At 36.2% G+C, this 72,089-nt stretch overlaps 2 protein-coding genes, 1 long non-coding RNA gene and 2 pseudogenes across 34 annotated transcripts; all 5 read left to right on the forward strand.

Annotated features, from left to right (window-relative positions):
- The first annotated feature begins 9,211 nt into the window (after positions 1–9,211).
- On the forward strand, positions 9,212–13,812 carry LOC120286328. 2 transcript variants are annotated; one of them, XR_005551454.1, is made up of 5 exons: positions 9,212–9,531; positions 9,835–9,950; positions 12,142–12,250; positions 12,823–12,919; positions 13,689–13,812. It is a non-coding gene; the product is annotated as an uncharacterized LOC120286328 (long non-coding RNA). The 2 variants fall into 2 exon arrangements; XR_005551455.1 differs by having other exon boundaries at positions 9,835–9,887.
- Positions 13,813–36,716: 22,904 nt separating this feature from the next.
- LOC120293868 (disease resistance protein RUN1-like) lies at positions 36,717–37,193 on the forward strand. Its single transcript, XM_039313648.1, has one exon. The coding sequence runs from the start codon at positions 36,717–36,719 to the stop codon at positions 37,191–37,193; it is 477 nt and encodes a 158-aa protein (XP_039169582.1).
- A 1,565-nt stretch (positions 37,194–38,758) lies between these two features.
- Positions 38,759–40,218, forward strand: LOC120293869 (annotated as a pseudogene).
- A 3,361-nt stretch (positions 40,219–43,579) lies between these two features.
- Positions 43,580–53,598, forward strand: LOC104444749 (tRNA-specific adenosine deaminase TAD2). 31 transcript variants are annotated; one of them, XR_005551388.1, is made up of 12 exons: positions 43,580–43,718; positions 44,030–44,759; positions 44,908–45,126; positions 45,655–45,843; positions 46,039–46,083; positions 46,873–46,957; positions 47,050–47,116; positions 48,494–48,652; positions 48,741–48,836; positions 50,878–50,981; positions 52,298–52,395; positions 53,162–53,598. XR_005551388.1 is itself a non-coding variant. In XM_039313014.1 (7 exons), the coding sequence occupies exons 3-7, from the start codon at positions 45,778–45,780 to the stop codon at positions 48,089–48,091; spliced, it is 240 nt and encodes a 79-aa protein (XP_039168948.1). In that variant the 5' UTR covers positions 43,836–44,759; positions 44,908–45,126; positions 45,655–45,777; the 3' UTR covers positions 48,092–48,487. The 31 variants fall into 31 exon arrangements, 1 of the variants encoding a protein (XP_039168948.1); XR_005551401.1 differs by lacking the exon at positions 43,580–43,718 and adding an exon at positions 50,745–50,756 and having other exon boundaries at positions 43,836–44,759; XR_005551391.1 differs by lacking the exons at positions 43,580–43,718; positions 46,039–46,083 and adding an exon at positions 45,953–45,999 and having other exon boundaries at positions 43,836–44,759; positions 46,894–46,957.
- An 11,102-nt stretch (positions 53,599–64,700) lies between these two features.
- Positions 64,701–65,936, forward strand: LOC120293502 (annotated as a pseudogene).
- The last annotated feature ends 6,153 nt before the right edge of the window (positions 65,937–72,089 follow it).

The following is a 72,089-nucleotide window of genomic DNA, read 5'->3' on the forward strand; positions in this document are numbered from 1 at the left end:
TATCCTGCAACCCCTTCTCCCTTGCAAAAATTGATAAAATCTTTACTACAAAACTCCATGTTGTTATTGATCCTAAGGCACTTAATTTGTTTATTGAGTGCTTCTCAATATGTGCCTTAAATTTCTTGACCTGTTTGAACACCTTAGATTTGTGCTTTAGAAATCCATACCTTTTTTTCATATAATCATCGATGAATATTAGCATAAATCGGAGATGGGCCCAGACTTATAAATGAATATAAAAAAATCGGTTACTTGGTCGAATGCATAATATTAGTGAATATAACTCCGCTCTACTTCCTAAAGATGTATTGCTCACATAAGTCCAGCTTCTCTGTCTTCTCACCTTTGAGCAACCTACTCTCACTTAATACTTGTCTCATTCTTATGCCCTAATGGCATATGCCATATCTTAGTCAAGTTTGAGAATGACTCATCTAATGAAACTATAGGAGCTCTAGTCATGGTCTCTCCTAGTAGAATTCACTATCTTCCCTTCATCCCTGTGGTGGCACTTCAAGAGATTTTCAGTACTCTTGCTTCAATAGTATACTTAAACCTGATGTTATCGAGTGTTACAAGAGAAATATGGTTATTCTTCAGCTTTGGTACATGCCTCACGTCTATCAATATGTGCAATACTTCATTGTGCATCCAAATCTAAATTGTCATTGTCTAGATAATCTTTTAGGCTATGTTAATCCTCATTGGAACTTTATCACCATGTGCAGTCTAGAAAGTTATAAACCATTTCCCATGAAAAATCATATGATAAGAATACCCTAAATTCTAGCACTATGCATCTCTTGACGAGTCAAAAGCACACTCAAGACAACCTTTGCACCATTGGTGCTTTCCTTGGCAACTTCCGTAAAATTGCACTACTTATGGTTTTAGTCAACAGTCACACTCAAGAAATCTGAATTGTCATTGTCTTGATCCCATTGGAACTTTATCACCATGTGCAGTTTGGTAAGTTGTAAACCATTTCCCATGAAAAATCATATGATAAGAAAATCCTAAATTCTAGCACTATGCATCTCTTGACGAGCCAATAGTCACACTCAAGACAACCTTTGCACTATTGATGCTTTCCTCGGCAACGTTCACAAAATTTCACTACTGGTGATATTTTGCCTACTATCTCTATTTTTTAGCTTCAAGCAATCTATCCTAATGTGCCCCTCCTCGTGATATTCAAAGTATATCACGTAACTGACTTTCTATGGTGAGACTTCAATCTATTTTTACCTCTACTCTAGGATTTCGATGTTGATCCCTACCTCAAATCATAAGTCCTCACGCCACCTCTTGTGCTAGATCCTCATCTTGCAACTTTCTCTACCACTCTTTAGAGAACACAACAAATTGTACCTCTCATGAGGTAAATGCAATATGCCCTATAATAGTGAATTAGTGAAACATATCCATGACTCTAGTAGAGAAGCCAACAATAGCATGCCTTATTTTTCATCATCTAGGGTCTCTTCAACGTTTTTCAAGTCCATTATGAGTTTGTCAAGCACATCTAAATGGGATTTGATGGAAGAATCTTTAGTATAACAAACTTGAAACATCCTCTTCAACATGTATAAGCGATATTCAAACCTTTCTTTGCACATCGTGATTAAAGTTTTGCCCACAATGCTAGAGCATCCTTCTCTTCGGGCACCATCATTAATGCCTCATTTGATATATTCAATAAGATTATACTCCTTCCTCTCTCAACGACCTCATCTTTATCAGCATCTTTCATTGTTTCTGGCAACTTAGCCTTGCCACCTAACGCCTCAGCCAAATCTTGGGTTTTTATTAACGCATGCATCATAATGCTCCACAACCCAAAGTTATTCCTCCCGTTAAACTTCTCAAAATTTATACTATTGTTTTACACATAATTGCAATAACAGATTTTCTAAACAATGATCAAACAAGGAAAAATCTCAAATCAAATCCAGAAAATTATAACGGTAGCTCCGATACCCACTATGGAAAAATAATGCAGAATCTAACGAATCTTGAAATTAAATCAACACAATATTACTAGAAAATAAAAGAGAAATAAAAAAAATGAAATATTTATGTGGCTTGGGTCTCAATATTGGTACCTATTCCATGGAGATAGCCAGCACAAAAAATCCAATCAAAGAATTTTAGAGTCACAATCATTCACACACTCAAGTGTTTCCCAGTTCTAGACACACCTAAACCCACAATGCTCACAAAGAAAAAAAATAAGTTTGGATGTAAAACTATGTTGCATATATATCATCGTGTGTTCCCGCTCCTATGCCGAGCTAAAGAAGAGCTTCCCCGTTGTTTCTCTTTTGTGCGGTTGTAGTTGAAGGAAGACTGAAAATAAAACCCACTTTATTTTGTACCTCTGAGACCCACCTAGGACTTTCTTTAGAGTATTCCTTTTTGGTTCCTCTTAAGCGGCCTTTTGAAGTGTTAGCAATATTAGGTTATTAAATATCTTTTAGATATATTTGTGATATTTTCTCTAATTTTCTATATCTATTTTGAATATGTATATATGATTTGATTTCCTTTGATTTCCTCTATGTAATCCTATAAATAGGCTCTTTATGCACTCTTTTCAATATTTCGAATTATACATAAAATTCCCCAATTCTCTTTTCTACTTCATATTTATCTTGAAGAAACGTCAACCGAGTGGCAATCAAAGGAGTTCAACTCTTGTTCTCATACCTTGGATAGATATGAAAAAACCCTTGTCGGTTGACCAAACGTTAGATTGATAAATCCCAACAAAGAAAAAAAAATTATAATACAAGACGATCATTTGAAGAATGCAACACCATGTCAAAGTCCCACTCGAACTTTTCTTCTATGCATCATCCAATCCGAAGGTCCACATCCTTCATTCGGGTAGAGTTCAATATACTAATTCAAGATCAAGACATAATTATAATGTATGTGAGATAAAATAGAATAACCAATTTCACGTATTTGTCCATGAGTATAATATTTCTAAAATAAGTAATTGAGTATAATTGAAGGAAAGAATTAAAAAAAAATGGAAAACCCTTTAAAGTAGGATGTTCTTTCTTTCTTTATATAATAATATAGATGAAGTTCAAATACTTTTAAATCCAATGTCTCTAACAATCGACATAGTTATATTTCAAAATCAAATCAAATCTACCTAGTGAAAAATGTGAAAGTGCTAGTATAAACTATGTAACCTCATTCAAATCGTGTTGGTTGTTTACACATAATTTTTTTTGTTTCGCAGAAAATTTGTATGATGAGCATAAAGTAAACAAAAATATAAAGAATGAATCCATTGATATTGTGTATAAAAATGAAAACACCCAAGCAGTAGAGAACTGAATGGCCAAGCGCTTGATTTGGATGTGGTAAATTAGAGATTCTAATCACAACATCTTCCACTGAAAGCAAACTTCATAGGCTAGTTAGTTATCAAATAACGGAGCCTTACTCAATGTACAAACCTGAATAACAAGATTTACCCTATATTGACAGAATTAGCTCTGTCAAAGGGTTTAGTGCACTGTGCTGTTAAACAAGGCATTGATAATTAGTTAAGTCAATTCATAAGGAGCAACATTTCTAAGCAAACATAACGAAATATTTATTAGAAGCTTTGCCAATAATGTTGTAATGCGTTTGCAAATAATGGGATCTAGTAGTGGTATACCATTAGTTTCTTAATCAAAAATCAGAGCTAGATATTGAATTGTACAGGTGAATTCTTTTTCTTCATAATTGCTTTCAAATTTGGTTTCATTTACTTTGTGTGACTTTGAAGAAATTTAAAATATTATTTATTTTTGGAAAACTTTCATTGTGATAGAATATAGTCATGACATTAAGCTGTTATATGCAGTCTAAATCAGAATTAAAAAAGGGTACACTCTGATGCTCACCACATGACATTAGCTTTGCTTCTCTAATTGGCACATGTCATGACACGTGGCTTAATTTTGTCACGTGGCCCACATTTGCATGGTTGTTGAATGGCACTTCACTTTAATCTTTTGATTGCCACATGGCTTGACATGCGGTATAGTTTTACCATGCGGTCCGCATCTGACCAATATCCATAAGCTTTTTGATTCATCATCTCTAAATTTCAATCTCTTACAGTATGTATGTATAGATTTGTACTTACTAGTAAAGTTCCTAATTGTTTACAAATTTCTCAATACAAGATACAATTCTCATAAAACCAATTTATAGTACCATTTTATGAAATGTTGGTATTGCTGTTTTTGCAGGACTTCCAAAAATTGAAGTACATTAATTTTAGTAATCGTGAATCACCGGTTCGTATGCCTGACCTTTCTTGTGCTCCAAATCTTGAGGAATTGGTTCTCTGTGATTGCAAAAACTTGGTAAAAGCCCATGAATCTATTGCATATCACAACAAGTTACAATTGTTGGATTTAAGGGGGTGCAGAAAATTTGAAAGGTTCCCTGATATTCCATGTAAACTAAAAGGCTTGAAAAAGCTTAGTTTACAAGGGACCGCTATTAAAGAACTTCCTTCATCAATAGAAAATCTTGTTTCTTTGAAAATAATGGATTTAAGTAACTGCAAGAACTTGGTAAGTCTTCCATCTAGCATTTACAAGTTACAAAACATTGAACTCTTGGAAGTTGGGTATTGCCCAAATTTAATAGGATTTCCAAAACACGAGAATTCAGCTGATCCGTGCATGAAGATTGGACTTTCAAATTTACTCTATTTATCTCTTGGGGGATGTAATTTTTCCGGAATAGAATTTCTCGAGAATTCTTCTTGTTTTCCTTCTTGCAAATGTTAGTTCTGGCAGAGCAATGTTACTAGCCTTCCCACATCTATTCCTAAGCGTGATCATTTGTCCATATATGCAATTTCATATTGGCATCAATTACAAGATATACCCGAGCTACCACCATTTCTGAAGCATCTTTCGGCCAACAATTTCAATTCTCTGCAAAAAAGTGGAGATTCATATTCATCTTGTGTTTTTGTTCGTAAAGTGTTGACCATGGCTGACATTCCCTCTTTGGACCAGGTTAGACTCTCTCTCTCTCTCTCTCTCTCTCTCTCTCTCTCTCATGGAGTATATGCAGGATGTATTGTGCTCTTGTATATTGCAATAGGAATAGATGCAAAGGCTCAAGAAAAGCAAACACATATAAAGTGATTATGCACGTTTTTGCATGTAATAAAGTTGGCTACCATACTATTAGAGGAATAATTTCCATCACATGAGAGTTGTATGTTAATGCCAACAAGGGTCAATGAATCTCTACTTATATAGAGAGCTCTAGTTTGAAGTGGAATTCACTAGGATTAATCACTAAACTCAAAATGATTTTTTTTTATTTGAGAACTACTATTAACAAACTTCAGTACTTTCTAACGGTCTATCCTTACAACAGACACCTCCTGATTACACAATTTGGCTCCCTGAAGGAGAGATGCCAGAGTGGGTCCTCCCTATTGAAGAGAGTTCCGTATCATTCATGGCTTCGAAGGACTTGTATGACAAGTTTCTTGGGTTGTTTCTCTGTGTCATTTTCAATAATGATGAACAAATGAAGTTTCCAATAGTTGAGATTTTACCACATGTGAATGGCGAAATGAGGGATTGCAAAGGAGGAATGAACTTCTTGGCAATGGATTCTGATCAAATCTTGCTTTGGTATTTCACACCATATGATCTGTGGGGAGACGTCGATTTTGGTCAGATTGATGGGAGTTATGTACACTTTAGCCTTACGGTATCAGCTACAAAAGTGAAAAAGTGGGGATTTCGAATAATATGCAAGCCACTTGATGACAATTTAAAGGATGGGATTCAAGATAATCGGCTAATCGATCTAGCTTTACTCCGCGAGGTTGTTTTTGAATCAACAAATTTAGATGTTGAGAGTCCACTTATGCACCAAGATAGTTTGATCGAGACAGATCTACAGAAAGACTTGCGGGATTATCAAAGGAGTAGTGAGAAACGTAGTCAAATAGTATCAAAGGGAAATCCTAAGCTTATTCTCCCTCATGGCATGCGAGCCAAGACTATGTTGACTTCCAATTCGATCGGCAGAGAGGAGGATGGAAGCATTGGCTTGCAGCTTTTGTTGTTAGAATGATCAAATAGGTAAATGAACTCGCTGATCTCCATTACAATTCATTCTTTCTTCTTGTTCTTCTCGCCTTCTTTTCTCAAAAGAACTTGTGACCCGCTATTAGTACCTGCTTTTACCCATATATTAACATTGAGGCAATTTATGTGTCCATTTTAATTGGCGTTAACTTTGCTAGCTACAACGATGAAAATAAGCATGCAAAGGTTGTGGCTGGAGATTTACATGAGAAGGGGGATTGGGTGAATAATTTCGTGTGTGTGGAGAAAATTTCATGCGAAACAAAGTCGAACAACAACAAGTTCACGTGCTTTCACCTGTGGCAAGTATGCAAACAAAGATTTACATTTTTTTTTATGTTTTTATTTGCTTGCACCTTCAGTTCTTGCCACTTTCATTTCCTTGTATTTTTGTCTCAAAATTTATTTCCGTTCAATGTAATCTCAATTCCATTGCATCCACGTTTATTCTCATTTAATGAATTTCACGTAGATTCACCCCTCAATTCAAGCCCCACTCATGCATTTTATACTTGAGTATAAAATCGCGGAACAATCTCGGTTGTTCTCCCTTTACTCAATTATCACGAGAAACAAATTCGATATATGACTCATAAAAATTATCTCATTTTGTCATTTTTATGGAAACAATTTTTTGAAAATTATTAATATCAAATTTTCACGAAAAAAAAAGAAATCTATCAAAACTGATTTTGGTCTTTGTCAAAGTACCCTTCCATCATTATAGAATATAATATATATTTGATGATCGCTTGCTTAAATAAACTATTACCTTCTTTTTTGCTCAAATCCCCATTAATTAGCCCTAGTGAATTAATTTTATTTCCAAATAGAATTCCATAATTCTTTCTTCTTTTTATTCATTTTCTTTGATTTTCCCGCCGTAAGCTCCTTCCTTTTCTCCACCATAGCCAAACTTCCAACTTCATCTATACAACGCCAGTGAGCTCTGACGCATTGAAGATCGCCACTTGCCAATGGAATTCGACGAACAGAAGAAGCTCGTCTTGCGGAAACAGAGTCCCTAGCGAACCGACGGCTGATGGAGACCGGTCAGCGGAGGCGACGGACTGCCACTGCCGATGGAAGCCATGGAGACTGGCTACGTAGCTTCGGGTCTCCTGAGGTTCTGGGCTTCACGCAGCTTGCTATAAAGATCGAGTAACGCTTGGCAGATCCGAATTTTATTAAGTTGATTTAATACTTGAGAAGGATTTTGAATTTGATTCGGTTGGTGCTGCAATTGCGCGGGAACTTAAAGGATGTGTCGTTGAATTTGTTCGAGAGACGTTGAATTGGTGTTTCTTCGTGAGTTCTGTCTGTGAATGCTTAATAGTGAATTCGTAGGTTATCAACATTACAGGCTGCAAAACCGGGGATAATCTCTAGAAGGTATAGCTTTTCTTTCTCTATTTTCATGGGTGGCAATTTATTGAAAGAAGTAGATGAAGTCTAGGTTCAAAGGAAAAACAAGTGGGTGTTGTAGGTTGAAAGGGAGGGAGGGAGGGATTTGGGTGTTTTTGAGGTGTCTAGGAAATGTGGATGTGTAGTATGTACTTATCATACAGATGTGCAGTGGGTGATAGGTTTGCCAGGAGAATTGAATTCTGAGAAACTCTGGGATAGGGCTCTGTCTGTATGTTTTTTGAGGTGCTTGAAGAGGCAAAACAATAGAGGAATGAAGAAGATGCAGTGAGATGGCAAGCCACCAGGAAAGGTCGCTTGACTGTCGAGTCCTTTAACCACTTCTTGACTCTGGCAACTAGAGAGAATTGAAAAACAAATTTAATTGGGAGAGTGACAGTAATATGAACATTGGTTGTGCCCATGTATAGCTGGTTAGGTGGTTATTTTCTTTTGCCCTTTGGACTGTGGATATGAAAAAGAAATAATCACCAGAAACATGGAGTTTACATTAGTTATCCAGTAGAATAGAGACAGAAGCTGATTGTTGATTCTGAATTCTCAAGCCTTTGCAACAGTTTAAAATTCTCTTTTTATACTTATGTGCTATAGCTTTTATGAAGGAAAATGACCCAGAAGCTAAAACTACTAGATGCTTCTTGAATGTTTGAGTGAAACCTGATTAATGAAGGATAAACTTCTGACATACCAATAATAAGACACACTAGAATGAGCAACATGTAGTTTCTCAAATTAGTTGCAGTTTTTGCTTTGGTGTTGTTAGGGCCATATCAGTTAAAGTGTCAGGCAGGATTTGCATCTGAATTACAGGATGAGTATGTATTACTTATCATTACTTGGAAGTTTGTGACCAATATATTATACAGGACCTGCAAGATCTTGATCTTATAGCTAGGAGATATGATCTGAATGTTTGTTTATCATTGCTTCTCCACCCCTTTTATAAATTTTGGATAGCATTGCTATTGTTCTGAATTGATACCCTTACATTATCCACTCACAGTTATTGTTAATCTTTTTTGTGTTTCTACTTTAAACATTTCTTTAATAAATGCTAATATAGTATATCTGGACAAATCTGTTAAAGAGTGGAATTTTCTATGCATTATGGGGCTGTAAATGGTTTTGTTCCCATTATTCTTTCATAAAATATGACTATGGCTAACAATAGCAAGAATCTTGCTTTACTATGTACAATGTTTCACGATTCTCCTGTGCCATCGTGCTCTGTCTGAATTTCAGACCAAGAATAATCAAAGAAAAAGCTTTAATCAGGAGAGAGAGAATAGACAAATTACATTTATTTTATTGGATTGAAATAAAGCTGTCGCAAGCTTCTGGACCAGAATGTTGACCGCTCATAGATTGTGCTGTATTGCATGCTTGAAAATGTTAACGTGCTCTTGATGGCCTCAACGGATTATAAATTTATAGATTATTCTGGGTACTATTTCTTGCTTTGCATTACGTGAGGGCGAGTTGTTATGGTGGCTTCACCTCTCCTGATAAATAAGGTGTTGTTAGAGATGCAAAATTCTAAAGTTGAGGGAAGCGAGTCAAGAGACTTTGCAAAATCTCAAGTATGGGGAGTTTAATTGCAATTCACGTAAAATTTCGAAGAATATAATGCTTGAGTACTAGAAATTAGATCGAATACCTAATAGTGAGGAGCAAAGAGAGTTGTCCATGTTTCATGCATAAGATCCTCTCTTAGATTCTCAGTGTTGTGAGTATTTGAAGATAGATAATAAATTTCCGGATAAGGTGTATCGATGATTCTGTCTTACAGAAAGTGATTTTCCCAATAGGATTCATGATCTAACGCAGTTGGCTTTGACGAAAATCCTGTCCCTAGGATACATTGTATGCACTCTAAGCTCCCTCACTTAGTCTGCATACCGAGCAAAGGATGAGCACCATCAAGCCTTAAAAGTATAGTCAACATGGAGCAAATACGAAAGAGGTGATTTGAAGAGGAAGAAGACAACTTATATTGTGTTGTTATTATTTGCTTTTGTTAACTATTTTTTATTTGATCTACAAATGCTCTCAACTCTAAGAGGAAGAAGGAAATGGCACTGAGAGATGCACCTACTCAAACATTAAGCAAGAGTATAAATAAATAAATAAATGTGAAGGAGAAAACATGTTTCATGAAATTCATTTCCTAAATTTATGTTGAAACTACACTAAAAGCAACTTTCTCTCTGACAAATTTCCAAAGTTTGATATGCTTTCTTTATTTTTCCCCTTGTTTTTTTCCTAGGCAACAAGACATGCAGAGATGGAAGCTCTTGATATTCTTCTTGAGCAGTGGCGGTGGGCTGGATTTTCATCTACAGAAGTTGCTCAGAAATTTTCAACATGTTCCCTTTATGTGAGGTGAACCATGCATAATGTGTGCAGCAGCAGCATTATCAATCGTTGGTACATCTGTTGGTCTACTGAAATAATACTAAACTTTCATCAAATTTATTTATTCAAATATGATTAGATGACTCTTAGCCATTTTTAGGTGTAGAGGAAGCATATTAGGGCTGTGGAGATGATAAATTTGGAGGTTGTGGCTCAATAGTCATTGCATTTAAGTACCTCTGAGGTATGCATTAGGTCAGTTTCGGAACTTGCTTTCGTTGCTGATTTCATATCTACTTAGCGCCCCTTTGAAATTGTGACGTCTGTCTATTGACAAGTATAGCTTACTAGAGGTTTATATGACTCCTCATGTTGATTAATGATGGATATGGTTTCATAGTGATTCTGTTTGTTGCCACACTTTAATTATTGCGACAAATAACCATGAAATGAAATGGAGGTTTATGGAACTAATTTTCCACTTTTTCTGTTCTTTCCAAGTCTAAATCTAAGAAACTCAGAGTTTCCAGAAGTGTCAAGAAGTTAAGTTAATATTATAACTTTATTTCCCTTCTTTGTTTCCTTTTATTTTTTAAATCAATGTGACTTGTTAGACATTTCCTTTTTTTTTTCTTTTTTGGTTTGCCCTAAAAAATTTACTTTTCTAGGAAGTACTACAAGTTAAGGTAACCTTAAATTTTCTTTCCTTTTCCCATTCCCCTGTTTCTTCATTTCTTCTTCCTTGTGTTTTTTCACTCTAGCGAGATTCTTTGATGTCTTTAATGTTCTTAAAATGGTAAATATAACATCTTCAAAGAATTATAATTTTTAACTTTGAGGAATTTATGCTTTCTGATATGCCATGGGCAATGTAATGCAATAAAGAAATCTCTTTTCTTGTTTATTAGTTGCAATCGTCTCTTCTTGCATACATGAGGGCATGTGCTTGTTAAATTGTGGTGTATGGCATTTGTTTCCAATATTTAGCAAGCTTAGCTTCTTCAGAGAAATATGATATATTAACTGAGGAATTTCTGATATGCCATGGGCAATGTACTCAATAAAGAAATCTCTTTTCTTGTTTGTTAGTTACAATTGTCTCTTCTTGCATACATGAGGGCATGTGCTTCCTAAATTGTGGTGTATGGCTTTATTTCCAGTATGATTTTTCATCTGTCTAATGCTGCCATGATCTGACATTTCATGTCTCCTAACCTCATTCAGAAGTCATTAATTTTTTACTCAAACTTTGTTGCCATAAAAGTTAAAAACTTAGTGAAATAGGATCTATTTCATTGTGATTGGAGCAATGCATAAAGTAGCTAATCTAGATTACAGACAAAGTCTTTCTGTTGAATTATTAGTTCTAAAAGAAGAAGCTCAAGTATGCTGCTCTTAATAATCTGATTACAAGTGAAATGTATTGTGGGAAATATGAAGTAGCTCATTGCCTTTCTGAATACGACATCAAGCAAGAGGATGCTCCTTGCAGATAAAGGACCACCTTGTGAATCTCAAAAACTATCCCTAATTATTGCATATTTTCATGATAGAGAGAATGAGACTGCTGTTAATAGGGAGCACGGTTCATATGCGACGTTTGGAAGATAGAGCTAATTGAAACCCATCCTAGCCAGTATTAGTATACATGTAATCCATAAATCTTCTCTCAATTAGATCACCAATGCCAATAACTCCATGAGAGAACTTGTCCATCTATATTAAAAGCCTTAAAGTATGCCCTGTTTACAAAGATGTTTGATCCTGAAGGACGTTAGGTTTAAGCCCTAACCCAAACACACCTCTTTTAATCTAATGCAAGAAGTTTACCAAGTTGTATTGCCTAGTTATTGTCAAATGATTTAAATAGTACACTTCAGAGTTAATATGCTTGCCTGAATATCTGTTTTCTGTAGTACAGACCTAAATGTAAACTTCCTAAGTTAAGCGTCCTTTATCCACGAACTTGTTTTTGCTTGGATGATATTTTCTTTTGCATAGTGCTTTGTCAATTAGTCTGCTAAATTATCTCTTGAATGGTATTTGGACATGTTTTCCAAATAGAATCTGTTTTGGGTTTCAAGCTGATGAGCTAGGTGAAAATGCAGAATCATCAGAACTAGTTGGTTGCTTCCATTGAAATTTAATCTTTTTTTCCCCTTTTCAAATGTCTCTGTGATTTATGAATGTTTCAACTTTTTTCTTGTTTCTCTTGCAGTAATGGAAATCTGATCAAATGCAACCTAAGTATAGTTGATTCAGTGGAACGGTGTTCAGCCATATAATGGTTGCAAAGAATGGGTGTGGAATTTGCTTAGTAACAAAAGGTAAGAGTAATAGATGCACAGTCTTTCCTTTTGGCCAATTTTCAGATGCCTTTATTTATCAAATGTAGCTTTTTCCTCTAGACTGGGTATTTGTAGCCAGATTGTCATTTGAGAAATGGGATGCCATGTCCTTGGTTAAGGAAAAAGACGAAGTGCAATATTTTAATAGCTAATCCGTTCATTAGACTCATCGAGAGAAGTATCTTCTTGATCCTTATTGTGAATTACTAACATATATGGTTCTTGGTTGAGCAATTCTCCTATTTGAGCTCTTTAGTTACATGTATTTCAAGAGACTGATCTTACCTTAACCTTTTCATGCTTCTAAAATAATTAGTACGCTTTGGCAACTCATTACATACATATAATATGGCCTTGAAATAATCTGTCTAGGCAATTATATAATTAATTTGATTTCCTTGTCTGCTTTATAGAACTCTCAGAATTTGAATGTCATTTCCCATCGCCATCTTCCCATCCTTTTTCATTCATTTGATGGATATGACATTGTGCGGTATATGATTAGTTTAAATATTATAGATAAATACTGAATGCTAATATTTGGATTTCAGCTCCAAAGCCTCACGGGTCATGGGTTACTCAGGCTTCTTATTAGATCTGCGTGCATTGGTTCTTCCTATTGAACCTCTCATGGCTTTGCACAACTAGGTAAGACCTTTGGATTATGATTGTCGCTTTTCTAAACATCATAGACAACATGTATGGTATTATGATGCAACTCTGTTGCATGTTGAATGATTGTTAGTTACTTGTGCATATAGTAAGTGGGCTGCATGGTGTAACCTTTTATAGTCCTGTTAAAAGGGAAAGGCATGAATTATGGTGCTGTGGCAATAGGATATGATGCTCATGCTAAGATGGAGTATACCTATAGCTATAGCTTTCCTTGTATGATAGTAGCGAGTCACAATGAGGACACTATAGAGGTCTTCAATATGAAGTTAGACAACATCCTTACTCTTCATTCATGATTCTTGGTTTATTCCAATTATATTGTTCATTTTTGTTATTCCTGTTAGTTAATCTCTTCATTTGACTATAACCTAAGTCAAACTTGCAGTTCAAGGTAGTTCCCATTTTTGAGGTGATCTCGTCATGAAATTACTTCTGAACTATAGTTTTGTGACTCTTTGTATTCTACATGTAAAGCACAATGGATTGGTGCCGATTCTAGCACAATAAGATATTCTCCTGTTTGTGTGTGATATCATAAACAATTGATTATTTTATCACAAATGTATGGTCAAACGGCCTTTTGAGTATAGAGACTTGTTTGAATATTATTGGCAATGTTTAAAATTGTATTTTTTGATAAGACGATGTAGTTAAACATCTAACATTGCATAAAGTAGCTTTAAATGATTCTATGCACTCTTCCTTACAATGCATGTGCCATTTACTACTTTTCCAATTACAGAATTTCCTCAAGAAGCTCGAGAGGAGAAGGTTGATTCTTGTCCAGATCAGTTTTTGCTTGGTGGTCATGTGTTCACTGAGAATTGAAGCTTCAGTCACGTGTTAATTTCATACTTTAACTTAATTATTAGACCATTAACATAATTTACGGCATGACCCTATGTAGGCACCACGTTTCTGATGCTAATTTTTGTCATCAACATATTATGTAATCTACTTGATTTTTTCCTTTTTTTTTTGGAGTTTCTAGAACATTGAGTTAATTCTAGGCGTGTTATCGATGTGTTTGAGCACTAGAGTTCGGACTATATCTTGTGTGATCCCTAATGATTATAAAAGTGGTATATAATTCAAATGTCATTTGCATGGATTTCCTGGCAAAGAAATGCATTGATGGATTTAAGCTTTATGATTGTAGCAATTATGTCGTGAACACACTTGAATAGATAATATTGTTGAGTCGGTTAATGTGGTGATCCTTGTTGACTTTGCCTAGCATTTTATACAAAATTGTGGGAAAATCTCAATGATTTGATATGGTCATGTAATGACCATGATTGGTTTAGATAGTCAAGTGGTGGCTCCAAGATTAAATAAAGTCTCAATGTTTTGCTCGGTCAAGAGGCAATTTCTTCCCCAAGTGTGCTTTCAATATTGTTCAATCCTCCATGAGAGACCTTTTTTCTTCCGGTTATGAAATGTTGAATTTTGAGTTCTTTTTAGCTGGTAATGATCATATCACATCCCAATCTATTAAAACATTTGAAAATACCAAAACATTTGCTTGAAAGACCAATAGTGTAACACTAATAGGAAGATTGTAATTTTCGGCCATAATGTGTTCAAAATTTCTATAAAATGTGGGCTAATATTAATTGCATGATATTTTGGTCCTTGAAAAATGCTCTATTATAATATTTACAAAGTATATTGAGAATATTATATTGCTCAATCATGGTTATGTGTTATTATTATTATATAGGGTTAGCATGTCTTAGTTGCAATAATAAAGTGATTGGCTGAATAGTGAAGATCAATATTTTAATAATGACTTGTAATGAATAAGTCTATTAATACATGCTACATAAATAGGTCATGGTCTTCATTCACCTCCTAATTGCATGCACCTACGGTTTATCCCTCAAGACCATCTAAGGTAGGAGAAAGGGGAAAAAGCCTATTCCTGAATTTGTATGGCTTTATCCATATTACATTGGTAATTAGAGAGAATTCCTAGCTATTTGTTGTTGCATTCTCTACCTAAAGACAAGTTTCTAGGAAAAGTACATCAAAATTTTAAATTTTTTTTTCTACCGTCTTTTTGAAATGCTAAATTATATATGAAGGTCCTAGTTATTTCCAATCATGGGAGACAAAAGTTCTATGAAGAGATTGCTTCTTAATTTTATGGCATTTATATTTCCTTACACATATGTTGAGTTTGTCATATATAGTACTTTACAACATCTTGTTACAAAGCACCAATGTAGTAATACGTACGTAATATCTCCTTTGTGAGATGCTTAGCGCTTGACGAATCACGAATGCATTTTAATAGAAAAATAAATAAGTACAAAAACGAAAGAAAAAAACGAAAAAAAAAAAGGAAGAGTGGGAGAAAGGACAATAATAAAGCTCCAGCCCATCCCTTAAGTTCGGCCCTATGCAGCCCGGTCCAATCACAAGCGCAGCCCAGCCCATTGCTTCAGCCCATAACTCGAGCCTATAGGACCCTTAGCTCAACTCGCCGTGGCTGCGCCTCCGCCTCCGCCTCCACCTCTGGCGCAGCTCCCCTCCCACCGCCGGCATGTCTCTGCCACCGCCGATGGCTCCTCTGTTTGGGTTTTCCCCTCTCCGGTAGCCATCACTATCGCCGCCTCGCCTATGACAGTCTCGATCTCAATCCGACTACGCTCGCTCCGCGATCCTTCAAGCGCCATGCTCCAGCCTCCTCTTCTTCCGTCATCTGCCCCTCTCCAGCATTGATTTGGGCTTCGGCCTCGGGATTGCGCGTACCCGGCGTTGAGTTTCTGAGGGCGATGGCTTGAAGACGTTTGTGGCCTTCGTTGACTCATTGATGACGCCCACAGCTGAATCAGGTCGTTTTGTATCTGACTAAATTCTAGATATGATTTCAGTTCATTCCTGCTTTGCCCTCGCCGTTGTCCGAGTTCCATTGCGGTTGATTAGGCTGTGGAGGAGGAACCGAGTTTGCAAGGAAGGTGTTCGCTGAAATGACTAAGCTGGACTCTGTTTCGAGGAGTACCTGTCGACGATAGAGATGATCGACGACTCCGGCGGTGGTGACCTCAAGCTTTGGACTGGTGATCGAGCGAGAGCTAGTGTCTCCAAGATCGAAGTCCAAAGAAGCTCACGAAATGCGCTTGACAAAGCCACGATCGTGTCCATGGACTCTCTCTATCTCTCTCAAGTCTCAACTCAACCAAACCAAAAGAAAGAATTAACCCCGAAAGAGTTTGTACGAAAGGATCGGAACTGGAGATGGTGAAGCAGACATGGTGGGCTCGGGGAAGGTACTTGGGATTGACCGCCGAGTGAGCTCACGCCGTACCGGCCATATCACCTTGAGCTCGAACTTGGGGTCTCCACCTCCTCCAACGCCAGAATCCGCAATCAGCGCAAGAGCAATTCAGGACCCGAAAGAAAGTGACAAACCCGACCGGCGGGGGGGAAAGAGAAAGAGAGAGACCTCTTTGTAGAACTCGGTGAAGCGCCAGAAGTCGGAGGATTCTCGCGAGACGTGGCAGAGACATGCCGCCTTTCTTGCCATTTTTCGATTCTGGTTTGGTGAGGAGTGAAGGAGGACTGTCTGAATTAGAGAGAAGCTTTGAGGTAGAGAGGGAAACTCTTTGGCTTTTTTCTTCTTGTTCTTCTAGCTGTTGATTTTTAATGCCAAAAAAATGACGGAAAGTGGAATGTCGATGGGCATTTATGATTCTTTTAAGCGACGACGGGTCCCGACGGCCTCCTCACTGCATTCCTTCCTTCGACTTCTCAGCCATAGGGTTGGGCTTGATCCATCCATTGTCCATATCTTGCCCCATCTTAAAATGAGTGATCCAATATCATGGTTTAGATTAAAATTTCCTTTTTCATTGCATGGATGACAAACACGTGAACTCATTGAAAAATACTTCTCATCGATAATGAAAAGTACTAAACGACTAGTGATCGCAACCGTGACTAGTAGTGATCAACGGCAGTGGCATTAGCAACTAGGGCCCCCACTACTGACGATTGACAACTGAAAAAGGTGGCCAATAGGGTTGTGATTTTGATAGTTTTGTTATTATAAAATACGGTTAACACTTGAACGAAATATATCAATTGAATCAAATTTTAAGTATGCCTGATTGTGGATAAATTTGTGACCGATGAGCTAGTCATTTGGATGCGGAGAATGGACTTTTGCGGTTCACGAGCGTCCATTGGTCTCCGGACGGTCCTGCAAGCATTTTCGTTGAGAGAAGATGAGGCGAACATCAACGAGAGATGAAGCTGCCATTTCTATCACAGATATTGACAGAGAGGGCCGACCATAAGACATGTTTCCGAACTTCCTTTCCATCTTTTCTTATTTTCCATTATTATTATTATTATTATTATTATTATTATTATTATTATTATTATTATTATTATTATTATTTTGCCTCTCCTCCTAAATTTTCTTTGCTTTTCAATAAGACTATTGTCTCGTCTTTGTTTACGGGACCACCAAGCTCGAGTTGTGCTGCTGCTCCTGTGGTGAAAAGTAATTAATTCTCATGGGTTTTATTTTCTTTTTTAAAATTTAATATTACAAAAATCTTAAACGATACACTTGTGAAAATTTACTTAAAACAAATTTTTGACCGCAAAAAATCTTAAAATTATACACCTGTCACAAATTTATCACTATTAGTTTTCATTGAATTTTAAAACTGCTGAGTTGACACATAATAGTTGATAACATATGTTTGTTACATGTGTATCGATTTATAATTTTTCGTGGTATTAATATAATTTAACGGAAACTAGAGAGTAAACTTATCATAAATGTACTAATTTAATATTTTTATTAATAAAAAATTAGTTCAAGTAAATTTATTATAAATATATCAGTTTAGGATATTTAGTGATAAAAAAAATTAGTTTGAAGTAAATTTTGCATATGTTTATCAATTTGGGGTTTTTGTGATACTATCTTTTTTTTAAAAATAATTTTTTGGATCCTAAAACTGCAAATTTGGTTGTCAAACTAGCTTTGACTACTGGAGGTTGGACTATTCTCTTTTTCTTTTATGTGGTTAAACTTCTCGCCGTGGCGCTTTTGGCTCCAGCGGGGAGCCCTCGGTAACGGATATTTGCTTTGTATTTTCTGCAACAAAATTTGTCTGCCCTTTTTTGGTTAAGTCAAAACTTAAAAGTAAGAACTTGAGCACGTACAGCTGACGATTTGAGACACCTTTTAAATATTTGTTTATAAAGCCAAAGGATTAAAATGGATATTGGCGATACTTTAATCACAAAAAGAACGATTTAAAGTCTTTGAAGTGTTCATGTGGTATGAAATTTTGCTTAGAGAATACTATGAAATGCACCAAAGTACAACCTTTTTTTATGCCAGTGGATCGGTCCCCGAAGGATCACAGAAAACCTCTGCAGTCACTGATCAATCCACGACTACTCATCTTCCGGAGTGTGATTGGCTTGTAGCGGTGTTAGAATTTGGAGGATGTGTTGACTCTTTCTTCTTGCCTTCTCTCCTTTCTATGTAGAGGCTTGTATGTCTAAGACGTAGATAGAATTGATTCCTAGTTTTAAGGCACTTACGATCTTTTAAGGAGTTCATGGGCTTCTCTTCTGATCAACTTCAAAACTCTCCGCATTCCTCAAATCGTATTCATTTTCTTTTTTGTAATTTTGCAATTGTCAAGCCTATTCATATTCATATTCAAGAGAGTACATGAGTTCACCTCATACTCATGACCTGAACTTGAAGGATCCAAATATTACTAGTCCGACTAGCTTCTTAAGCTCGTGCAATGCATTGAATAATTTACAAACTCACTTAGGGCATTTTCACAAGTAAAAGAAAATTTTTCTTAATTAAAAACTTCGAAGTCTCCAAGATATTTGCACTTGGTGTGGGCCCTCGCCGCCCAACAGAACCCTGCCTCAAACGAACGATCCTTCCCCATGAGAAACTCTAGGAGGGGAAAATTGCGAGGAATGAGGCCAAGTAGAGGGTTGGGGAAATATGTCTTACTTGATCCGGAGAGGAGTATCGATCATACGTAGACGTCTATCTAGTTGGTATTTGATTTTTGAGTTCTGGTTTTGCTTTTAGGTTAGATTACCAAAAGTTTGTGCGATGTGAGTTCACTTTGGTGTCAAATTTGCTTGAAAGCTAATGAACGTGAAGTGAAATCTAAGAACCTATGGTGATTAGGTGGACGAGGATTGCACGGCTCAACTCTTTCTGTGGACCGGATGCTTTTTAAGCTGTGCTTGTCAAGAGCAAAATGAAATTGATAGGGAAAATAGCGCGTCAATTCAAACGAAAACCAACTTGAATCAAATCTTTTTTGTTTTTTTTTTACTTTTGTGCCTTGCCTCTCTATATGACTATGTGAGATTTTGATTGGACCACTGCCAATATTCTAAAAACTTAAGTTTTTGGATTGAATTTTCTAACATGATTTCAAAGTTAGGAGGTCATGAGTTCAAATTTTCTAGGCCTCTATTTGCCTCGGTTACGACCAAAGGTCAGCTTACACATGAGGAGGAGTGTTATAATATTTAAATAATAAACTATGTTTTCATCTAATAGGTTAAGTTTTGGGTTAGATTTTTTACTGACCCGAATCGCCATTGGTCGGCCTTTGTTAATATCCTTTTTTTTTTTTCCTTCTTGTTGTATACCTGCGATCAAATTTGGAGAGTACTAGCTTTGCAACGTTGCAGCTGGTAAAAATAGCATTACACTTGATGAATTTATCTTATCCTTGTGATCAATGGGCTTGGGTCTGCACGTGTTGATCCACTTCCCCCGTGTCTCCCTCTAACTTGCCCAAAGTTCACTTCTTAGAACTCCATTGACTGTCACCGTGGTTCTCACTTGTTCATTGGACGAAGGAGACTGATTTTCCTTTGTCAATCTTTCTGGCTTTCTTTCTTCTATTTTAGTTGTTTTGAGGAGAGCTGGGTTTACAAGTTTTCACTAGTAGTCTCATGTTTCCCCGAAATAAAATCGTCAACAAAATACCTTCCCACAAAAGTTTAATCTTTAATTTTCAATATGAATTGGGCTTTGTGGCAGTTTGATAGGAACTAATTTGCATAATTAAGGATTACCGATGATAACAAAGGCAAATCTAAAGAATTTAAAGAATAAAGAACAGCAAATCGATAAAACTGGAAATTGGAATTGGATAAAAATTGTACAAGTGCTTGTACAAAATCTAACTATCATCGCAAAGTTATCTTTGAATTAACAAATTACAACTAACCCGGCTTCATCTCGATCATTCTTAATTACTCATTCTTATCACAAGTAGTTATAATCTCTGGCATATCTTCCAATTTGACTTTTCTATAGTCTTTGCTTACTACTAATCATTTGTTATTACACGACCATCATAGCCTGCTCTTCATTTGATGACCATGGGTCTCGTTACATTAATTTGGCATTGGCTATTCACCGATTCATGATCGCATCGTTTGGTTGCTCCATTGATAACTAACGTCAACACTTTGTCGACCCACCATGACTCAGTATATTTTTGGGAGTCAACACCTTAGAAGCTGTTGACATTGGAGTCAGCTGTTCTGTATCAAAGAATTTTTGTTTTTTTTTTTTTTAAAGAGGTAAAAAATGTGGGCCAGTTTCGTAATTTCAGCCCATTGAAGTAGCCTACTAGATGGAAAGCATAGTAATGCGATCCGACAGTTTCACCAATTTGATCCACATCTTTCGTTTTCCTTTCGTTATTCAATGAGGCTAGCCACCCACCAAATAGATGTTCCTTGTTTTTTCTTTCATTTTCTAAGTCTGTCAGGGTCCATATAGATTTTCGTTCGGGTTGGTCGGGCCATTATCAAGTAAAATACAGCCGACCCTACATTTTTTCTATTGTTTCGATCTCCAGAGAGCTAAGTCACCAAAAAAAAAAAAAAAAAAAAAAAAAAGACATCTGGTTTGCTAGCATCCAGCTTTGGCATGGACAATTTATTCAGGAGAGAGAGAGAGATTTGCACTTGTTCTATGGTTCATGGAGTTGTGGTAGTAATGAAGCCCAGGGGTCGCCAAAACAGACCATGGGAGCTTCCTTTTTCTCTCGCAAACTCCAAGAAATCTTAGCAAAAATGTTAATACCTAAATTTTGACAATCTATTTAGTTATTTGTTGCATAAAAAATTAGAGACCGTCATCAACCCTTAAATAAAAACATTAGTTAAATTTACCTATATATATTAGGAAGCATTTTCATTTAGTAGTAATAAGCCTACATATATTTGCATTTAAATAGGACCGGCGGCGGATCAATTTAAATGAATGATTTTGAACTTGATTAGATTATTTGGACCGAGTCCCTAAGAGCATGAAATTTTGGCCAATACCATGGATGCTAGAGAGTCAAAAATTGCATAATGAAAATGTCAAATTGGAAAAATAATTTATGAAAAGCAAACTTGGGGAACAATTAATCTCGATATTATCAAAATTCAAATCTTAGAGGATAATTGAGCAAATTGATGTGATATTATCACAATAAGAGAAGAGAAGAGTTTCCTATTTTTAAGATAGAGTATATCCTATAAACTTCAAATTATTAGGAAACAAAAATATCTCTTACTCTTGAAAGAAATCCTAATTGTCAGCCTATATAAAATCTATTATGTTCCTTGTCGGATTATTTTAGAATTCGAATTGGAGTGTGAAGACTGACTTGCAGAAGAGCGTGAATCCAAGCAGTGAAAATTCGTTCCATGTTGGATTATTCAAGCTTGAAAGTAGGCTCGAAGGGCCCGATCTCACCGTCAAAATTCAGGCGCGCCTTCACTTCTTCAACGGAGTATCATTGAAGCCAAGGCCGCCAAGGCTATCTCCGCACGACCTCCTCCATCCCGACGACGCTGTGGCGGCTCCAGTCACGGCTGCACTGCATCTCACCTCCGTCTCCATGCTGCACCACTTGCACCATCTGAACCGCACCGACGCAATACCCAGATGGTCTTTGCACTGACGCCGGTTCCTGCAATCTTTGCACGCTCAAATCAACCCGAGGAGCGTGAGCCACCGCGAATCAGCCCCACCACTATTCTGCCGCACTTAACCACAACGCTGATGAACCTTCCAACTAGTTCTCTCGAGTTTCTCGGTGCTTTCTTGCAGGTTTACGGGTGGCTTTGTCCAGGACCAGCAACAGAAATCACCAGCGTTCCTACAGTCCAGCATCTTGTTACCGCAGCTGATCAAGTCTCTGGTGAGGCCGACATCTCCGTCGCTCTTGATAAGCCCTTGCGATGATCTTTCCCGTCCGTGATTTTCAACACTAGAGCTTCCTTCACTGGCGTCTCACATATTGAAGAAATAAAGTTGAAAAACGACCGAGGCTGAGGAAACCCGAATGTGATCTTCAAAACACCTTATTGAAGGCTATTGGCTGCTACACAGCGTCATAGGGATATTGTACAGGGCCCTCGGCCTGCTGCTGCCTGTTGCTTAGCAGACTTGGGCCTCTAGGAAGTAAAGAACTAGCGCATAAAATTTCCCTTTCTTTTGTTGAAAAATCACTTATTTTATTTTTATATTTGTCTGAACTTTGACCCCTCATTTATCTTCAGTTTAATTCACCCGATATTTACATTTATTGAAAGTTCATGACCTGAATTTTTGGAAAGTTCTGTCCAATTTTTGAAAAAGCGTCAGAATTGTGGATTTTCTGCAAAATTTAATTATCTTTTCAAATGAAAAGATGTAGAATTTTGAATCCCCAATTAATTACGTAATCTGATTCCACAGCCAACAAATAAGACCTAAGTAGAATTTATCTATTATGCATTTATTTTTTTATGCTTTTCCTTACTATTGTTGGCCTAACTCTTTCATTGAAGCTAGCCTGCTATTAAAAAAAAGGGATATGTTCGGAAGTCCTAAAACTTGTCTAGAAAGTCAAGAATCGAGTCCAAAAACTTTCAAAAAGTTCAATCAAGTCCTAAAACTTGTCAAGTTAGTTCAATTGAGTCCTAAAGTTAACACCATTAGCTTTTTCCGTTAAAAATGCCGACGTGTCATTTTAAATTATTTTTTATTTTCCACGTGGATTTTTTTAATGATTTTTTATTCATTTAAAAAAATTAAAAACTAAAAAATTAGATTTATTTATTTTATCTTATTTTCATAAAAAATTAAAAAGAAAAGTTATAAAAGTTATTTTTAAAATTGTTTTTAAAAAAATCAGGGCTCTTCTCCCCGCCCCCGCCGCCGCTGCCGCCCATCGCCGGAGGGGCCGAGCGACGGTCGTTGGCCCTAGGCGGGGTGGCTGGCCCGCGCCGGCCCGGGGCGAGGCCGGCGACCGTCGCCCGCCCGGACGAGGCTCGCCCAGACTGCGAGCCTCGCCGGCCTCGAGCGAGGGCCGACGAGGCCTCGCCTAGGGCGGGCGACGGCCGCTCGGCCCCGTGCGAGGGACGGGGGACGGCCGCCCGCCCCGGGCGAGGGCGGCCGACCGTCGCCCGCCTGGGCAGGGCCGACGAGGCCTCGGCCGGGCGAGCGACGGTCGCTCGGCCCATAGGCGAGGGACGGCGACCGTCGCCAGCCCCGGGCGAGGCCTCGTCGGCCCTCGCCGGGGCGGCAAGGCTCGCCGCCCGAGCGAGGGCCGACGAGGCTCGCCTGGGGCGGCGACGGTCGCCGCCCCCCATGAGGGCCGGCGAGGCCTCTCCCGGCGAGGGCCGACCACCCCGCCCAGGGCTGGCGACCATCGCCGGCCCCTCCGGCGATGGGCGGCGGCGGAAGTCTACCGGTGCCCTTTTTTTTTTTTTTTTTTTTGAACAGTTTTGTTTTTTTAAATAAATTTAGATTTTCCTTTTTAAATAAATTTAGATTTTCCTTTTTTAGTTTTTAATCTAATTTTTAAAAATTTTGAATAAAAATAATTTAAAAAGCCATTTGAAAAATAAAAAAAATTATTTAAAATATGACGTCACGCCACGTGAGCAATTTCCTTTAACTTTCTTGACGGCGTTAATTTTAGGACTCAATTGAACCAACTTGACAAGTTTTAGGACTTGATTGAACTTTGTAAGTTTTGGTGACTAATCAGACTTTCCTGACAGCTTTGTGACTTCTAACATATCCCTAAAAAATTAAAAGAACTCTTGCACCGGGCCTCACCCTTGCATTAGTGGGTCGAGCTTTTGTAAGTGAGACAAATCCTCCAACCTAGCCCATTTGTTCTTCGAGCCTCGCAGGACCGATAGAGTTAGTAAACCGGGTTGGGTTCCTATGACTCAACTTAAGACCGTATTATTGAAATGGGTTAACTCGAATGCGACCCCAAAAATAGTTATTTTAAAAAATTGAAATTTGATATATCCTTATTAAATGGGCAGACTGAACATTTCTCATGTAAAGCGACATAGTGAATGAGTCAAATTTTGTCAATTCCTGAAAGACAACAAGCAACAATAACAGTTTTTTTTAGACGTAATTTAACTTCTGTGGGTTTACTCATGAAATGATGTTCTTATTAAATTAGCGTTATTATTTAAATGTAATCCAATAATATAGAAAAAAAAGCAATAAAATTACAAGCTTAATTTTTTCTTGGCTTAATTTATGGAAGAATTCGATGTTCATATTAGTTTGCATAGAAATAGTTTGAGTATAAAATTTTACCAAAATATAACGATGGCTGGTGTCAATATTCGTTCATGCTATTAGTTGTTAGTCGAGGAAGAACTCTATTAATAAAGTACTCATTTTTACGTTAAATACACACGTGTAAAGGTTTTTTAAGAAATTTCAGTCTCCCACACATTTTTGAACTTACAGAGAGATGCTCATAATCTTTTGGTCCCTATTATATTCGGGTAAAAGTAATAAAATGAATTTATTTAATATCTTTTCTTTAGTCAATTGATGATGTAATATGTCAAAATCATTAATGCTCAAATTATCGTTATTTTATTTCATATTCATAGAGAGTGTGTGTTTCGATTTAGATGATCTCGGTCATTCGTTATGGGAAGACGTATTTAGAAGTGGAGAGAGAGAGAGAGAGAGAGAGAGAGAGAGAGAGAGAGAGAGAGAGAGAGAGTGAGAGTGTTTCGATTTAGATGATCTCGGTCATTCATTATGGGAAGAAGTATTTATAAGTGTCTTAACTTGTGTACGGCACTTACTTTAGTACTACAATTTTTTATCAACTCACTTAAGTATCGAAATCGGAGAAAAATGATCACTTAAGTGCCTCTGGCGATAAATTCCAACTAAAGAAATTATGTGACTTTTATGATTAAAATTTTTATCTGATGTGGCATTTTTTGATACTAAAGTATTTACTTATTCATTAAGATTGACATTGAAGTAATTACTTTTTAACAACGATTGGCACTGAAGTGAAATTTTTTTATAATGACTGGCATTAAAGTGATCATTTATTAACCTGTTATATGACGTAGTTTAGGGTTTTTTAGCACTAAATTAATCACTTTTTGATTAAGATTACTACTAAAATGATCACTTTTAACAACAATTGCTATTGAAGTAATAGTTTTTTTTACAGCATTGGCACTAAAGTGATCACCTTTTTAACTTACTACACGACGTCGTTTAGAGATTATATGCTAACTAGACACACCAACAAGCCATGTGGGACATTAATAAAAAATTATCATGTCAAATTTCCAATTACTCATATTAGAGTTGGCACTTAAGTGATCGCTTTCTTTTCTTTAAAAAGTGGCATTTCCGTGAGCTAATGAAAAGTTGTGATACTAAAGTGAGCGTCATACACAACTTAAGACACTTTTGGTATACTTCTTCCTTCATTATGTCTCTATTGATGTGGTATCATTTTAAGAGGCCATAGCAGGTGCCAACATCGATAGTTAATTGTTATTTACAAAAACAAATGAACAAAAAATATTTATATTGTATATGAAATGTTTAGATATAAATTGTTGTCAATAATGATTTTTTTTTTATAATTATTTTAATCAATACAAGTGGTCATTTCTAGAAAAATGTTCTTCAAATCGTTCATTTTTCACAAAACAAATGGAACATCAGATTTTTAATATGTGTTCAAATGGGATTATATATTGGTCATTGCACTTAGTTATCGTTGCTGTGATAATTGCACACATAACAAATAATATAATTTGGACAAAAGAAAAAAACTGAATGCATAGAGCACTATTCTATGTTTTTGCTCAAAAGGATCGGGACACTCTATCTAAAGCAAATTAAGGGGAAAAGATATTATTTTGGCATAAAACCTTTCACAAACACCTTGTGATGAAGTTGGAAGCGTCATCTCCAAGTCATCTCCTAGTTGTTCACATTCTTCATGACTATCTCGAAATGTCGTTCCACTAACTAGTAAAGCTGGAAACTTTTTCCCTCCACTTTGGGAAAATTTCATGGGCTTGACTTAAAAGTCATCACTCTTTTTTTCTTTCGGTGCTAAAAAGAAAAAGAAGATGCCTTGTCTCATGGTGAAAAGAGCCTTGTTTAGGGTGCAACAGGATTGACAGTACACTCAAAATGTTTTGAACTTGACTTGAATTTGTTGGTAGTATGCATTTTTAGGATTTTCTTCTTACAATTATAGCATAAATTGTCAGTTTTTTTTTTTTTTTTTTACACAAGTAGCCCTATAGTTACACTACTAACTTAAGAAAAAGAGGTATTATAATCCTAACATCAATTTTGGATTGGTCGATTATGTAAAAAAAATTATAAACTCGTTTTCTCTTTTTCCTTGTTCTCATTTCTTCATGATAATTAGAGATGACTTGGATTATACAATGATTTCCAAATGAGGTTTTGGGAGGGGGAGAGACTTGTTATAATAGAGGACTTGTCCAGAGGCTTGCACACGATTCTTTTGCGAGAGAATTTTTATGGCTCCCATGTAAGGTTCTGGAAGGGGCGATAAACCGATGATTGTAGAGGAGGAGCTGGTCCTGAGCTTCTCCTGCAATTATTTTCGCAAGAGAGGATAAGTGTTACTCACGGTGATACCAATTATTCGGAACCAGTGATTATAGAGGACCTTGTCTTGAGGTTCACATGTTATTCTTTTAGCTAGAGAAGGTAATTGTTGCGCACGAGTAATACCATTGTCTGGATGAATGAAGTAAAGACCGCGTGAGTGGAGATTCGGGGCAATGTTAAGAGATTTGAATGCAAGATAATCGGTAAGAGTTTGATACATTAGTATTGGAGAGATTAAAGCTAGTTCTTCTGTTGTAAAATGAATTATCAAATAATTAATTTAGGGTAGGATGAGAAATTTCCTGTTAAAGATGATGTCGTATTAAAATTAGCAGATGGTGTATCACCATATGTAAGGAAAAAACAAGTTAAAGGTAAGTAGCCCATGTCATAAGGGCATAAGTTGACATTACGCACAATAAGAAACTGTTAGGGGCTGAAGAGGTTAGACTGTTCTTAATGTGCCTCACTCAAAGTGTGCTAAGTTAAAACTCTCTAAATCACCTTAAATTATGTTACCTCTATCACAATTCCATAGTTGAGACGATGCCTTCTGGTCAAACTTTAGACTGCCGCTTTATTTATTTATTTATTTTTGTTGCCTTTTTGCCTATCTAGAAAATTACGTTTGGCATTAAGATCCATTACTTTTTTTCCTTAGATTTTTAATCTACGTTCAAATGGTATTTTATTGATCATTGCACTTAGTATAACTATCATATTAGCAACTGTTGTTGTGACAATTGCACACATAACAAATAATAGATATGAATAAAAACTAAATACATAAAGATTTATTTGAAGTTATTGCTCAAAAGGATCAGGACAATCCACCTCAGGAAAATTATGGAAAAAACAAATTCATTCTAGCATAAAACCTTTCACAGACACCTCGTAACAAAGCTAGAAGCGTTGTCTCATGGTCATCTGCCAGTCGTTCACATTCTTCATGACTAATCTCAAAGCGTCATTCCTCTTACTAGAAAAGCTAGAAACTTTTTCCTCCACTTTGGAAAAATTTCAAAGACTTGACTTAAAGTCGTCGCTCTTCTTCTTTCGGTGCTAAAGATAAAAGATGTCTTGTCTCATGGGCTCTTCTTCTTTCGGTGCTAAAGAGAAAAGAAGATGCCTTGTCTCACGGTGAAGAAAAGTCTTATTCAGTGTGCGGTGGGACCGATAGTACATACATGTCTTTTTCTCCCAAGCTCTAAAATTGGTGCTCTTTGTCATCGACACCCTCTCTCTAAAAGGAAAATTAAGACACCCAGAACGTTTCAACTTGACTTGGATTTTATTGACAAGAAATTTAAGGTGTAGAATTTATAATGAGAATTTAGTCTTCCACGGATTAAGTTCAACTTTTGTGGTACTCCTAGAGCAAATTCCCCTTATAAATGAGATCGTGGGAACCAGTTATGATTTTCAGCCACAAGATCATTAAATATTACAATAAAGTGGTTAGGGACATGGATTAACATGTGATCTGCTTGCACCATTATGAGCATCCCAAGAATTTTATTTAATGAATCTAGTGTACCAAGAATGATTGGATCAAACACATTAAATAAGGTGAGTCTTATGTGAAATCTATCCCTTCAACACATGAAATTAAGTGGATTGAGATTAGATAAGTGGTATTATTTCCTTCGAATTGTCAAAAAGACAGTTCGGACACATTAAAAGGTAGTGACACAATTATCTATCTAGAAAAACTATTGAGTCAACTTAGTGAATAAACTAAATTGAATTTGAACCATTAAAAATAATGAAGTCCATACCAATCTCTTCAACTTTTATATTATGATTTAGTTTACAATATATATATATATATATATATATATATATATATATATTTCATTTAACAATTTCTTACTTATTAGACGCAAATAATTGCCTCCAAGTTTGACTTTTGGTCGTGGAAAGCACCTCCGACTCAGAGTGAAGAACATCGAAGACTGAATAATTGCAATAGGGAAATGCATGAGGAAACAGACATAAATAAATCAAACTTACATAATAATAAAAATGCATTTGGAATTGGTCATCACACTTAAAATAAATGTTGTAGTAATTGATGCTGTGACAATTAAACACATAATAATTACTAGAATTTTAAAAGAACTGAATGCATGTGTATTCTAAGTTGTTGCTTAAAAGGATCAGGACAATCAACATGGTCGTCTCATGGTTGTTCACATTCTTCGTCGCTGTTTTGAAGCATGGTTTCTCTAACTAATAAAGCTGGAAACTTTTTCCTCTCACTTTGGAAAAATTTCATAGGCTTGACTTAAAAGTCATCACTCTTCTTTTCTTTCGGTGCTAAGGAGAAAAGAAGATAAATTAAACTTAGTGAATAAGCTAAATTCAACTTCAACCATTGAACATAGTAGACTCCAGCTTTTGGAGCTCAAATCACTTTCCAACAACTGCTCAAGTTTGGCAACCATTGTGCCGATGATCCAAGACATTTTGTTAGTGGCATATATCACCAACATATAAGTCAAGTAGCACTATTATTGAGAGGTTATAAATTATAATTAATCAAGATCCTTACCCATATTAAAGCAATAGAACAATTGTGACATGCACAAACAGAGACTGTAAGTGTTCCCAAAACACGACATGATGATTCTTTCATAATATTTTTCTTTAGAGGAAATTCAAAAGTTCATAGCATTTGATATTGAATGATTAGTTTTGATGACATCTAATATTTTCTCACAAAAAACAAACAAAACAATTGTGCATGAGCTGTTGCTGGCTCATTTGTTTGATAGACCAATTGAAATTGCATATCCATTAATAAAGTATCAATACGGATCAATTTATGTCAGTTTGATTTATCTTATTACCCATTACATTTCTACGATTGAGAATGGAGAATTTAAATATAAATGGAAGAAAAAACTATAGATTGTCAACAATGTTGATCCGCATAATTTAACATAAGACAGTATGTATAATTAGCTATTTAATATTAATATTTTCTATATAAGTTTATAGTAGTTTTCTTATTTGGAATTTCAATCTCCAAAAGATGTTAGTTAAGTGATAAAGCAAACGTGAACTATTTATACACCACATGTAGAGAGAACTCTTTTTAATTTAAACCAATACATTTTTTTTTATCATGTAGTAGATTTTTAATATGCTCGAAGCCTTTAATTTCACAATGCTTGGACATCAACTTGATTGCTTGATCATAAGTAATATGGGAATACATACTCCTTCCTTTTTTAAGTCTGCAAATCCCTCATAGATATTTATATATGAAAGACAAATATTGTGACAAAGAGTATTAATACTATAATACATAAAGAAGATGTTGAAATGATCTTTGAAAATTATAACATGAGATTGTAAATTTTCTATATCATAATAAGAACTTAGTGTGATGTTAATTTTTTATATGTAATTTCTATGTTTTGATTTTTAAATATATAATCTAGATACTTGTGAATGATGCAACGAGAAGTTTATTATTAGAAATTAACATATAATTTTACCATAGTTATCCTTCATGTATTTTGTCATCTAAATGCTTACTAAAATGATTTGCAAAAGATTAGTGCCAATCGGAGAGGACGGGCTAGAGAATGATTCTAGTCCTCGCGCTCCTCTCTTTGGGCGAGCACTGGAGGCTCGAGAGGAAATAGGGGCATTCAAATCAGCCTCCCCTTTTCTGATTCGAAATTGGCCTCTCTGTCTCTTCATTAGAGGTGTTTGTCGGTTTGTGCAATACTTGAGTTCTGTGGACCAGCAGTGATCTATACTAGTCACTACTTTTTTTCAGCCACAAAGAAGCTTGGATCAATCGGAAATCCATCGGTGGACCGGTCTTCGGTAAAAAAATGTCCATGTGTTCACACCCTTAGATGTCTTGGTCCATCCTGGAGCACCACCATTTACCGAAGTACCAAAGTAAGTCATACATCTTTGTAATCTAGAATAAAAACAGAATCAACAAGAAGGTGAACGAAGTGCCTAGTAAAACACTGTACTAATTCTTAAGCTAGTATTCATTGCTGATTGTTGAATTCCATTGGTACATTAAATAACGAATTATCTAACGTTGCATGATTAATCAACAATTTAATAACAAATTCAGCATCAAACAAAGGAACTTGTGTCATTGTGACAATCCAAATAATGCCATGTTATGTGGTCCTAAGAGAAAATAAGTCCTTGTGTTCATACCTATTTGAAATCTGGGTCCATACTTAAGCATCATAATTTTTCAAAGTTATAATATTATTAATAACGCTGTGGTATATGAGCTTGAGTGAAAATTACTCCAGGTGTTCATACCCATTATTTATCTTTATTTACCTTCAAGAACCCAGATTTACCAAAGTTCTAATATTATTAATAGATCTAATATCATTTTATGCTGATATACTTAATTGTGCTTATAATAAATCTCCTTTGATTAGTCATGTGTTAAGTAATCATGCAGTGTGAAAAGACAACTACTTGGAGGTTGGGAATGCCCTTTCGAGGAAGCTCGCAATTTTTTTTTTTTTATTGATTGTAAGTGAGCCCATGACAAAAGCTAAACTATTGACACGAAATACTTCAATTACAAAAAGAAAAACGCAAGCTAGACGGATCAATGCCGTTTCCTCAAAGCTGGTATGCGGTCTTCATCGAAATTAAGTCCCACGTGTTCATACATATTGCATATTTTGGTCCATACTCAACCACCATATTTTCCGAAGTTCTACCATTATTAATAGATAAAGTATTATTTGGTGGTCATTTGTTAAATTATTATATAGCAAGGAAAAAACTACTTTTGGGAGGTTGGGATGACATTTCGAGGAAGCCAACAAAGTTGTTTTTTTGAGCAAGCCCATGGCCGGGATCACGAGAATCCACCATCCTAAAGTTGTCTGTCGGTTTGTTCAATAATCGAGTCCACTAGGACTAGTACTAATCGACACCATTCAATTCTTCTATTGGCCACAAAGAAGCTTTTGTCACTCTAGAAAATGTCTAGTTTTTTCATAAGCAGGGGCATGGGGCCATCCTTGATTCCGTTGTTCCTCTAGATGCGGAATATTAGGATGCAGATTTTTTTTTTTGCCCTAGATATATGAAAATCCATTGCTCTGTGTAGTAACAAGTTGAACGAAAGTCAGAACAGGAACTCAATTCACTCACTTGAAAATAAAGGGGGGCAAAAAAAACAGAGGAACTATGTTCCCTACATGGGCGAGTTTACTCCTAGCCCCCGAACGTCCTGAAATTGCAATTAAGGTCCGAGTAGGGATAACAAGGTTTACCTACAAAGCCTAGCACCCTAAATTCTTTAAATTTCAAAATTAGCTAGAAGAAATAAATTAACAAATTGTCAACAGATTTAAGACTAAATTGGGAAATCATTAAAAGATTTAGGATCAAATTGGCACAATTGAAAATTTTAAAGTTTAGAACTAAATTGGTACAATTAGTAGGTTTAACATTGAATCGGCACAAATACAATACATTTAGACCTTTTTAAGTAATTATTTTAGTATTGTTCAGCTTCTTCATCGGTTTTAGCCGTTATTGAGAGTGGAATCAGATTTTTCCTTCATCAGCTTCTTTGTGGGGGTTTGAAGATAGAACTCTGTAATCACTTCTAGACCGATCGAAGTTTGAATTGCACTCAATCTTGACTTGAACGTGAAAGAAGGTGTTTAAGATTGAATCAAGACTGATAATGCTACTTGTCAATCAATTTTTGGAGTGGAACTCGTCTGATCATGAAAGAAAAACCCTAAAGATATAGTTTTGCAGTGCACAAGCATCAAACTTTGGATCATTAGCCTCCGTGTACGTGATCAATCTTTAGCATAAGGTATCTAAAATCCGTCAATTAGCCACGTCTTGTCTAATTCAATGTACATGAAAACCAAAACTTAAAGCACATGACATAATCACTGTAGCGTGTCCCTCACAGATTCTTCAAAAGAATTATAATTTTGAGAGTGAAAGTCCGAAAATTTCGCCCAAACTCTAGGAGAGGGTGGCCATTTTGACTACATTCTTAAATTGTTTTACGAAGTCAGATTGATTGCGAACAAAATACTCAGCTAGACTATAAAGCGACAATCAAAAGTTTAAGGCTTGAGGATGTGGTTAAGCACAAGAAAAAGTTAGCATATTCCACATTGCTCTTTCAGTACTACATTCCTTGGTTAAATCCTCATATCATGAGATTTCTTAAAGTAAATACATATATAGTTCTCTTTTAATGTTTCGAAGACTAAAAAGCTTTGTTATTCACCCTCGGGTGAAATTGCCGCATGATGGAGGCGAATAAGGGCTCGACTGATCAGATGAGTGATTTGTGCTTTATTTAAAAGATGAAGAAGAAAAATGCTGTACATGAGTCCAGCGCATCAAACAAGTATGGATGAATCCATATCAAAGCGGCAAGCAAAAAGGGGCTTGAATCGGATGCCATGTCAAATAAACAAAAGGTCCTATTTGAAGACAGTGTTTGAATGTCGATCCAACATACGCAACTCAAATAACAAAGACGAATTCAGGCCAATCAGAGCAACATGCATCATCCATGGCATACGATTCAAATAACAACATCGAATTCAATCAGAGTGGCGTGCATGAGTCAAATGCATACCTTTCTAATAATAAAAGTGAATCTAAGCGAAAAAGCGAACCAAATGGTCTTTGCGCTTCCTGTCATACTAACTTTCTTCCTACCCCTTGGGACCTCTTAATAATGAGCAAAATAGAGGATTGCATCTCGTAACAAATTATTGTAGATGAGCTGTTGTTGGCTCATTTATTTAATAGAAAGGTTAAAACAGGATATTCATTTTTGGAGGAGCAATATAGGTCACTTTAGGTAACTCCAATTTATCCTCTTACCTATTAGTTCTTTATGACTGAGAATGAAGAATTTAGATATAAACAGGAGTAAAAACTATAAATCAACAATGTTGATCCACATAATTCAACATAGGACATTATGTGTGATTAACAATTTAATTAAACCATTTTTATGAGTTCATAGTACTTTTTTATTTGGAATTTCAATTTCCAAACGATTTAAGCTATGTGATACAAAAAAAAAAAAAGTAAACTATTTATAAGCCACATATAGAGAGAACTCTAATGAGAATTTCTTTTATTTTTTTCTTTTACCATAGAGAAATTTTCTAATATCACATAATTTTAATATGCACAAAGCCTGAAGCTTCACAAGACTCGAACACAATTTTGTTTGCGAAAATATAAGGCTTCTTTTCCTAAGCTTGCAAATCACTTACAAATACTATTATATGTAAGAAAAAGTTCTACACTAAAGAGTTTGACAACTATAATACGTAAATAAGATGTTTAGATGATCTTTGAGAAACTTGATACGATGGTAACTTTTCTATATTTTAATAACAAGAATTTAGTGTAATTTTAAGTTTTGAAATACAATTTCCATATTTTTCTTTTTCAATATATAATCTAGATAATTTTGAAATGATGCAATAGCATGTTCTTTATTAAAAAAATTAATACATAAATTTACGAAAGTTATCCTTCATTTATTTTCTTACCATTAATAAATAATTTGCAAAAGTTAGGGTAGTGTTAAAAGTTCACATTGCATTATGAAAAATAACTTATATTAATCATTCGATTCCCGTGCCTAGCACTGGCTTTATAGCTAGTATAAATTAATGTCGATGTACATAGGTCGAGTTTATATATGATCTTCTTCCCTTGGAACCAAGTGGGTACAAGTGATGTCATGTTATCATGTTACCCTCATAGATAAAGATGAAGAAATAAATAGAAAGGTTAAATTCTTTAATTAACACTAGAATCTAAAAACTTTGTCAGTAAGCTTGAAGATTTTATCATCATCATCATCATCATTACTTTTAGGTAGGCTGGCAGCTAATCACCCATTTAGTTAGAGAAAAAAATATGAGTTTCCATCTTTATTTTACAGAATTATGTTTAGAACATGTATCATACTCCATACTCAAATTGGAATTAAAGGGAATGCCCATCAATTCTATAAAGGACTAAGCCTTTAACGAAAACCATTTCATAAACATTTAACTTCATTTTAAATCATTCATCTATGTAAAAATTCTACAAAACTTAAAAATATCCAACTCATTTTCAAAAGGAATTCATAAGTACTCTCAATTCTATAAAATTTGTTTGGTAAATGCCATTCTAGGTCGCCCCTTATCACTTCCGACGTGCCCCCATTTAGTCTTCGTCGTTCTTGTGACATAGAATAGTAATGGAAAGGGAAAGAATGATTACAGCTCAACAAGTGGCAATCATCATATTTCTATGAGATCAAGTAGTAATAACTGCAATTTTGATGAATTGACATAATGCAATGTAAAAGTAACACCAATAGATATTTTCAAATAACATGAATACTCCATATATTCTCCCATAAGTCAATGCATCACATAATATGCATCATACCATAATCCATATAGTAGGTGGCAAATAATATCAATATCAACCACCCATGTCAAGAAACCCTTTGGTCACATTTTCTAGGTTACAAGATCAGACATTCATATCGGCTATGTATATTAAATTTATTCTCAAGTATGTTGTCATAAAGAAATTAAGTTATGATATGCAAACTATTCTAGATTAGAAAACTAGTAAATTAAAAGTCCAGACTTTAATTCACGGGGCTTGTCAAGTGTCTTATAGACCTCTAGGGTAGCTGGGCTTTGTGCTCGTGCCCCTAGATTATAAAAAATGAAATAGGGTTAGACCATTTTTTGTACTTAGTTATGTGTATAAGTATATATCTTTTGAGTAGTCAAGTGTTAAATTATTATAGATAGTTTGAAGAAAAGAAATCAAAGAAGAAATGACCACTTGGAGGTTGGGATTGCCATTTAAAGGTAGCCATAATTTTTTTTTATTTTTTAGTGAGCATATGATAAAAGCTAACCTCATGACATGAAATACTTCATTTTCCAAAAGAAAATAAAGATTAAATAGATGAAAGCCATTCCAATATGATACATTAATTGAAAATACTTTTGTTGATTGGTTAAGTGCATCAACAATTTCCCAATAAATTTAATATAAAAACAAATAAACTCTTGTCAAGGAAGATAATTCGAATAATGCTGTGTTATGTCCGATCTCCAATGAAATTAAGGTGATGGGTTCATAGCTATTAGATATTTTGTCCACACTTAAGCACCATTTCCAAAGTTCTAATTTTATTAATAATCTTGTGAGGGTCGTGTTTAATTGCTACTAGCAAAGAAGAAACAGCCACTCGGAGGACGTGGATGTGATTCCGTGGTAGCCAGCAAGGTTTCTTTATGAGTGACCCTTAAAAGTCACTACTCTAAAGTTGTTTGTCCATTTGTGCAATAATTGAGTCTACTAGAGCATTAGTGATCTGTAATATTCTGTACCTTTGTCGGCCATTTGGCTTTTTGACCTGTTAGATTTGTCGACAGTTTATTAATAAATTCAATATCCAACAAACAAACTCATGTCACTTAGCCAATCCGAATAACCCGTGATATGCAATCTTCGAGAAAAATAGTCTATGTGTTCACACCTATTAGATATCTTGCTCCATCATAAGCACCATCAATTTCCAAATTTCTAATTATTTTTTGTTTTTTTTGAGAATATTATTTTTTGTTGACTTGCCCTCAAAAAGTCATTCACCTCCGTCCTCTAGTATAAGAATAAGTGAACAAGAAGATCGAATAGGAACCGAACTACCTGAAAATACTTTACGAAATCTTCAGCTAACACTTGTTGTTGGTTGTTGAACTCCATCACCTAATGGCTTCTTCATTGAAATCCAAAAGGAAATATCATGTGTTCTTGAGTTTTAGAGGCGAGGACATCCGGAATAACTTCCTTGGTCATCTCTACAAAGCTCTTGATCAGAAAGGAATTTACACTTATGTTGATAGCGAGGAGCTCAGGAAAGGAGAGCAAATAGCTCCAGCGCTTATGAAGGCAATCGAGGAATCACGGATCGCGATAATCATTTTCTCCAAGGATTACGCTTCCTCATGGTGGTGTTTGGAAGAGTTGGTGAAAATCATTGACTATAAGAAAGCAAGAGATCTCATGGTCTTTCCTTTGTTTTACAAAGTGGAACCTAGAGAACTGAGAACACCAAGAGGGAGCTATAGAGATGCTATGGCTAAGCATGAGTCCAAGTATGGGAAGGATTCAAAGGAATTGAAGAGATGGGAGAAAGCTCTTTCTGATGCCAGTTACTTGTCCGGATGGCCTTTGAAAGATGGGTAAGTAGAGTGGAGTCCATATTTTGTGTAAGAAGCTATATTGCAAGTAAGTATAGAGATTGTTTGTAAAAAAAAAAAAAAAATCTACACATATGAGTGTAATATTTTAAGTATATATATTTAGATGCTTCATCTAATCATTCCTGAAAATTCTTAAGTGGCTTAAGTCAAAGTTAGGAATTTCATGTAAGAGTTAGTAAATCTAAGGCTTAGTTAAGAAAGAAAATAAAATTTGGCAAAAGATAAGAAAAGTTGATAATTAAAAGAAAAATAAACTTGGCAAGTATTTCAAACAAGAATAGATAACCCTAAGTTAATTGGTATCTTAATTGTAGACATGTTGGTAAAGGTAATTTGAATGAGAGTTTGTAACTCAATAAAGAAGATGGTAAATTAAAAAAGCATAAGGTGCTCAATTGAGAGGTAATAACTCATAACTAGTAGGTAATTAGTTAATTTAACGAATGTTGATCAGTCACTCTAATTTACATTGGTAGTTTCATTTAAAAGTTTGTAAGTTGGAGGCCGTAAGTTATGCGAATGAATTTAAGTTGGTACAAAAAAATTAGTTATTACTATTTATAAAAAAGATTGGTGATTTTATAAAATCATTGGTAAGCTACTACCAAGTTATGGAAAAGCAAAAGTCATTAATCGTTTTTCACTGACAGCTTGCGATTCTTACCAACACATTGAAATTCACTGTCACAAAATTGGGCATGAAACAGTAGAATTCTGCCTTTGGCTTTTGCTAATCGTTGTTTCATTCGGGTAAGGTCCATCGCTCTTTCTTTTGGATCCTTGTCGCCCTCCTCGAAGTATAATAAAAGTACTAAAAGTTTTGTTTTTGGGCTATTTGAGTTCTTCACGTTTCATTTTGAGTTCTACAAATCTTCAATTTTGGTCAACCGAGTAATAAACCTGTCACCGGTGGCATTTTGAGTTTGAAACACCAGATGTAGCTCACCACAGAATAGACACGTGGCTTTTTCCCGTAAAAAATTTGACAATAGGACTTCATCGCCTGAAAATTTTACTGACTTATTTGAGCAATATAAAATGCTAAAACTTGATCAATCAATGGACAAAATGTTAAGTATATGTTATTGCACTTACCCCATTTATTTGGAAGGAATGAGAAAATTTGCAATGCTTGATATAGGATAATTAGTCTGTACAAGCAATGTAAGGCAAATGACAACATGCTTTAGGGTATTTTAATAGTTTTTGAATCAAAATCTTAACCATCGTTCAAAGTCCTGAATAACTTTTTTTGATTAAGTGCATAAATAAAAGTTCAATAAGAAAAATAAGTAAATCGTCATGTATATCAAAAGAACATGAATCACTTGGATGATTAAAAGTTGAATCCTGAACTAGTTTTGATTGGTGTGGAGCTCTTTTCAGTTTTAATTCGACATAGTGGGAATACATTTTGTTTTGGCTGTGGTTATGTGAAAATGTGATGCATTGTTTTTGTCATTGGTGGCTAGTAATTGTTTGTTATTTGCTTATTCAAATTGCTAAAATGATGCCACAACTTCTTTTTTGTTTTTTTTTTCAGAGATGAGTCAGAGCTTATACAAAAAATTGTGATGGAAATCTCCACTCACTTAAACCGAACACTTTTGCATGTTGCTATGCATCCAGTTGGGATAGATTCCCACATGGTTAAGTTGAAATCTATGTTAAACCTTGAGTCCGATGACAATGTTCTCATGGTGGGATTGTGGGGAAAGGGAGGCATAGGAAAGACAACTATAGCCAAAGCCGTTTATAATGATATTTTCAATCAATTTGGGAATTCATGTTTTTTGGCAAATGTTCGAGAAGTTTCCAAAGATTGCAAGGATTTAGTTACTTTGCAAGAAAAATTACTATTTGAGATATTAGGATTGAAAGAAAGATTAGTAGTGTCCAATGTTGATAGAGGTATTAATCTAATAGAAGAAAGACTTTGTCACAAAAAAGTTCTCCTCATCCTTGATGATGTGAATGATTTGAAACAATTAATGTGCTTTAGTAGGAGAAGGTGAGTGGTTTCATAATGGGAGTAGGATCGTTGTTACTACAAGAGATAACCATTTGCTAACTTATCTCGGAATAGATCAAGATCATGTGTATGAAGTTAGAGAACTGAATGACAATGATGCTCGTGAGCTGTTTAGTAAGCATGCTTTTCCGACACACCAAAACTTTAAAATCAGGACAGATCTAGTGGATAGTGTTCTAAATCATGCTAAAGGCCTTCCTTTAGCACTTGAGGTGCTAGGTTCCTTCTTACGTGGTAGAAGAGAAGATGAATGGGAAAGTGCACTAGATGGTATTTCTACGGCTCCTAAGAAAGACATCAATGATGTGCTCAAAATAAGTTACGATGGACTAGAGCCAAATGAGAAAGAGATCTTTCTCCACATTGCCTGCTTCTTCAAGGGGTGGGATAGTGAGTATGTAAAGAAAGTTCTTGACAGTTGCGATCTTAAGGCAGTAATAGGATTAAAAATTCTCATGGAGAGGTCTTTGATAAGAAGTGAGTTTGGGGAATTACAAATGCATGACTTGATTCAATTGATGGGTATGGATATTGTGAACCAAGAAAGTGATGATCCTGGGAGACGTAGCAGATTATGGCAGCATGATGATGTTGTTGATGTTCTGTCAAGCGACATGGTAAGACTAGCAAACACCATCAAATTCTGCTTTTTATCTTTTTTGGCTCTAGTTACTAATCATGAATAACCTAAATAGTCTTGTATATACAGGGAACTTGTGCTGTCAAAGCCATAGTGTTCAAGCCACCTAAGCCAATAGAGATGTGTATCAATCCTAATGCTTTTACAAAAATGAGGAGATTGAGATTGCTCATCTTGCACAATGTTCATGATTCTTTCAAAGGTCCCATATGGCTTCCTAATGAGCTTAGATGGTTTGAATGGGACTGGATGTGCTCCCTGGATTCCAGAATTTTCCTCGGGTCCAAAGAAATTAGTGGTCCTATATTTGAAAAATTAAGCAAACAACTTTATTAGAAATCTTCCTAATGAGCTTAGATGGGTTGAGTGGACTGGATGTGCTCACCAAATTCCAGAATTTTCCTCCGGTCCAAAGAAATTAGTGGGACTTAATATAAGTGAAGGCAATATCACAAGAGTCATAAAACGATTTAAGGTGAGAATTTACCTACATAGACCTTTTTATTATCTACTTCATTTGCATATGTATATGCTATTATATGTACTAGTACACTAAAGGAAGGGGTGTTCCTATGTTTTAGAAACCATCTCTCTGATTTCTTTCAAAATGACGCTAACTTCTTGCTTTACAAATATTTTTACGTGCAGCAAAATTGGCATTTGAAAAATTAAGCAAACAACTTTATTAGAAATACTCAATGGAAAGATGTTAATAAAATACACAATACAAAGAAGCTTTTATACATGGAAAGAGAAAGATATTTTTGATTTGAATTTATTTGTAAAAGGTCATTGCATCATTAGAAAATTCAAATTTTAATATATGAAAAATGTGCGAGATAAAAAATTAATATAATCAATTTCATGTATATATCCATTTGTAAATATCTGTAAACTAAGTAAGTGAGGATAATTTATGGAAGGAATATAAAAGAAAAGAAGATTGAAATCTTTTAAAGTAGGATATCATCTTTACCTTATATAATATCTCTAAACATCGACATAGATATATTTCAAAATCAAATTAAATCTACCTAGTGAAGATATTCAAAATGCAATTTGCTGTCGATTGTTTACATATGAACTTTTTTAATTAACAGAAAGCTTGTATAGTGATCGAACAAAAGGGAAACAAAAAAATGACTAACCTACCCATTGACATATATGTAGAAGTAAAAACACTCCAGGATTAACACTTTGAGTGGTAGGCCACGTAGTCATCAAGTGATAGAGCATTATTTAATGCATATACCTAATGACGGGGATTTGTCCAGCATCAATAAATTTAGCTCAGTCGAATGTTCGAATGCATCATTCTATAAAACCAGGCATTTTTAATTGCTTAAATCATTTCTTAAGGAGCAGCACTTCTAAGTGGACATAATAGAGTATTTATTAGGAACTTTCCAGTAATGTGTGCACAATTAGATCAATATGAGTGATCCGGTAGGGCTATACAACTAGTTTCTTAATAGAAAGTCAGAGCTAGATTTTGAATTGAGTATATGCAATTTTTATTTTCTTTCGAATGTTTTTCAAAGTTGGCTTCATTGTCTTTGCATGAAGTCAAATTTTTTTAAAGTTTATTAATTTTCATCACAATTACATTGTGATAGTATTTATATCCCCTATTCATATATGATATATAGCTAAAGTCACAATAAGCAGAGTCTTCATTCTTATGCTCACCATGTGACACTTTGCTTTGCTTTTGTCATTGCCACATGGCATGACACATGGAATAGTCTTGTCACATGGCCCGTATCCACACTTGCCATGTGGCACTTGACTATGCTTCCATGATTGTCACATGGCATAACGCATGGCATAATTTTGTCATATGGCTCCCATTCATATGCTCATCACATGACACTTCACTAATTTTTGTGATTGCCACATGCATGACACACCACAGAGTGTCATCCCAAATTAATTTTTGTCTGCTAATGGATGGCATATTTGGGTCAGGAGTACTAGATTGAGATTCTTTTGTTAGAAGAAAATTAGTCTAGGTGACTGTGTCATAGTGGTACCAATTTAGGATTTTTGTGAAATGAAAATTAGTTTAGAGTAAATCTGCATACTAATTTGGGATTTTTAATGGTATTAGTTGTATTTTTTTTTATAATTGTCTAACTAATTTTATTTTTGAATTTTTTTATATTATGTACCCATTTATTATTCAGTTCTTTCAAATAATATCTAAAATGTAAAAACATATATGAGTTATCATTGATAAAGCCTAGTCATGCGCATGCCATGACACCACTTCGTGCAAGCTTTGCCCCAAATATATATTCTAGTAATTACTAGTAAAGTTTGAAAGTGTTTAGTAATATATAAATACAACATATAATTTATAAGAAATCAGTTTATAGTAACTTTAAATGAAAAGTCAATTAATAGGCTAGAAAATTTACTCAGAAATTGTATAGTAGGTTTTGAGTTGCCTAGTCTACTGAAGCTCCTTGCTTCCTTCCACATGAAGAGTGTTGTGGCCTCAGCATATGTAATTATGACATATTCACCCGATCAATATTGATCATATAACAGTGAAGGATATGTAATTGTGACATATCCTTTCCCTGAGAAACCCAATCTCCCCCACATGTTGCATAGCCAAATTTGAAAACCTCAATCAAGCTAACCCCCTAAAGTTAAATTATGATATTATTAATGATCAATATATAAAACCATGGACAACGTGAATGACTTCCGATATTGTTTTACCATCATTTCACGAGTTTGACTCCCCCTCTATGTACAACAACTAGCATATGCCTATTTGTGGACTCTGTAGCAAATCACCTCTACATTAAATAAACAAATTGCCCAATATTTATGATTAACGAGCTAATATATAATAATTTCTTGAAAGATCAATACTGGATATGCTTCAGTAGCGACCTATTCTCAAATGGGAATCCCATGGTTTAAATGTAAGGAAGCAACATCATCATTCAAACACCCCTTTTTGTTCCTTTAAGAATGTTTATCACAAGTTGTTTTCGTTGTATTTGCAGGATTTCCAAAATTTGAAGTACATTACTTTCAGTTATTGTGAGTGGCTGGTTCGTATTCCTGACCTTTCATATACTCCAAATCTTGAGGAATTGGATTTTCATAATTGCAAAAACTTGGTAGAAGCCCACGAGTCCCTTGCATATCTTGACAAGTTACAAGTGTTAAATTTCTCGGGGTGCTCTGAACTTAGTGCTTTTCCAAATGAGCTCAAGTCAAAAAATATTCAAACTCTCAATTTGAAAAATGCACAAAGTTTGAAAGGTTCCCTGATATTCCACATAAACTCGAAGCCCTAGACTGCTTTGACTTACAAGGGACTGCTATTAAAGAACTCCCCGCATCAATAGAAAATCTTGTCTCTTTAAAGGAATGTATTTGAATACATGCAAGAACCTGGTTAGTCTTCCATCTAGCATTTATAAGTTACAAAACCTTCATACTTTGGAAGTTGGAGGTTGCACTAATTTAGTCGCATTTCCAAAGCACAACGATTCGGCCGATCCGTGCATGAAGATCGGACTTTCAAATTTAAGCTGGTTAAGCCTTTCAAGATGTAATTTCTCTGAAGTAGAGTTTCTTGAGAATCTTTCCTATTTTCCCCTCTTGAAAACTTTAATTTTGTCGGAGAACAATATTATTGCCCTTCCTCCATCCATCTGTAAGCGTGATCATTTGTCTATGTGAGGTTGAAAACTTGCCATCAATTACAAAACAATGAAGATTTAACCTCAATTCATCAATTTGTGCGTTTGGCTAATGAGTTGGCTAATGAGTTGGCTAATGAGTTGGCTTATGAGCTTGCCTTTGTCAAGGTTAGATACTCTCTCTCTCTCTCTCTCTCTCTCTCTCTCTCTCTCTCTCTCTCTCTCTCTCTCTCTCTCTCTCTCTCTATGAAATGCACCAAGTGTGCTTGTTGCATGTTGCAAGATTGAAGGCTTATGATAAACATACATAATATAAAGTGGTTCTGTATGTACATACATGTAATTTAGGTGGCTCTCGTACCTTTATGGGGATGATTTCTATCGCATGAGACTCGTGTATTAATGCAAGCAAGGATCAGTAGATCATTTGGGTGCCGATAATAACTTGGATACTTTCTACCGATCTATCTTTGTAACAGCATCAGCCATATTCCAGCATAGTTCTCCCTCAAGGAGAGATGCCACAGTGGGTCATTCCTATTGAAGAGGATTCTATATCTCTCATGGTTTCAAAGGACTTATTTGACAAGATTCTTGGATTGGCATTTTGTGTTGTTCTTGATAAAGTTGAATCTGGAAATGAGATTTTAGTACATGTCGATGGTGAAAGGCAGAGTAATATATCGGAACATTTCCCCTATCCATTGCATTCGGAACATATCGTTCTTCATTATATCCTACCATATGTGTTGTGGGGAGCAGTTGATTTTGGTCAAATTGATGGGAAATATGCAAAGTTTAGCCTTACCAAATCGATAAAAGTGAAAAGGTGGGGACTTCGAATAATATGCAAGCAATTAGGGGACGATTTAAAGGTCGAGCTTCAAGATAATCAGCTGATAAATCCAGCTTTACTCTACGAAGTTGGTCATGAATCAATAGACTCACCAGTGGGGAGTTCATTTATGCACGAAGATAATTCGAGTGGAGCAAATCGACAGGAGGACTTGCAAGATGGTCAAATGAGTATCGAGGAACATAGTCATATAGGATCAAAGAGAAATCACGAATTTATTCTCACTCAAGGCATGCGAACCAAGACTTTGTTGACTTCCAATTTGACCAGGCAGAAATGAGAAAGGTGGTGTTGGCTTGCAGCTTTTGTTGTTAGAATGATGGGAACTTGCTAAGGAAGCAATTGGTAGATAGGTAAGCGAACTCAGCTGATCTTCATTACTATGCATTTTTTCTGTTCTGGTTTTTCTCATTTTCTTTCCTCAATAACATGCTGTTAGTTATCCATCTATTTCCATTGAGGTATTTTATGTGTCACACTTCAATTACCGCTGACATGCAGAGAGGAGCTCGACTTACTGCTACTTCTTAACTTAATATCGAGAAAACGAGTTCGAAGGTTGTGGCCGGAGAGTTAGATGAGGGGAGGGGGGCTTGGGATGTGCATTTTGATGCTGGTAGGAGAAACAATTTTGGAAGAGAAAGATACAACTTCCATGGATTATAGAGGACGAAGGCACATTACAGAAGAGAGAGACGCACGCACCCACGAGCACTCTCCGTGAGTTTTCTCTACCTTTGTTCTCAATTTTACTTTCTCTTTCCTTACACTTTCATTTCCATGTATTTTTTATTCAGTTCATTTCCTTTATTCGTAATTTCAATTTGAGTGCATAAGCTTCTCTTCGTACATCATAAGCCAATAGATTCATCACTCAATCCAAATTCACATTCGCCATTCTTATACTCACACGGAATCATGGAGCGATCTTGATTGCTCTCCCTTCGCTTTACTATTATAATAAATAAATTCAAACATTTGTTTCATAACAATATTGAGGGCATAATTATTTCCACTATGTCATTTTTTTTTTTCCTTGAAAACTGACTTTTTGAGAATTATAAACATTGATTTTTTTGGCGAAATGAAATAAAAAGAGCGTATCGAAATCGATTTTCATCTTTCTCAACGATTAACCTGCCCTCTTGAACCTTTTTTTTTTCTTTTCTTTGATTTTCCCGTTTGATTTTCCCGTTGTTGTAAAAACTTCCGACTCCACCAACGCCTCATTTTCCATCCCCACACCAGCGATCTCCGACGAAATGGAAGAAGAAGAAGATGTTCGTCTTCCTGAAACGGAGTCCCTATTGAACTTGACGGCGACGGAGACCGGCCGGCGGAGGCGACGGACTACCACCGCCGACCGAAGCCATGGAAACTGATGACGATTCTCTCCTGAGGTTCGTTCTGGGCTTCGTGCAGCTTGCTATAGATCAGGTAACGCCTGGCACGTCCGAATTTTTTTTTTTTTAATAAGTTAATGTAATACTTGAGCTGGATTTTGAATTCGATTCGGTTGGTGCTGCAATTGCGCGGGAACTTGAAGGATGTGTCGTTGAATTTGTTCGAGAGACGCTGAATCGGTGTTTCTTCGTAAGTTTTGTCTCTGAATGTTTGGTAGTGAATTCACAGGTTATTGACGTTACGCGCTGCAAAATCAGCGACGATCTCTGGAAGGTGTGGCTTTTCTTTCTTTGTTTCCATAGGTGGCAATTTATTGAAAGAAGTAGGTGAAGTCTAGGTTCCAAGGAAAAACAAGTGAGGAAAGAGTGAAATAATGGGAAGTAGAATGTACGAGGGAGAGTGAAATAATGGGGTGTAGGGTGTACATGGGTTGGTTCAATCCCCTTTTCAGGCGAAAAACTGAGCCAATCTGGGTGCTGTGGGTTGGGCCAATGGATAACTGGTTAGGTAGTTATTTTCTTTCGCCTTGTAGACTGTGGATATGAAAAAGAAATAATCACCAGAAACAAGGAGTTTACATGAGCTATTCAGTAGAATAGAGACAAAAGCACAAGTAGCTGATTGTCGATTCTGAATTCTGAGGCCTTCGCAACTGTTTAGGATTCTCTTTTTATTCTTATGTTGCCAAGCTAAAACTCCTGGATGCTTCTTGAATGTTTTAGTGAAACCTGATTAATGTAGTTTCTCAAATTAGTTGTTTGTTTTTGTTTTATTGTTGTCAGAGCCATATCAGTTTGACTGTTAGGTGGGATTTGCATCTAAATTACAGGATGAGTATGTATTAATAATCATTACTTGGAAGTTTGGGACCATTATATAACACAGGACCTGCAAAATCTTGATCTTATAGCTATGAGATATGGACTCATTCCATTAGTAGCTGAATGTTGATACTGAAATATTTCTACTGCTGGTGACTTGATGTTCATTTTCCCTTGAATTGCCTGTATGCAAGTATGAGAGAAATTCTGACTCTTATAACCATTTTTATTTCCTCCTAAGACATTGCATTTTTAATATAAGGCAAAGCTTGCTTTGGACAGCCTCAAAGTTCCAGTTGGGTAAGGAACTGATTTTCAATAACCAGGTGCATTTCAGATATGTTACTTTATTTTCAGTCTTAATTTGTAAGTGATTTCACATTGTACATTATTGTTTTTTAATACCTTGATTGAACAGCTGTGTGATTGGTGAGAAACGGTGCCTTATTGCAGCAGGAAGAAACAGGACTAATGAGAAACGGAATGTATGTCTATCATTGCTTCTTTACCCCTTTCTATAAATTTTGGCCAACAGCACTTTGTTGTTGTTTTGAATTGATACCCTCAACATCGTAGTTATTTCTTTAATATGTGATAAAATAGTACATCTGAACAAATCTGTTAAAAAGTGGAATTTTCTATGCATTATTAGGCTGTTAATGGTTTTGTTCCCGTTATTCTTTCATAAAGTACGACTATGGCTAACAATAGCAGTAATCTTGCTTTACTTTGTACAATGTTTCACATTTCTCGTTTGCCATTGTTCTCTGTCTGAATTTTGGACCGAGAACAGTCAAAGAAAAAGCTTCAATGAGGAGAGAAAGAATAGGGGAATGATATTTACTTTTTAAATAGAGATAAAGCCTTTGCAAGCTGCTGGACCAGAATGTTCAGTGCTTGTAGATTGTCCTGTATAGCATGCTTGAATATGTTAGTAAGTGCTTGATTGCCTCAACAGATTACAAAGTTATAAATTGTTCTGAGTATGTATTTATTGCTTTACATTACATGAGAGCAAGTTGTTATGGTGGCTTCACTTGTCTTGATTAAAAGGGCGTAGTGAGAGATGCTAAATTCTAAATTTATGAGAAGCGAGTTGAGGGACTTTGCAAAATCTCAAGTATAGGGAGGATAACTGCAATTTCACATAAAATTTCAGAGAATATGATGATTGAGTACTAGAAATTAGATCGAATGCCTAATAGTAAGGAGAATACTCTTCAAACAATGTCCATACCTTGACACTGAGGAGCAAAGAGAGTTGTCCATGCTTCATGCATAAGATCCTCTCTTAGACTCTTAGTGTTGTGGGTATTTGAAGAAAGAACTGAAATTTCTGCATAAGGTGCATCGATAATTCTGTCTTGGAGACAGTGGTTCATCCACTAGGATTCATGATCTAATGCAGTTGGCTTTGACAAAAATCCTATCCTTAGGATACAACAATCTTCCTCCCTTAGTCTACATACAAAGCAAAGGATGAACATGATTCAAGCCTTGAAAGTATAGTCAACATGGAGCAGATGCGAAAGAGGTGATTTGAAGAGGAAATAGATGAGTTATAGATGTGTTGCTATTGTTTGCTTTGGTGAACTATTTTTTATTTGCATTGCTAATGCTCTCGACACTGAGAGGAAGAAGGCAATGGCACTTAGAGATGTGTTGATTTAAAGATAAACCATTGGACTCAAACTTTAAGCAAGAGTTAAAGAAATAAATGAATAAATGTGAAGGTGAAAACATTTTTCATGAAATGCATTTCCTAAATTTACGTTGAAAGTACACTAAGAGCAACTCTCTCTCTGAAAAGCTCCAGAGTTGGATATGCTTTCCTTATTTTTTTTCTCCTTGCGCTTTCCTAGGCAAACAAGATGTGCAGAAATGGAAGCTCTTGATGCTCTTCTTGAACAGTGGCAGAGGATTGGATTTTTGTTTGCAGAAGTTGCAGAGAAGTATTCAACATGCTCCCTTTATGTGACCTGAACTATGCATAATGTGTGCAGCAGCATCATCAATCATTGGTACATCTGTTGATCATACTGAATTAAAACTAAACTTTTGTAAAATTTGTTTACTCATAAATTATATATGACTCTTAGCCATTTTTAGGTATGAAGGAAGTGTATTATGACTGTGCAAATGATAAATGTGGAGGCTGCAGCTCAATACTGTTGTTGCATCAAGCAGCTCCAAGGAATGAATTAGGTCAGTTTCTGAACTTGCTTTTATTGCTGATTTCATATCTGCTTAGCTCCACTTTGAAATTGTGACATATTACAATTGACAACCAAAGCTTACTGGATGTTTATGAATCTTATTTTGATTACTGATTGATGTGGTTTCATAGTACTTCCGTTTGTTGTTGCACTTTGAATATTGCGACACATAACCGTGAAAATAAATGGAGGTTTATGGAACTAATTTTCCACCTTTTCTGTCCTTTTCCATGTCTAAATTATAGAAAGTCGAGTTTTAGGAAGTGTCATGAAGTCAAGTTTATATTATTTCTTTCTTTCCCCTCTCTGTTTCCTTTTTTTTTAAAATTCTATGTGACTTGTTAGACATTTCCTTTCTTTTTTTGCCATAAAAAATTTACTGTTCTGGGAAGTACTACAAGTTACTGTAACATTGGTTTGTTCTTTCCTCTTCCTTTTCCCACCTGTTTCTTCATCTCTTCTTCCTCGCCTTTTTCCACTGCGGCGAGATTCTTTGATGTCTGTAATGTTATCAAGTTTAAAGTGGGAAATATAGCATCTTCAAAGAAATATGATTTAACTATAAGGAAATTATGCTTTCTGATATGTCATGGGCAGTGTTCTCGATAAAGAAATCTCTTTCCTTGTTTATTAGTTGCAGTTGTCTCTTCTTGCATACATGAGGGCATGTGCTTTTTAAATTGTGTGTATGACATGTGTTTCCAGTATGATTTTTCATCTCTCAGATGCTACCATGATCTAACATGTCATGTTTCCTGAGATTGTCCAGAAGTCATCAATTTTTAACTCAGACTTTTTCGACTTAAAAGTTAAAAACGTAGTGAAATAGGATCTGTTTCATTGTAATTTGAGCAATACTTAAAGTAGCTAATATAGATTACGGACAATGTCTTTCTGTTGAATTATTAGTTTTGAAAGAAGAAGCTCAAGTACGGGGAAATGGGGGCAGGGTTGCGGAGAAGCAAGAGTATGAGTAAAAAATTTTAGGGGGAAAATAAGCCATGAAACTCTGAATTTTAGAGCTAGAAATTGATAGTTATGCTGCTCTTAATAATCTGATTATCAGGAAGAAACAAGAGTATGAGTGAAAAATTTTAGGGGAAAAAAATAAGTCATGAGAACTCTTTAGAGCTAGAGATTGATACTTATGCTGCTCTTAAGAATCTGATTGGAAGTCAAAAGTATTGTAGGAAACATGAGCTAGCTCATTGCCTTTCTGAATACAGCATCAAGCAAGAGGACGCATCTTGCAGATAAAGCACAACCTTGCTCAATTTCCACCGTGCAGAGCTAAAAAACTAGCCCTAATGATTGCGTAGTTTCATGTTAGACAGAATAAGACTGTTGTTATAACAGTGAGCATGGGTCATATGCAATGTTTGGATGGTGTAGCTGGTTGAAACCCATACTAGCCATTATTAGTGGACAAGTCATTTGCAAATCTTCTCTGAATTAGATTCCCGGTGCCAATATCTCTCTGGAGGGAACTTGCCCATCCGTGCTAATATCCTTGAAGTATCCCCTGTTTACAGCTACTATTTGTTCTCCAAGGACATTAGGTTCAAGCCATAGCTTCCCCAAACACACCTTTTTTAGATCTGATGCAAGAAGTTTGCCAAGGCATAAGCCTAGTTACTGTCAATTGAAGTAAATGGTACACTTCAGAGACAATTTACTTGCCTGAAAACCTGTTTTCTGGAGTACAGACATTTGTTAAAATTGATATTCTTAGAACCTAAATGTAATTTTCCTAAGTTGACCATTTTCCTTTATCAGCGAACTTGTTTTTGCTTAGATGGTACCTTCGTTTGCGAAGTGCTTTGTCAATTATTCTGCTAAATTATCTCTCTTGATATTTGGACATGATTTGCAAATGGAATCTGTCTTGGGGTTCAAGTTGATGAGCTAGGTAAATATGTAGAATTATCAGAAATATTGGGTGGCTTTCACAGAAATTTTGTCTATGTTTCCCCTTTAAGTGTCTGCCTGATCTATGAATGTTTCCAACTTTTTTCTTGTTTCTCTTGCAGTAATGGAAATTCTGGATCGAAGGGTTTCTAATGTTGTGGAGGTATAATGGCATCGGAAGCAATTTCTCTTCTGCGAGATTTTTATGAACAAGGAAACCCTAATGGTATGAACAGCGACCTACCATTTTAACCAGCTGAATTGTCTGTTTGAAATAATGTTATAATACTGCAGTTAGCACCTATTTACATTAGACAACCTAAGGGAAATGATCCTTCTTTTCAATGGACACATAGTTAATGCACTCTTTAAGAGGCTTTCATGAGCATAATAGAGCAATTCTACCTTTTGAGCCAAAGTTAACTTTAACAATCAATGAACTTGAGCATTGTGTTTGCTAGCAACATCTTCCTAAAGAACCCTTCCTGGAAAAGCTCTCTTAAAATCTAATGCTATGTTCTTCCTAGGACTCATCCCCATTCATATTGATTGAGAAGAATTCAGGAAGCCTCATTCTATTTCTACTTTTCAATTAAGTGTCACCCAGCTAGAGAGAACTGTAGCTGAGGCTTTCGGTAATTGCAGATCTTGCTGGACAACTCTCTCTCTCTCTCTCTCTCCCTCACGCGCACGCACACTGGTCCATATGTAAATGGTTTTTTTTTTTTAGTAAATTATGTTGTTGTATCCTTGGTCTGGAGAATAATCTACCCATATCCCAGGTAAATAAAGCTGACCCATTGGAATTTTTTGTAATTATAAAGGTTAATGAAATTGGAAGCATAGAACTAGTGGGTCATTGGTTCCATAAGAACCCATTCAGAAGTTTGCTCCATCAAGGATAAGGTGCACATCTTGAGATGGTGGGTACAATTATCCATATTGACACTAAGTATAGTTGCTTCAGTGGAGTGGTGTTCAGCCATTCAGAGTTTCAGATACCCAGTCTTTACTTTTGGCCAATTTTCAGATGTCCTGTTTATCAAACGTAGCTTTCCTCCAGACTGGTTATGCTTAGCCAGATTGCCATTTGAGAAATAGGACATCATGTTCTTGGTTAAGGAAAAGATGAAGTTAATAGTTGGTAATCTGTCGGTTAGACTCTTTGGGAGAAGTATTTTCTTCCTTGATCCCTATCATGAATTACTAAACATGTATGGTTCTCAGTCAAGCAATTCTCCAATTTGAGCTCTTCAGTTGCAAATAGGCTGATCAAACCATAACCTTTTCATTTGTCTGAGATAATAAGTATGCTTTGGAAACTCATTACATACTGAAAAGATGGCTTTGAAATAATTTGTCTATGCAATGATTAAATGAATTTCATTTTCTTCTCTGTTTCATTGAACACTGTAACATGTATATCATTTCCCTTTGCCATTTTCCCTCCTTTTCCATTCATTTGATGTTTATGACATTGTGGAATTTATGATTTGTTTAAGTATTATAGATATATGCTGAATGCTAATACATGGATTTCAGCTCCAAAGTCTCTCAAGTCATGGGTTACTCAGGCTTCTCATTAGATCTGCGTGGATTGATTCTTCCTGTTGAATCTTCTTATGGCTTTGTATGACTAGGTAAGACCTTTGGATTATGATTCTCGCTTCTCTTAACAACATGGACGTCTTGTATTGTATTATGATGCAATTCTGCTGCATATTGAATGATTGTTAGTTGCTTGTGTATGAAACAAGTGGGTTGCATGGTATGGCCTTTTAAAAGGGCATTGGATTATGGCGCTATGGCAATGTTTCTTGCTGTGGCAGTAGAATATGATGCTCATGCTAAGAATGAGTATACCTATAGCTATAGATTTCCTTGTATGATAATAGCCAATCACAATGAGGATGCTTTAAAGTTCTTCAAGATGAAGTTAGACAACATTCTTGCTCTTCATTCCTGATTCTTGGTTTATTCTGATTATATTGTTCATTGTTGTTATTCCTGTTAGTTAATCTCTTTATTTGACTATAACCTAAGTCAAACTTGTAGTTCAAGGCAGTTCCCATTCTTGAGGTGAACTCATCGCAAAATACTTTTGACTTACAGTTTTCTTGACTCTTTGTATTCTACATGTAAAGCGCCAATCTGAATGTGACATCAATGGTGCTGATTCTAGCATAATAAGATTCTCTCACGTTTGTGTGTGATGTTAGAAATAGTGAATTATTTTATTTCAAGATTCTACAAAATTTAATAATCGCAGAGTGCTCTGACAACCCTTTTAAGTATAGAGATTTGTGTGAATATTAGTGATGATTCATTCTTTTTCATGGTAAGGGGATGGAGTTTGACATCTTGCACTGACAATGCATGTGCCATTGACTGCTTTTCCAATCACAGAATTTCATCAAGGGACCTGTGGAAGGAAGCGTGATACTTGTCCATGTCAGTTTGTGCCAGGATGTTCATGTGTTTACAGAGGGTTGCAGTTGTGATTGGAAGTCCATTTCATGCTTTAACTTGATTATAAGATTGTTAAGATAAGTTACGGCATCAACTGTGTAGGCATCACTTTTCTGGTGCTAATTTTTGTCATCATTGTATTTTGTAATCTGGCATATCTTTTTACGACTTTTTTGAACTTTGAGTTATTCGAGGTGTGCTATTGATGTCTCTGAGCTCCAGAGTTTTAAACCAAATCATGTGTCATCCCTAATGACGATAAAGAGGACAATGATTTGCATGTGTTTCATGTAGATTCCCTGGCAAAGAATTGGAATTGGTGGATTTAACGTTCCTGATTATACCAATTATCTCGTAGATACTCGAATTTATAATATTGATGAGTTAATTAATGTCTTGATCATTGTTGACTTTGCCTAGCATATTATCGTGAGAAAGTCTCATTGATTTGAGCAATCACATGGCGACCACGATTGGTTAAGATAAGCACGTGGTGGCTCGAAAAGTACAAGAAAATCTCAATGTTTTGCTAGGTCAAGGGGCCATTGGCAATTGCTTCTTCCTTATGTGTGCTTTCATCTTTGTTCAATCCTGAAGTGACCTTTTTCTTTTGGTGATAAAATGTCGAATTTGAGTGTTTTTTTTTAAGCTCGTAATGATTATGATATTATCATGTCTAGTGAAACATAGAAATTACCAAACCATTGCCCAAAAGACCATAGTCTAAAATGAACCGGGAGATGGTGTTTTTGAACTAAAATAATCTGTTAGAACTTTTTATAGATGTGTGGGTTCTCTTCTATGTTGAATATTAGTTCTACTTTATTAATTTTATGTTGTGATATGATATAGGTCGTGGGAATTATGAAATTTTTGGAATAAATTACCTTTTGATGTAGTAGACAAGCTTCAAATTGGATGTTGATCTCTGTTCATATGTCCAAATTGGCTTCATAATCGTATTGCCCGCAACAATGTTGGTCATTTTGCACCTTTATTTTGTACCAATCCAGTTCAGGGCACCTGAATGTATGGGTAAAATTCCTCATAATTTTATGAAGTGTTAATGGTAGAAATTCCTCATAATCCCTCATTAGGCTACTTAGATGCATATTCTTGATTCTATATCTGATCTTAATGAATGGTTTAATTGAGTGCAATTTTAAGTTATTATGCAATTACATGAGAATGCATTTGATTGGCTATAGAGTTATTCACAAGCTTTTCGTTTATTGATCTATCTCTCAATAAATTAGAGATTTTATTTTGAACAATAGAATTTTATCAGGATTTTCAATGATTGGCCTTTAGTAAAATCATAATAAAGTTTAATTGCACTCCAAAAGTGTCGAATTTGCTGTGTTTGAATGCTGGAAGTTTATTTTCTGTAATGTAGGAAGTGTTTTCCAGTAATGTAGAAATTGAAGGTTATTGGAGTTTATTTAGTAGTTTCTGTATATAGGAAGTTTCATATTGTACTATGAGCAATTGTTTGACAAAGTCACTTACTCGTAGTGTCATGTAAATTTTCTCATGTCATATGAGCAATTCTTATTTGGAGATTTCACGTAATTTAATGTGTGCTTGAGCACCAAAGTGCTTCACATATTGAGGTTGGTGGAATTGCTCATTTAACTATGGACTATCCTTTACATCCCAGTTTCAAGAATATTTACACAATGTGACATGGGTATTTGACCATGAAAGTGGCTCACAGAATGCAACTTGTGAAGCGCTGACAAAGTTCATTTTTTTTTTAATGGGAATTTAATATCATATGATATACAATCACATTCCCAAGAGCATTATTATATGTTGTACGCTGATGATTTGAGTATGATTATGAGCGATTGGTTGCCAAAGTCTAGGAGGCTTGTTTGTCCAAAGGAAATAAGCTTTCTTGGACCAATATTGTCTCATGATTAACTTCATTGAGAGGCTCCAAATGACGAGTTATTTACTCTATCATAAAGGAAATTTATCATAATCACAAGGATAGTAATTTATATGAAATATCAATCTTATCAATAGTGCACACTTGGCATGTTGGATATTTTTGCAGTGTAAGATGTGCCATTTTGATTGGTAAAAGAGAATTTCTAGTTGTCGGTTGCATTATCCACCTAGAGATAACTTTGTAAAAGAATACACCAAAACTCTAAAACTTTTGTTCAATTGTCTCCATTGTAGTGTTAAATGGAATTGTGAGTTCTTGGGTAGTTTTGATAATGTGAGACGGAAGTTTATAAACTTAGTGATATGTATTTTATATCTCCTTTCTAAGATGCTTAGGCTTGTAAAGCATGGATTCATTTTATGATTTGCATGTACTTGAGGCACAAATTAAGGTTGATTGACATTTGATTAAAATCAACGTGATTGCAATTTCACAAATGTTATGCTCTTGTATCCTAAGTTACTGAGAGATTCTTTTATGGTCAAACTCAAAATAAATTGAGATTTTGATGCTCTCAATATTTGATGTCAAGATTTGATGACAATATTGTGTTTTCGATTAGAGAGTTGAATGCCTTTAAGGATCTTTGGAACTTAGGTAACCGATTCATATCAATTAGTGTTAAGTGGTGTTAGTAGGAGTGCTACTTTTGCAACATCTTTTGTAAAAGAATTATAAGAGGGCCTAGATCCACAAAGGATGTATAAGCTTGAATTTTTATCTAGTGCTGAAAAATGGTTTTTAAAGTGTCAATTCAGGAGTATTAACACCTGAATTTTTGCCAACTAGTCAAAAATACATTTTTATAAAAAGGAAAATGAAAAATGAAAACAAAAAGAAGAGAGAAAGGGAGACAAAAGATAAAGCTGCAGCCCATCCTTTAAGTTCAGCCCTATGCAGCCCGGTCCGACCACAAGCGCAGCCCAGGCCTTTTAGCTTAATTCGCATCAGCCCATCGCTCCACCAATTGAAACACTTTTAGCTCAACTTGCCATTCCCTTCACCGGCATGCCTCCGCCGCCATCGATGGCTCCTCCGTTTCGTTTTTCCCTCTCCAGCATCACCACTACCATCGCCTGACGATATCAATATCGATCCGACTATGCTGGCCTCACGATCCTTCAAGGACCGAGCTCCAACTGCCTCCCTCCTCCTCCTCTTGCGTCATATGTCCCTCTCCAATGTTGCTTCGGGCTTCGGCCTCAAGATTCCGTGTCGACATGGCGTTTGGCGATGGCTTGAAGCGGGTCGTTCTACTTTTCCCTCGCTGTTTTCTGAGTTCCAAATGATACGTGGACCAGTACCACCGGATGAGATCATACTCACGGGATTGCTTTGTTCCTGTAGTCATTCTGGGATGTTATAGAAGGGGAGACGCTTGTTTAGATACTTTAGCGAGAACACTTCCATTGAATTGAAGCACCAGCATTATGCATGCATGGTGGATGTGCTAGGACGATGTGGGAAGCTAGAGGTAGCTAAGGATCTTGTGAGAAACATGCCCCTTAAAGCTAACTCCATAGTGTGGCCTGCTTTGCTTAGTTCTCGCAAGATGCATTCTAACCTAGATATGGCAGAACGAGTTGCTAATTTTATTCTTGACTTAGAACCACTTTGAAGTGCTGCTAATGTTTTGCTGTCCAACTTCTATGCTTCTGCTAATAGAGGGGGTGATATCTCGAGATTAGGAGTGACTATGAGGGACGAAGGGATTGTGAAGCAACCAGGTATAAGTTGGATTACTATAAAGGGGCAAAAGCATTTATTTCTCTCTGGGGCTAAATCTCACCCTTTGAGTGAGAACATATATTGGAAGCTGCATTGGTTGAAAATGAAGTTGAAGGCATTGGGTGATGTATGTTCCAGATAAGAAGTTCTCTCTCCATGACATGGAAGACAAATAGAAGGAAGAGTCATTATTTTACTATAGTGAAAGGCTTGCTGTTGCATTTGCATTGATTAGTATTGTTGAGGGTGGTGGGCTAATTGTAATGAAGAATCTTCGCATTTGTGGAGACTGTCATTCTGCAATTAAACTTATTGTAAATATTGTTGATCGTTAGATTGTTGTGAGAGATTCTAGTCGCTTTTGTCGCTTTAGGAGTGGCGTATGCTCTTGTGTGGATTACCGGTAGTAAGGGCATGAGGTTATTTCTCCTGTCACAAACATGAAAGCATCCTAAAATTGCTCATCGTGTTAGGCATTGAGCAGAGTGGAGTAGCTACACTGGCCATATTTAATATGGGGTTACTTCTATTGATTGGTTCAGTCTAGTAGGCTAAGGGCATTCGAGTAATTCTCAATTGTATGAGTTGGGCAGGTGGAAAGTTGGGATACTTGGGAGGAACTCTTGCTTTGGATGGCATTGCCACCCATGGGCTCCATGCAAGCATTTCTGTTGTGTAGTGAATTTCACTTTGCTTATGGGCATTGACTTGGAAAAAAAGAAAAACAAACAAACAAACAAACAAACTATTCATAGGTTAATTATCCCTTTTGCAGAATTTAATCAAGTGAGAAAACCCAGAGCCTTGGAAATAGCTAATCTCTCTCTTTCTCTAGCAGAGAGACAGAGAGAGAGTGAGATTGTGGCATTCAAGGAGAAGGAAGTTCCGCTCAGTGAAAGAAACGTAATGTACCCAAGCAAAAGAAAGGTTACCCGCCTAGCCTCCTCATTGCTGATTATGAATTGAAAGTTGGTCCTTTTCTAGAAAGTCTTATCAACTCTTCTCCTTGACCCCTCTATTAGCATTCTCATGGCCTCTCTTTGTTTTTTCATTAGGTCTATGAGAAATAACAAAAGCTTCTTCATCTTTGGATGAAATTCAACTTCACCTCATGTTCTTTCATAGTGTTACTGGAGCTCTTCAACAAATCGACAGTGCCAAGTGAGGTTAGTTTACTTATGGTGCCAAAATTAGTACTCTCAGGTTCTGTCTTGTTCAAGTTGAACAGGTGCCAATGATAGAATCTGGTAGTCATAAAAGCACAATAAAACCTCAATGGACTAGCACATTTGACTCAATTATCCATGCTTGCTTATGTATTGCACAAGAAGTGGAAACTATTTCTTTTGATTGGGATTAATCACCTCTTGTTTTGCAGTTTTCATTATCCTACAAGGTCTGTCTCCCTAAGATTCTTTTACATTTCCTGTTGATGAAATTGTGTTGTGCAAGGTTGAAGTCCATAATTTTCGTGCTATCTATTTTCTTTATCGCTTGAGTCTCCCTCACCACTATGGAGAACCAGTCCTATGCACAATACCTCTGCCTGTAATATACCAGCACTACCTTGTGGGATTCCTTTTTTTTGAAGCATGAAAGTTGGAATTGAGAGTGCATTTCAATTCATAGACCTAATCACACATGAACTTCGTTTGGTTGCTGTAGGTTTCACTTTGTGCATGGGAATATTAACACTTTACCCAAAGTAAAGTTGCATTTGGCATTAAATTTGAAGCTGTGGTGCGTTAAGAGAAAAGGTTATGGTTTTTTGTTGGATTATTCTCGTTCTTTTGCCACCTTGAACTTGCACATTGTGTCAAAAGAGAGTGAATAATTTTTTCCAAATTGTTTGCATGAACTGGTTAGAACTTTTTTCTACTGTTTTACTAGTTACCTGAAATGCTACTCGAAAACACTCCTTGTCCTTGAGTTACTTTTCATCTTGCTGCTTTGAGTACATAGCATTACTTCATTTTGGTCTTATTCGAAGAAGTAGTTTCTTTCTAGGATACAGGTATAAAAAGCTTTGAAGAACTCTGTTTTGACATCTGGTTAGGAATGGTGCAATTCTTTGACTACTAGAAAGTACTGTTGTCATTTGTAGGGTAAAACAAAGTTCTCTTATTAATTTACATGTGAATATGGAGAACGCTAGGGTTGCGTCACATTGTGATTTGATTCGCAATTGAGCTTTCTTAGTATTCATTACTTCCTAAATTGTATAGATGTTTATAAGCTAACATACAGGTATGGCTTCATGGTATCTTTCTTAACTCCACATGACCCATAAATTACAATGATAACCCCTTCAATGAAGAAGTCTTCACAAAATATTCAAAAAGAATTATCTTGTGTTTTTTGCAGAGTGGAAATGATAAAAGGGGTTTCACTGGAGAGCGATTTGGCTAAACTCACGGCCTTTCCTCTGCAAGAAATAGGAAGAGAAGCATGTTAGTTCACAGCTTTTTGAAGTACATGTAGAAGATATTCACTAGGAGATGCAACAACCATGCCTCTACCTTTGGTTGATGTTTCTCTGATATATGTTTTTACTGTTAAGTTTCTTTATTTATTGTTCCACTAATTCATGAAGGTAGATCTCTGTTGACTGTAATTTTGCTTATATACTTTACGTATTTAACTATATGTCCAAATCACAGTGGCAGTCACCCTTTAGCAATGAGGCATGGGCAAATGTTGCTTGAGAGTTTCGCTTAATATCTCCCAAGAGAGTTCTCTGACTAGACACGAGCAACCACTTCCGTTTGGGAAAGTTACAGGTGAAAGAATGACTTACAGTTGGTGTGAGAGGTTGATGTTTTTGTAGTTGCTTGTAGCACCGGGAGAAGCTGGCTTTGGCAGAGAGAACGCAGGATCTTTGTTGCACAGGGAGCACAAGAACAGTAATTTTTAACTCCTCACTGTTTTCAACTAGCTTTTGGTTTCCTTAAATATGTAGTATAATTTTTGAGAAATTAATAGGACTGATTGAAATTATAAAGTAGATATAACAATTTAGAAGAAAATAAAATTTTCACCATATTGACTTGCTTATTCAGTATAAACAATGCACATTGATAAATAGGAGTGCCCACTTGAAAATGGATTAGAAAAATGTTATTTAATTTTAAAATATTATTTATTATTTATTATTTTCCTTTCATCTTCATGATCTTCTTCCATACTCAGCCGTCATCCAAACTGGCACAGTGCCATTGCTGCCGCTCGTTAACACCATGAGGCCATGACGTGCCGTTGCTATCTGCTGCGCTAGAGCTTGTGATTATCTCTTTCACTATCCCTGACCTTCGTTTGAGTTTGTCACCTTGAGTCCGATATCTCTGTCTCAGCTAGTTCCAGAGAGAGATGGCAACGGAGGTGGTGGTCGCCTGGGTGGTTGGTGGTGGAAATGTAATACATTCTTTGGTTGGGGGCAGTGTTCACGTTGGCTCATGGCTGTCAAAGGTGGAGTAGGGTATTGCGTGTGGTTGCATTTGTAGTTGTGGTGGACAGTGTTGGCAATAGTGGTGGGCAGAGAGGGAGAGGCCCGATTCCACGTTGGTTAAATTGCCACTTGATAATAATTTTCCATGCAAGCCCCACATCAACATATTTCATGGTTGTTTAACGGTTGTAAGTGGTACATCAACAATTTCAGTCAAGTAATAAATGGAAGCTAACATTGAGCATAACTTGAACAGTTAAGGTATTCAATTGTTAAAAAAAAAAAGGGAAAAATAAAATAAAAATTAATAAAAAATTAAAATTTTCAGAAATATATAAAATAATTATGTGAAAATGTCTACACTAGCGCCGCCCATCCTACACCAGCCATGCTATGTAGGATAGCTAGCATCTTTGTTAGTGATTTTTGATCAAAATTAATCAAATGAATTCAATTAGCACAAATGCAATATGTGTGGAACTAAATTAACCCAATTGAAAATTTTAGAACTGAATTAATTATGACTTTTTTGGTACTTTTCTCATTGAGAGAAAATTGAGATATGTTTTCTATATTTTCCCTTGCTTTCTTCTCTTTTTTTCTATGTGCCTTTTACTTTCTTTTAGTAATTACCTTGATCAACTTTATATTCTTATATAAGTTGCGAATCCTCAAAGTACATTGCACAACATGAGGTATATGACTTAGACACAATAACATGACATAATTCTGACATATTATTGGCAAAATTCTTTGTTTAGTATTAAGCATGTTCAAGTAATTTAGTTTTGCACTCAAATTTAACTTATATATTATGTGCACGGGATGTAAATCTAACATGTGGTAATACATTTCTAGGCATAGAAAACCCTACTTATTTTTTCTCTTTCTGATTCTTTGTTGAAAAGATATCTTGATAAAAATGAACTTCCAAGTTGCAATGTGTTGAAGATGCTGGTCCATAACTTTTTTACTCGATTTCATGAGCTGTGATTATATTGTGCCAATGTCACGAGGTGTGCCTAGAATGGGATATTCCAAGTTGGGGAATTCAATTTAGGCCAGTGTTCGGAGTAATACACAGGGGAAAAGGGGTAAGGGTCTTGACAATGACACGCAGCCACCACTGCAAGCCCGCAACCTAGCTAAGGGTGGCCACTTTGCATCATCTCTTTTTAGAAATGCAAATATGCAACTCAATTTCATCTTTGCAAGGCATAAATGACTAAAATATCTTCCCTTGTACAAAAAGTCCGCCTAAAAACTCTGATCTCAACCACCTACTGAACCAAACTCAAATTAAGTTTTGCTATCACCCTCCACTGTTGCTGCCGTCTTGTTGGAGAGGGAGAGGTCGGGCCTTCTTTGAATGTTGATTAATCTATCAAAACATTTCAAGCCGCTCTGTCGTTGTCATGATAAATCTCATAAAATGTACCGTGCCATTAGTAAAAATCAAAATCCCAGCTACAAGGAAAATTATCCACCTTAAAATCCATCAAGAACACTAGCAGCAACTAACCATGAACATTTCCTACCAGCAACAAAAGTTGAATTCTCCATCTGTGGCAGTGATCAAGCTTAATAACTCCCAAGACTGTGCTGGTGTAGGGAGCAAAATCAACATGGACCACCTGATTCCTCTCCTCCCATAGAATATACGTCGCAACATTCTGGATCCACTTTAACAATACCTCTTTCAAACTTCCTTTCTTTAAGATGCTTCAGAGCCCAAGCTAGTTCGCTACTGTCCACTCTCCTATTCCGTGATACATGCTGCCAAACTTTGGACTATGAAGGTCAAAATCATAATTCTGCTCTATATACCGTTGGAGGTGTTTCGACTTAAGTTGCGAGAAAAAATAAATAAAAGAAAAAAATCCAACGATAAAGTACATCTGCCGAAGTGAAATTTTCAAAATGGAATGAAAACTCTCTTTTTTCTTCTTGTGTGAAAGTACTTATAAAATTAAAGATAGTACTTGTAAAAATCACACATACTTTTGGTCTTAATGCTTTTGGATTCAAACCACTGAATCATCGCTCGCTATTTTTACGGACTTATTATTAATCGACTTATTTTCCCTTACAAAATTATAGATTGATTAATTAACACCAACATCCATTTCATGTTATATTGGTAAGTATGTGTGTGTGTGTATTTGGTCAAAGGACGAAAGAAAAATATGTGAGCCCTCCTCAATTCAGGACTCCCATTACACAACAAATAACCAGAAATTACATTACACATTTGCTCATCCTATAGAAGGTTTATAACCTATTGAACATAACCTCCAGTTGACAAAAGAAAATTTTCCGTGGAGACCTAAACCTGAATCATATGTCACGCGAACTGGATTTTTGCCCCCAAGAACACCATGGGATTGTCAATTGTCAAACCGTAAAGGTTGTATTTTGCTGGATAACGTTTCACGTATTTAACGCGTGGCATCAGCAAGCTTCTCACATTAGGTATTTTCCTCCAAACAAATGTTTTGTCAGCTTTGACTGCCCATGTACAGACGTTCAAGATGGGGTTGGTTTCGAACCCAAGCAATCCACGAAAAGATCGACTTCATCAACGCATTACACACCGGGCTGAGCACCGGACTGTGCCTGCCCTAAGCACAAATGGTTTACCTTTTTCTTTTCTTTTTTTTTTTTTTTTGAAAAAAAATTATTTCTTTCAAATATTAGAAAAAGCCTTCGTTTGAGAGCTCGTGAGTGCTTTTTTAAAAGTTACAATACTCAAGTAATTAAATGAATAGTCATGACATTCTAGTGAAAGTAGTATGGAAATTATGACACTTAAGTAGTTGATTGCAAGTTATCATACTAAAGTGAGCATCATATGAAAGCTACGACCCTTATAATACATTATTTCCTTGCAAATAGCCTTTTTGTTATGATTGACATTGATTTCGAGTTGGAAATTCCTCTAAATATGTTCTTCTTTGTAAAGCTTGCCCATAGTCGCTTAGGGCTTTTCGAGGGTAGGGGAATCATTTTGGGAAGTGTCTTTGCGGGTACTAGCTTGTAACGTTCATTCCTACAATTCCTCATAATCCATAAGTAGCTGTGTCTTGTCGAAGTCAAATTTGATTGATTACAAAGCTCAAGCTGGCGTGTAAATGTTGTCATCACAATATTCATTGAATGAGTTCCATAGCTATCGTAAGGTGAAATCAAGATTTTATGGGAATTATCCGACACAGTTATTATTATTGTTGTTTTTGTTCTCCATTGTAATACTTAGAACGTGACTAAATCCTTGTAAGGAGAAGGAAATAAACGAAATTAACAAACGGTTGTAGAGACAAAAAGCGTTTGAAATTAATATATGAGTAAAGGTTAAAAATGAGAGAAATGTGGTCAACTGATTACTAATTGGTGATCATTAGTGACCGAACGATCACTTACAAATACATATAATTTAAATTATGGCCCAACGGTCGGCTGTTAGGCCGAATTGGTCACTAAAGTGATTTTTGAGGCCGAGGCCTCAAAAGTTCCCCATAGTTGGGCCCCATTATTGGATTTGGCCTCGAAGGCTAGATCGGAAAATGAAAATTGGGCCAAGGCCAGCCCATTAAGTCCATGGGCCTAAATCGGCCCCAGCCCAAAACGTTGCACGATTTGCTACCAAGCAGGCCGAGCCTAGGCACGATCCTATTTCCAGCCCAAGTGGGCTGGGTCGTGCCTTGCTAACACCACATCCTCTTAAGCGTGCATGCTATATTCCAAGAGAAAAGACTCTACTGGGGATAAAAGGAAGAACCCTTAACCCTTGACAATAAAAGGAAGAACCCTTAACCCTTGACAGACAACATCCAACATTTAAAACCACTCAATTGAAGAAACTCAGCACTGTATCCATCCTGACATCCAACAAAACATCAACTTTATTTTATCAGGATTCAATTTCAATATTGAGAATTGCTTTAAGGCAAAATAATATAAAGATTCGATATAAAAAAATGACTTCATCTCATTATCTAGAAAAAGAATACATGTTTAAATGTATACCCAAATAAGATATGTAAATTTCTAATTTTATTGCAATCTCCAAAATTCACCATTCAGTATATTTTTTATAAAAATATCTAATTGAAGTCCTTGAAGAAGCTTTTGAAGAAGCTCTCCAGGCCACTAATCGAACTAAGAGAGAGAGTGAGTAGTAGCGATACAAGCTTTACTCCACATGACAAATTGCAACCGTCAAATTTGTGCTCCTCAAAACAGCAAGCAAAAAAATCTCAATTTATTGAATTAAATGCCTTCGTTACATCGGCCTTGATCGTGCGACAGTTTTAAAAGTTCACGAGATGCTGTCCCGCGTCCTGCCCACCGGGACAACAGGAGTAGATAAGCTCGTCGTTGTTATGATCAGATTTCGCGCCATCTTTCCGAATTCTCGGATGCTCCTGCACACATTCATTCCCTTCTTCATGCCTTGGCTCATCCGAAACCTCCACCCAACTCTCCAAGCGCTTCTTTAAACGCGCGAGTCATGCAACTCGTGACAATCCCGCAGTTTCTGCACACCTTAAGGACGTAAAGCCAGATGAAACTCGGGAGGTTTTGGACATCTTTCAATGCCCAGATGTGCGTTCGTTCACGAAGATGATCATGGGTCGCGTGCAAACTAGCCACCTTGACGACGCCCTGAAACTGTTCTGCGAAATGCCCGTGAGAGACGCAATTTGTTGGAACACAATGATCGAAGGCTGCTTGGACTGCGGGGACTTGATCACAGCGGAAGAGCTTTTCAGTGAAATGCCCGAACCAAGTGTTGTTTTGTGGATGGCGATGATGGATGGGCTCTTTCGATTTGGACAGGTTGAGCTAGCAGAGAGATTTTTCAATCAGATGCCCATAAGAGATCTCGCTGCGTGGAATGCAATGTTTCATGGGTATTGTGAGAATGCGAGGGTGGACGATGCTGTGAAATTGTTTGAGCAAATGCCATCTCGAAATGTGATTTCATGGACTTCAATTATTGGCGGGCTTGACCAAAACGGTAAGAGTGAAGAGGCTTTAATTGTTTTTGAGAGAATGTTCAAGTCTGGTGTTGTACCCGATCCGAATACTTTGACGTGTGCATTAAGTGCCTGTGCAAATGCATTGTCTTTTCCTCTTGGTGTGCAGATTCATGCTCACGTTTTCAAGTCAGGATTTTGCCTTAGCGTATTTGTATGTGCTTCTCTTACCACGTTCTACGCTAACTGCAAGCGAATTGAGAAAGCAACCCCAAGTCTTCAATGAAGCAGTGTATAGGAATGTGGTCATGTGTACGGCTCTTCTAACTGGTTATAACTTGAATGATAGGCATGAAGATGGCCTGAAGGTGTTCAGTGACACTATGAGAACAAGTGTTCTTCCTAATCAATCTTCTTTTGTAAGTGCCTTTAAAGTCTTGTTGTAGCTTAGAGTCTCTAGATCGAGGTAAGGAAATGCGTCTGCAATTGGGAAGTGATGTATTTGTTGGAAATTCTCTTGTAGTCATGTATAATAAGTGTGGAGCCATTGATGATGTTGTTGTAGTGTTCAAAAGACTCAGGGAGAAGAACATCGTCACCTGAATGCCACTATTTGCAAGTGTGCACAACATGCCACTATTTAAGGAGTGCCCATTCAATCAAAATGGATTAGACATATATTTTTTAATTTTCAAATATTTTTATTTTTTTCCCTTTCGTCTTCATCATCTTCTTCCGTGCTTAGCCATCATCCGAATTGGTAAAGTGCCATTGACGCCGCTTGTTAACGCTACGAGGTCATGACATGCTGTTGCCATCTGCCGTGCTAGAGCTTGTGATTATCTTTCTCACTATCCCCAACCTTCACAGGGAGATGGCAATGGAGGTGCTGGTCGGCTGGGCGGTTGATGGTGGTGGAGATGCAATACGTTCTTGGCTGGGGGCGGTAGTCCCGTTGGCTCATGGATGTCAAAGGTGGAGTGTGATAGTGCTTGTGGTTGCAGTTGTGGTGGACAATGTTGGCAATAGTGGGGGGACAGAGGGAGAGGCCCCATTCCACATTGGTTAAATTACTACTTGATAATAATTTTCCATGTAAGCCCCACATCAACATAATTTATGGTTGTTTAACGGTTGTAAGTGGTGCATCAACAATTTCTGTCAAGTACTGAACGGAAGCTGACATTGAGCATAACTAGGACAGTTAAGATATTCAATTGGAAAAAAAGAAGAAGGAAAAATGAATTAAATACTTAATCGGAAAACTGACAAAGTTCAGTCATACTACGTTAGGAAAGGTCCTTCCACAAGGGCCTCTATTCCCTCATCCGCAGGTGGCAAGGACTTAATATTAGATTTTTAACACTTACATACACATGTAAACCCAATTAATCTCACATGTTGAATTTCATGGACTCATGTGATTGAACGGGTGATATGCTCTTGGTTCATGTGCATCAAGAGCAAGCAAATATTGCTCTTACTAAATTGATATACAAAGTGATGAGGCAAAGTTTTATTTGGCATTGAATGTGACCTGCTTTTTCGACAACCTAATCACAATATGCTTCATTACTTGATGTCGATGCTAGTTGTCCTATATGGCACGGTTGGCGGATAGCCGATGTTGAGGTGAATGATATTTAATAATTAATATTTTTCGAATTTTTATTAATTTTTCCTTTTTTTCTTATCTTATCTTTTTTTTTTTTCCTTTTTTCTCTTTCTTTTCTTTTTTTCTTTTTCCTTCCACCGGCCATTGAGGGTTGTAGCCAACCTCAGAGGGAGCCACCCTTGCCTATGTGAGGGCGGCCCTCACTAGCCCAGGTTTGGGCATCCCTCACTTGAGGCCAGCAAAGGGAAAAAGGAGAAAAGAAAAAAGGAAAGAAGAGAAAAGGAAAAAAAGAAAAAAAAAAGAAATAATTAATAAAAGAATTTGAAAAAATATTATAATATTATTAACTAATTGTCTACATCAGCGCCAACCATGCTACGTAGGACAATCGAGTCAATGTCAGTGATTTCCGATCAAAATTAGTTAAATGGACTCAATTGGCAACATGTGAAAAGATTTATGATATTTTGGATAACTTTTACTCAAAATAAGTATAGGTAAAAATAGGGATAATATTTTATGTACAAGTATAAAATTTTACATAAAATTTTGACATTTTCTAGGCATCTAGAACGTAATTTAACAAGCATATTAACAACCATTATCAAATAATAGTTTATCACATTAGTTACCATACATGATTAATTGACTCTACCTGCAAATAGTTGTATGAAGAAATAAATCCATTCTCTTAGTCAAGAATGAGGCTAACGTATTGGGTTATCTTCTCACTTGCAGCAAAATTTTACCAGTAATAGGTGAATGGGGGTGCTGATACAATGGCTGAATAAGCCATTTTTTCCCACAAGTCCAAAACGCCTTAGGAATAAGCTCTATTCTAATATAAAAAGTATCTTAATCCCTTTCTTTATCTATCTTTTAAATCGTTCCTGTAAACTAACTGAATACAAAACTAAGATAGCTATGCACTTATGGAATAGCGCCTTATTAATTTTCTCTCCATTCCCATGTTCATAATATTTCTGCCCTTCTCTCTCTCTCTCTCTCTCTCTCTCTCTCTCTCTCTCTCTCTCACTACACTTTGGAATCATTCAAGGTGTTGAAGCAATGCCAGTTGATTCGATTTGAAATCCTAGCTATTCAGCTTCGTGCGCAATGCACAGCCGATTAGATCATTTGGAAAGGAGCTCAAAATGGAGTATACACAATTAAAAATTCATACAACTCCCTCAGAGCTACAACAAACGGAACTGAACTAAACAGCGCATCATCCTCCTACCAAACTCTGCAACACCTTTGGCGCAAGATCTGGAAGATGAAGACATCCCCAAAGCTTCGTATATTTATGTGGTCTTTATGCCACAATGCTATCTCTACACGTGAAAACCTCCATCACAGACATATAATTCCAGACTCAATGTGTCATCTTTGTCAAGCACACAAACCAAAATCAACAGAGCACATATTCTTACTATGTCCATGGACGCGGAAAGTATGGTCTCACCCACAGGTTCATATCACACCAGAGGCATATAACATACAACGCATTGAAGCGTGGTTAACAGATCTATTGGAAAATAGAGCTCTCTTACTTGATCTGGCAACCCTCGTGCATCTTCTGTGGCAAATTTGGAAAGCAAGGAATAACTTTATTCTTTCGCAGGCTTCCCCAGATCAAGCACAAGTAGTTCGAGTGGCTCTAGCGGATGCCCTAGTAGATCATCGCTTGTATGGAGTTAGCCTAGGATCTTGGCCTCGCCCCTCAGACTCAAATCGGGCATGGCGTCACCGGATCTTGGATCTCTGAAGATCAACATTGATGGAGCCTTCACCCCTGCGTCTTTTGAAGGCTCGGTGGCTTCCATTACCTGAGATCATTCCGATCGAATTGTCGATGGATTTACCAGCCGAGTCAATGCCTTTTTGGCTCTGCAGACGAAGACTCAAGCCCTTAATCTCACCCTCCGAAACGTGTTGCAGAAAGGGCAAGCATATCAACCACTTACCTTGGAATCGAACTGCTAGATCCATGTAGACGCTATGAACAACCCTTGCTCAACACCATGGGAGATCCGAGCGCTGATCGTCGAGGCTACAGCGTTGCTCCCCGGTTTCCCTAATATGCATATTGCGCATTGCAGGAGAGAAGCAAATGAGGCCACCAATTGGATTGCCAAAGCCCATGACTCTCGAAGCCTTCCTCCAAACTGGCCCACTTCTGTTCCCCCACCCTTTTTGGATATTTTATGTACTGACTTTATGGCCAACAGTGGTCATCTTCGTTAAGTTATGAATCTGCGCTTTTTCGACCAAAAAAAAAGGTGTTGAAGCAGATGGAGCAAGAAATCTTTGATCACTTCATGAAGCTAAAATTGTCATGTCAGTCAAATCGATAGATTCGACAACTCTCTAGAGCATCAAAGCTCCAAAAAAATAGATCCCAAAGTCGGCACTCTCGAATAAGCAATTGAAGCAATGAAGAAGCATCAAAAGGAGAGAGAAATTGATGACGATGCAAAGAAAAAAAACTTAAATTTTAGGATGGAGAGTGATTTGGAGGAAAGAAAAGGATCTGTATTCAGTGCAATGTCAAAAGTGTTGAGGGAGAAAGAGGCCAAAGTTGAAGCCGATTTGTATTCGAAGCTCTCTACGCTCTTCCATTTCATGTCCGATATTGAGTTAAAAGAAATATGAAGAGGTCAATAATTCTCTAAAATCTCTATTCAACCAGGTGAATACCGACTCGAAATTCTACCACGGTGGATTGACGAATGTCACAACCCACCTGATGTAGTGTGGAAGATGGGATTAGAGGTAATGCTCAAAAGGTGGACCGACAATCCTTAATTAAAAACAGAATCTCCCAAGCCCTTACTTCGTGAAATGGGAGTTGTCACTAGCCTATTATGATTGGTTAGAAACCAAGTGAGACATGGGAGATTACCTCATTTCCAACGTAATTGGAAATTTTTTAAGATTGGGAACTTGATTACACTAATAGTTTTTATTAGTGCCTTTTTGGTACTTCGAACTTGATCAAGCGGTCTTTGTTGCCAATTATGAGTTCTAAAGGTCATTCTACTCATTAAGTGCTTATGCAACAGTGTATAAGGATTTATTATGGTCCTAAAGCTTATCCTAACCGTTCTAAAAGATAAAATAATATTCCATGAAAGTGCGAGAATTAAATGCAAAAGTATTAAATTGCTAAAAGTAAAGTACAATAAAGAAAGCATGATAACTGTCAATCAAATAATATACAAGGTTTTGTTCTAAGTCCCAAGGCATGATCCTCCATGAGCTTGACTCAATACTAAGTCAAGTAAATAATGTACAAGGCTTTGTTCTTAAGCCTCGGAACATGATTCCCCATGAGCTTGAGGCAAAGAAATTGAGTTCAGTTTGGGATTTAGATAATGGCATGTGATTCGATTACCCATCTACCTCGTAATTAACTAAGGATTAAAAATTAATGCAAAGTGATTATTGATCCCCAGTTGCAAATTCCTCAAGCGGTGGGCTTAGTCACTAAGCACCTAATTAAAGTTTGATCCCTATCCTTAAACTATCCACCAAAGGTGTCATGTATCGATAATCAAAATTAAAGGCAATTAGTTACCAATTGAATAAAAAAAAAATCAAATAGACATGTATTGAGGCTAATTAGCCTTAGAAATCACAAGATGAATTAGTTGAAACTTCTCTATTTTTATTTGATTCTGACCATCTAAGTTTTGATCCAAATGAAGGCCTTGACGAATTCCAAATCAAGCGATTCCAACTCTTAATTACAGCTCAAATGTCCTCTTTAACTTTTATTCATGTCACTTGTCCTAATTATGGCCCAGATAATACAGAAAATTTGATTAAGCTCCATTACTCTAGATTTTACCATGTTCTCATCGGTTTCTATTAAAATCCCGAAAGAAAATACTAGAAGACAATCAAATGGCGCCCAAGTTGACAAGTAGCTAACTTAATATGAGTTGTACTATTTTTATGTTTTGAACTTTTGTATATTAGTCCTCCAACTGTTTGTGGTTATGCAATTTATCCTGATGACTTAATCTGTATTAGTTTTGTAAGCCAAATCTGACTTTGGTCTTCTTTAATTAAATTGACCAACTTATCCTGGTGAAATTTTTAAAAATTTTGGGTATTTGCAGTTTAACATCACTCAGACAACTTTCGTGTTTTTGAGCTTTTGTAAAGTAGTCCTCCATATTTATTATTTGCAAAGCAAAATTAGTCGATGTGGAGATAAAATTTTCAAATCTAGCTCCAAATTACTTTAAATCTTAACAATCTTCAAATTTTATGAACGTTATACCAAATTAAATTTATGAATCTCAGCTACAATTCGTTAGAAGACAAATATTCCTGATTCAAATTTGATTTTTTTTTTTTGTAAAAATCATTGAACATTGAAAGGTCAGAACAACTTCGAATTTTCCAGAAAACATTCATAATTTTAGCACATTCAACGCATGATCCTATGTATACATCTAAGCCTAGAACACCTTCAACCAAGTTCATGCAACACATTCAAACATTCAAATATCATCAAACATCATCATGAACCAATTGGAGCATAACTCCTACAAAATCATCATGGAATCCATTTAACATGTTCTCAAATCATGATTCACGCAACGTCATCTTAGAACTAATCGGCCTTCAAATGAACATCAAATCAACCCACTAAGTGTTTGGCCACCTCATTACAGCAAAGAATTCAATATATAAATCATGCCATTAAGCTAGGTTTAAAGCTAATTCTCAAGGATTATTATCTAAACATGCAAAATCTAGTTTAATTGACATGAAATTAACTAAAGTTAACTTTGACAATCATCTAGGATACTCCTGCCGGCAAGGAATTCGATTACTAAAGTCACCTAAACTTGCAATTGATTATGATTTTATCAAACAATCAAAAATCTATAGGCATCCTATTCTAATGATACCAAATTCCATTGTCTCGTAACTTAAGATTAATCATAGATTGAATATATCACTCTAATTTTAGACTATGATCAACCTAAGTATCCTAGGATAGTCATTCCAAATTGTTACGAGAACTATAGCTCCTACCTTTGTTAGGATCGTCGAATGATGGCAAAGTAAATAAGGCGAATTGAGGTGTTCCCTAACTAAAATGGAAGGTGCCTACCACAACT

This window comes from Eucalyptus grandis, chromosome 5 (assembly GCF_016545825.1).
Source record: "Eucalyptus grandis isolate ANBG69807.140 chromosome 5, ASM1654582v1, whole genome shotgun sequence".
Classification (NCBI taxonomy): Eukaryota; Viridiplantae; Streptophyta; class Magnoliopsida; order Myrtales; family Myrtaceae; genus Eucalyptus; species Eucalyptus grandis.

Excerpts from the sequence above, each read along its gene's own strand:
- LOC120293868 (XM_039313648.1), top strand. The coding sequence starts at position 36,717 with ATGGCTTCTTCATTGAAATCCAAAAGGAAATATCATGTGTTCTTGAGT.
- LOC104444749 (XM_039313014.1), top strand. The coding sequence starts at position 45,778 with ATGGAAACTGATGACGATTCTCTCCTGAGGTTCGTTCTGGGCTTCGTG. Across the intron at positions 46,084-46,893 it reads TCAGCGACGATCTCTGGAAG|GCAAAGCTTGCTTTGGACAG; the intron begins GTGTGGCTTTTC and ends TTTTAATATAAG. Across the intron at positions 47,117-48,067 it reads GGACTAATGAGAAACGGAAT|GATACAACAATCTTCCTCCC; the intron begins GTATGTCTATCA and ends TCCTATCCTTAG.